The 56,213-nt window shown below is 32.7% G+C and overlaps 2 protein-coding genes, 1 long non-coding RNA gene and 1 pseudogene across 11 annotated transcripts; 2 read left to right on the forward strand and 2 right to left on the reverse strand.

The window, feature by feature from the left end:
• The first annotated feature begins 1,755 nt into the window (after positions 1 to 1,755).
• LOC129296329 (NAC domain-containing protein 54-like) lies at positions 1,756 to 5,880 on the forward strand (annotated as a pseudogene).
• A 3,417-nt stretch (positions 5,881 to 9,297) lies between these two features.
• LOC129296327 (uncharacterized) lies at positions 9,298 to 28,719 on the reverse strand. Of its 9 annotated transcripts, none has more exons than XR_008589756.1 (8): positions 28,213 to 28,719; positions 27,386 to 27,472; positions 23,239 to 23,311; positions 22,036 to 22,119; positions 20,931 to 21,036; positions 19,771 to 19,884; positions 11,196 to 11,367; positions 9,298 to 9,562 (listed from the first exon to the last, which is right to left on the reverse strand). It is a non-coding gene; the product is annotated as an uncharacterized LOC129296327 (long non-coding RNA). The 9 variants fall into 9 exon arrangements; XR_008589760.1 differs by having other exon boundaries at positions 27,434 to 27,502; XR_008589758.1 differs by having other exon boundaries at positions 27,386 to 27,502.
• An 8,300-nt stretch (positions 28,720 to 37,019) lies between these two features.
• On the forward strand, positions 37,020 to 40,878 carry LOC129296331 (uncharacterized). The gene is made up of 11 exons (XM_054934920.1): positions 37,020 to 37,332; positions 37,892 to 37,994; positions 38,160 to 38,173; positions 38,288 to 38,506; positions 38,676 to 38,747; positions 39,088 to 39,174; positions 39,288 to 39,326; positions 39,458 to 39,556; positions 39,999 to 40,164; positions 40,379 to 40,488; positions 40,596 to 40,878. Exons 1-11 carry the CDS (start codon positions 37,102 to 37,104, stop codon positions 40,680 to 40,682), a joined length of 1,227 nt encoding a protein of 408 aa, XP_054790895.1. The 5' UTR covers positions 37,020 to 37,101; the 3' UTR covers positions 40,683 to 40,878.
• An 812-nt stretch (positions 40,879 to 41,690) lies between these two features.
• On the reverse strand, positions 41,691 to 46,263 carry LOC129296330 (sucrose synthase 7-like). Its single transcript, XM_054934918.1, is given in 16 exon segments — positions 41,691 to 41,901; positions 41,987 to 42,010; positions 42,124 to 42,200; positions 42,278 to 42,416; positions 42,498 to 42,992; positions 42,994 to 43,062; positions 43,185 to 43,409; positions 43,607 to 43,773; positions 43,877 to 43,993; positions 44,085 to 44,258; positions 44,352 to 44,447; positions 44,590 to 44,806; positions 44,983 to 45,101; positions 45,211 to 45,403; positions 45,719 to 45,873; positions 45,972 to 46,263. Coding segments are annotated over 16 exon segments (2,517 nt in total). The 5' UTR covers positions 46,206 to 46,263; the 3' UTR covers positions 41,691 to 41,885.
• Positions 46,264 to 56,213: the final 9,950 nt, after the last annotated feature.

Here is a 56,213-nt window from a genome sequence, read left to right on the forward strand (position 1 = left end):
TATCATCTTGACTTGAAGATAAAGGGTTGCTCTCTTCTTAATTCTTTAATAAGAATATATATTTTTCCCTCTATTTTGTAGTGGAAGCGTATGATCCATGTGGGACCGCAAAGCCGGGGAGGTATTCGAGGCATTCTGGAAAAAGCGTTTAACAAGTCCCTTTCGGCAACAAATACTTTATGTACGTTGGCTAAAATTAAATACTATAGAAAAATACGCATGCCTTATTAGTTCTAAAATTTAACTTCTGTACAATACTAATAAGTTCTATACTTCCTAAACAATTAATCATTATATTCTACATGCGTTCATATGGTATTGCTATTTCCGTATGTGGGAGAATACACCGACATTTCTATTTTGGCAGTCACGTAAGAATAATTTCGTGATTTTTTTTTCCTTACACATACGTAAAAGATTCATGTTCTGATGATCATTGGGCTTCGCTTTTGTTTTCTTTGGTAGGATAAACTATTAAATGTTGTGATTCAATCATAAAAAATGGAAATGCTTTTCTATATTACATCATGAGTGCAAATTTTTATGTGGAATTATTAAAGCCAAGTATAAGTCTTTTTTATCCATGTCTTTAATAGAGTCTCTATTTTTTATGCTAAGGTCGGCTTTAGGCATAATTAATTTATTTTATTTTAGATTAATCCTTATTCCCCGTGGGTATTGCTGAAGAAAAGAACCACCAACCAATAAATAAATTACATGAGAAGAATCCAAATATAAAACCCTAGCGATAGTATAATGTACATGTTCATGGGTATGCTGTATTTGTTAGGAAAACAGACATAAACCTTAGGGTTTGACCCGCTGGTCACTTCATTTTCAAACAGAACTGTGCCACACAATAATGCAGGTGCTTAATTATAGAAGCTACCAAAATCCATGGGAACAAACTAAATACAGAATAATTAAATTAGGCAATTATTCCTAAATTGTACTCCCTCCGTCTCAAATTATAGAGCACTTTTGAAGGAGTTTTTCCGTTCTAATATATAAATATTTTGAGTAGATTAAGATTTCATTAAATATATCAATTTCAATACTACCCTTTCTCTCTTTATGATAATTTCCATCACTTTTCTTTCAATATATTAAATGATGGGTATTTTAAAAGTTTATATTTTTATTTTGAAAAGATAAGATTGTTAACCATATTTAATAAGGTTTATTGATATATAAAATTTTATTTTAAAATACCTTATAATTTAAAATGAGAGTACTTGTAAGAAGGGTGTCAATAATGTTTAGTAGGAGTTTGATGGAGGGAGTATAGATGGGTAGGAAGAGAGAGCATAAACTCGTAAAGCAGAAAAGCACCAAAGATGGATTCATGAAAGGGAAAGCATGAGGGTGAGACTTGTAGTTTGGCTTCCCAGGGAAAAGCATGAGTTCCTCTCAAGTCATCCTGCTATGCCACGTGGATTCCCCCATTTGTTCACGTGGCTAAAGCTGGCCCACATGCAGGTCCCACTTCCACCAGGCCCCTGCATGCCTCCGCTTGTAACATTTCCTTTGCATGATTTAGACTGTGATCACCAACTTTGACTCTTATATATACTACATACATACATGAAAGTAACTGGTGTCAGTCATGAACCTCCATGTAGACAACAAAATCTCCCTAAATATTCAACCACCAAAGGAGTGTGAAAGAATGCTAGGAAGCCGCCAAAGTTGAGTTTGCTACAGTGGGCTCACATTAAGGAGATATCTTTCTCTCACAGAAAAGGAGAGAGATCGATGGAACCAACAATCTGGTTCCACTTGGAGGGGAGAGAGAGGGGTCTCAGAATCGAAGAAGGAACAGCTGAGAAGCATAGGATAATCTGGGGCACAAGACACAGCTTCAAAACCAAGATAACAGGAATCCTCCATTTGATCATAAAACAAATAAAAAGTAATCCAAGACAAAAGTACTCAACAGAGTGGCTATTTGCTTTCCTTTCTCTTTTCTCTCTCGCTCTCTTTTTGTCCTCATCTTTATTAAAACCCCAAGCAATCCCCACATTCCGCCCCTCTACCTGCACTCATCCTTCTCTCATCTCCTCCTCATATAGTTTGGATCTTCTTCTCTTCTTCTCTTTCTTCCTCTTCCTCCTCCTCTCCCTTGGCAGATACCATCAGGTCCAAAATTTGGGCACACATATCTATATAGATATAGTTACATACATAGCATACACACGGGCACCAGTTTCACTGCCTCCTGGTTTCAGGTTCCACCCACGGATGAAGAGCTGGTTGCTTACTATCTCAAAAGAAAGATCAATGGCCACAGGATTGAGTTAGAGATCATCCCCGAAGTTGATCTCTACAAGTGCGAACCCGGGACTTGCCTGGTACGTTTATATTTCAAGTCTGTTTACTGATAATGATGATCGTTAGTTTGTTCAGTTCTTCGTTTTTCTCATGCATGCATGTATGAATTATGACTAATTACACGGTTCCAGAAAAACTAATATGATATATATCATCGTTTAGGTGGATTTTTAGATTTTAGATAGATACTTGTAATAGAATTCAACAAAGAATATTGAAAGCTTCTTTTGGAGTTTAATTAAGACCCGATTTGCTTATATTTTTAATATGACTATATGAAACATGCTTGCTTTATTGGTCAAGTATAGTTTTCGGGCTTTAACATAAAATATCTGATGACGTGATCTAGTTTATCTTTATGGTGTAAAGGATTGTTGTACTTAGGGTTCTACAGGATGGTCCCTTCATCACTTTTAGGGTTCCTATATTGAAAACAAGACTAGTCGTAATGAGACAATTATGGGATTCCCCGCCAAGTCAAAAAGAATTCATCTAACCGCGAGAGAGAGAGAGAGAGAGAGATCAGCGCGTGCGCTGGCTACAAGATATATATCAGTCCCATATTTTTGATTTAAGTCAAAACACAAGCATTTCTGAGAATCAGTTTACGTCTCTTTCGAATCACTGTGTCCCTGTATTAACCACAATCGATTCGATGGTTGCATATTACAGGAAAGTCGTTGCTACCTGGCAAAGATTTGGAGTGGTATTTCTTCAGTCCTCGGGATAGGAAGTACCCAAACGGGTCAAGAACAAACCGAGCCACCAAATCCGGATATTGGAAGGCCACAGGCAAAGACAGGAAAGTGAATTCCCAATCTCGTGCAGTGGGTATGAAGAAAACCCGAGTTTACTATATCGAGGCCGAGCCCCTCATGGTTGTCGTACCAACTGGGTTATGCATGAGTATCGTCTTGACGAGAGAGAATGTGAAGCTGCTTCTTCTGGCCTTCAGGTTCTCCTCTTCTGTACTCATATTTTTATTCCATTCTTCTTCTCCACTCAAAGACATTAGATTCTGGTGTTGATGGCTGACACAGTACGTGCTTTTAATTAATTTGTTGAAAAATTAAATGCAGGATGCATATGCTCTCTGTCGTGTGTTCAAGAAGACTGCAGTTATAACCACGAAAATCGGAGACCACTACGTGAGTGGAATCAGATTATTACAAGTGACCAGTCATCCAGCATTGAACTGTACTCCGAAGGAAGATCAGGAGAAGATTTAGAGAGCTCAGATTATTTGATGCCTCTGGATCATAGCTCATCACCCAACATTGGAAATGCCCCTTCATCAGGACCAAGAGATCATGGCAAGTGGTCACAGGCACAGTTCATATCTGAAGATCCCTTCTTTCTTCCAGATTCCTCTTCACTATTTTCCAACTATGGCTCCATGCCCTACCCTCCATCCAAGGTAGTACAAATATTTAATACAAGGGTCTACATTTGTAAACAATCGTTTGTGAATTATATTGCGATGCCTCACACATAAATATATGGTGATTTAAATATTGCAGGTGGATATAGCACTAGAGTGTGCAAGGATGCAGCACAGGTTTTCTCCAATGGAGGACTTTCCTTCAGAACTGAAGATGCAACCACAATATGGTGGGCCAAAAAATGAAACTGATGAGTTATTACAGGAGATTCTCTCAGTTGCTCATGCTTCTCAGGATCTCATAAACCAGTCTTCTAAATATTCTTCTCACTCATGGGGTGCTACTAGCACAGCAAACCAACATCATTACGCTCCTTCTGAACAAGAAGAAGATTTCACCTTCATGGTTGGCGGAGATAGTACTGCTAATGACTATAACTATTATAACAATGCCTGCTCGGAAGACCCAGTACTGCTAAACACAAGGTCGATAGAGATTGGAGATCTGGATGATGATTTCAAAGCAGAGAGGATCGTGGAGAATTTAAGATGGGTTGGTATGTCAAGCAAAGAGTTGGAAATTAAGGTATGATTTGTATTTCTACAAGCGGTATAGATAAATGTTCATTGAAATTTAATGCTAATTATACTAATAGCAAGTAGGATGGGACTAGCGTACAAATCTATTGAAACTCTGGGGCGCTATAAAAAGGGAATTAATTACACTATAGTAAAATAACAAATAAAGTAAATGGACAGAGACAAAAAAATAATAGATCATGTTATTCATGAATAATATATAATGTATAATTCCTTTTCCATGCTCATATATATATATATATATATATTTCCGATCGAGATAATTTTACCTATTAATTTGGGTCCTAATTAATTGAGCTAAGGGCGAAAAAATTGTTTTGTTAATAAATGGCTGTCGACAAAAAGAAGAGTTAATGGTTATATTTTCCCAATGTTCTTACAGAGCTTAACGGAAGGTCAAAAATTGTTCCGATCGAGGATATTTCAAGTTTCCGAACAAACAGGGAGGGGAATGAACTCCTGCAAGGTACTGAAAATTCTATGACTCATTTAGAATATCATTATAGATAGAATACAAGGTACAAATGAGTAACATTATTAAGAAGCTAAAAAAGTGTCCGTTCAATAAATGTGTTTTGTATGGATAATTCGGATTTTGAGTATATAATAATTTCTAGAAATATATTGATAATGATTAGTAATAAACAGTTTAAAATAGTTATAAAAAGGATGCAGCTGATAACATTTTGTCTTTGAGAAATTAACAAGAGCATTTCTATGCAGCAGAATGTGATAATCAGCAAGAAAATAGAAGAAAGGAACTCAATGACACTGACATAAACGACATCTCATTAGAGTTTATCAACGAGGATGACACTAATCAGAACTTCATAGACGAAGAAGGCGATTATTCAAGTTCTCCAAGCTTTGAGGTGGTTGAGGAAGTCAAAGTCAGCCATGGAATGTTTGTGTCCACAAGACAAGTAGCTGACACATTCTTTCACCAAATAGTTCCTTCACAAACCCTCAAGGTTCACCTCAATCCAGTGATAATGGCGCACAATTATCACTCAGTGGAGAGCATAGACACAGTTTCTTTCTTTAGAAACTTGAAGGCCTGTGCGAAAACAATATCAAGTCCCATAATATTCATACTTTCGCTTCTGCTAATGCATTGTATTTATTATTCAGATTCTGATCAGGATGTGAAGGGGAGAAGTTGGATTGGTACTGCTAATAATTGCAATAACAGCATGAAGAGAATGAGAGAATATGATGATGATGAGAAAATCAAGTGGGATAATGAGAAGGAAAAGGTTTGGTTTGTGAGCACTAGAAGTGGGAAAGGATTCAGTGTGGTGTTGAAGAAGATAGGCATTTTTCTCACAATTTCTTTTGCTCTCTGTACCATGTGGGCTAACCACGTCATAGTTCATTAACCCCTCATCTCCTCTAGTCTCTGTCTCTTTCTTTTGTCTAACCAAAGGATTTAATTTAACGGACAGCTCCAATTGATCTTGTCCCCGTTAATCATTTTAGGACATTGATTATCCAAATATACTTGTATTTATTTTATTTTGACGCACTTGTTATTTGATTAAGAATTAATTGTATTCAATTGACGTATAGTGAAATGTTCAGTGAATTTCTTTCTTTTTTTTTTCTTTTTGGAAATGTGTTCTGTTTACGAAGAAAACTACGCGCATAGACAGTGAGGGGGGAAAAATGAAGAATAAACCTCAGCGTAAAACTCACACTTGCCATTAAAGTTTGGATATATCTCCCCCAATCTTCCGTCGAACGGTGATTAATTAGAGCTTAATTTATGATTGTTTTCTTATATATCTATGCATAGATGCATATTTGTAAATAGTTGTTACTTTGCTAATTATTAAATAATATCATATTTAACTGAGTTGATTTTTACCTTCAGAAAATTTTAAAAATAAAACGCGTTGTGCTATCTTTTTCAGTGAATGGAATATATCATTGTTTTTTTTTTTTGATAAACAAGATGATCAAAGCATGGAAAATATCTATTTATCGAACCATTCTTCCCCCCACCCCCTCTCTCTCTCTCTCTCTCTCTCTCTCTCTCCTCAGTATTCTTGGTTTTCAATCCGCATTAAGCCAGTCAATATTTTCAACGAAGGGCATACCCCCAACCGAGAATAATCACTGCCGCATACTTACAGCCCAAATGAAGAAGCCCAACATGACCAAATTCCAATTAGTGTTTAATACCAATACTTCAGCGTAGCAAATTCATTGTATGTGGCCCAAAAGAAATTACCATAGGTAACCAGGCCCATGACCTTAGACACCTAAGCAAATGTAATCAGGTTGTTCTTTCAACTAAGTTGCATAATTTTTGAGTCTGATAATTCAAATTAGCTTTCATTAGTTATTTATTAGTTCAAATTTAGGGTTTAAGGTTAATTATCGAAGGTTATTATTTGTTTGAATTTTTCTAGATAGTTTAGGTGAACTTAGATTAGGTTTAAGGTTAATTTAGATTGATTTAGTAATCTCTAGTTTATTTTGAGTTTTTGTCTACTTTATTATTTTTCATGGACTAAACTTCAACACCTAAAGTTTTGATTGGCTTGAAAATATGCTTGGACATTTGGCCAAAAAAAAAAGTGCCTGTACATATTAGGTAGCATCTGAGTTCTGACTATATCTAAGGCTTGAATTAACAAAATAAAATTACTTTTTTCCTCTAATTAACCTTTAAAATTTAATAATTTTACCTTTTTTCATTCCATAAATACTCACTCGTATCTTTATCAAAAAGTAACTATAATTAATAACACATACTTAATTGTATAAATATTAATTTTACATAAACAAACACTCATTCAAATTTTAACAACTAATCATACATAATTAATAAATCATTAAATCATTAAACTTTAGGAGTAAATAAATATCTTCTTACAAAATCAAATTTTTAAATAGGTACTTTGGGAGGTGTAGTGAAATTTTAAATTTTTAAGCTCAGACATAAAAACCCTCTAAGGATCCTTACATGATATTTTCTGTAGTTTTTAATACAAGACTTTCACAAAATTTATTGACATGTTTGCAACGCATTTTAAAAAATACCCTTTATTTCTTTCTCTCTTAAATTAAATAACTACCAACTAAAATTGACATAACTAGTAAAAGCATTTATTATTTAAGTAAAGTAAATGATTAGGGAGGCAAACCTCAATTTTTGCATATGAGCAACTTAATTAAAATAGATCTACACATTGCTTTCACTACCTCAAAAGAGATATTCTTTGCTATTGGTGGCCAACTCCTTAGATTTACTAAAAATAAATTGAAGAATAGCTTTTTCATTCCTTCTCCCCTTCCTAATAGACATTAACCAAACTATAACTTTAAAAAATAATTTTTTACATTTAATAATTAATAAAGCTATATAAAATTATAAAAAGAACGGGAAAAATATAATTTTAAATCCTTACATTTTTTAATATTTTAAATCCCTACACTTTTATTTTTTGATGTGTTAAATCCCTTCAAGGTCCATACATTTTATTTATAAAGAAGCCTAAAACATTAAAAAATAAAAGAATAAGGACTTAAAATATTAAAAAAATGCAAGAATAACAAAACATGAGTAAAGTATAAAAATTTAAAGTTATTTTTTTCAATAAAATAAAATAAAATAATAAATAAACTATAATTAAGAACAGTACAAAACTCAACTTATAATGAACCTTTTTACTTCCTAGCCACGCAAACCAAAAAAAGATACGAGCTAGATCAAATCAAACTTTAACTAAATAGGTCAAACATTCAATAGGATTTGTTTTTGGCAAAGGGCATTCACTCATCATAGCCACACACCCATCCATATTCACACGCCCCACCACTTTTTCCTATCTTGAGGATCAAGCACACAACTTCCTGAGAAGTGCCAATGCCACTAGGCCACAAGGACCTCAACTAAGGGTGAGCAAAACCGAATCGAAACCGAAAATCAAACCGCATCGAATCAAATTTTATCTATTTGATTCGGTCTATTTAATTTTTCGATTCGATTCGGTTTTTTTTTATTTTAAATATTTCAGTTGATCGGTTCGGTTAGTAAAATTTAAAATCGAATAGACCAAACCGACCGAATTACATATAATTTATTAATTTATAAATTATATTTAATTTATAAATTATTTTATTTTTATTTTTATTTTTTATTTTAATAAAGAATAAAAAATAATAACATCACTTGAAACCCCAATTCAATCAGTCACTCTCATCAGTAGGTATTGTGACTGAATTATGAGGCTATTATTTGATCATCGGTGTTTATTTATGGTTGTTTATTTGATTATCCATGCCTTTATAATATTTAAACTTTATGTCATATGGGTATAATTATAATGGGCTCATATTAAAAAAACGAATAGAAAAAAAGGCCCAATTTTGTAATATTGTTTGTTTTAATATTTAAAAAATAAGCCCAAACTGAAAAACCGAATTAACCGACCGAACCGAATTATCAAATTTCAGTTCGGTCCTTGTTCGGTTCAATTGGCTTGTTCAGTTCGATTCGGTTTTTATTTTCAGTGTTATTCAATCGATCGGTTCTGCATATTTTGAGACCGAACTGAATCGAACCGACCGATGCGCACCCCTAGTCTTAACATTTAATAGGAACTTGAGGATTGAGTCTTTATGCGAGTTCTCTCTTTCTTTTTCTTCTTTTAACAGCACTATGCTTGGCCTATATTGGAACTTATTTAGCATGTATAATCCCCCCAATCTCATTAATAAAGCACATTTTAAAAGATCTATTTAATCTTGTGATTTATAACTTTTTAAATAATATTTAAATGGTATTTTTAAAATCACCCCTTATGAAAAAGAGAAAGTAACATGATATTACTTTTTGAATTTATTATATAATAAACATATTTGAAATTTCACATACTTTTATTTCTCATACTTTTTTCACATTAATATTAATGAGGTTAGTAGAAATAATTTAAAAAAAGAATAAGAAAAATATACTTTCAAAAAGGGCTAGGGGATTAGGCCTTGAAAGCTTAAATAGGCTCTTTAAAGCCTACATGTTATTAACATAAAATCAAAATCTAACCTTTATAATAGGTTAATAAATTCAAATAACTACTTTAAATAGTGAGACCTAAATTCCAAACAACGGTCCTCCTAATGGCAGACTAGGAAACAAAAACATAATTAGAGTAGCATTAAATCAAAATTGAACAATACAACATAACAAAAGCTAATAGACACCAATCAATATTTCAATATAATCTCCTGTTTAGATGGCTCCTACACAATGAAAAAAGGGCTAGTTAAAAATCAATGACAAGTCCAACAAAAGTGCAACCAACAATGCAACAAGTATAGACAAACAAATAACTCCTAGTTATTTTCTTCAACAAATACTTGTTCCTGAGCCAATTTCCACTACAAAGAACTTTAATAGATTTATCACTTCAACAAGTGAGCGGCATCATTAAAAGAAAAATACAATATAATTTTGTAACCACTATAAGAAATCGTCATGCAAACAAAAAAGAGAAAAATAAAAACATGTATCACACGCTGGTGAAATCATTTTAATTAGATATCGTACCAAAAACATAGAGAAACAACCAACGTCTCCCTTTATTAATTCACTTTTTGGCCAATAAATACTATAGCTCACGATGGCCCAGAAGTACAAGGATGTGCTCAGACAATCTCTATAAGAAAAAGAAATACTACTACTGAATGAAACACAGCAAGCAGATGCACAACTGCACAAATTACATCGCAATCTACCAGTTAGGCAAATGCATTCCATTGCATGCTCGTAATCCATAAGTAAGTGGCATCATTAAAAGAAAAAAGCAATAAATCCTGAAAATATAAGAAATCCAACGAGCCACAAGAAAAATTATATTTATATAATCCAACCAAAAATCAAGAGTCATATCGCAAAGAAAATCATACAAACATAATCTTGCGTACATGGAAAATGTGCCATCGTGAAAGTTCAATCTTCACTGCATTTTATCAAACTAAGATCATTTTTTCTGAATAAAGAATTTACTTTAACCAAACTGTACTAATTGTAGATTGCCTACATGGAAAAAATCTTGCGCATGATATCCGAAAAAATTGGTGAAGGCATCCAATAATTCAGGATTGTTATCAGTTTAGCTTTTACATACCATCGGCATATGCATACATGTGTTATTGCACATATTTGTGACGCAACAAAAGAAAGAACAAATAAAAAAGATCAGTATACAAGTATATCTTCACAAATAACTCCTTTTACAATGATGACCATAAGTTCTCCCGGCTCTTGCGAGGCTGCAGCCATGTACATTTTTACCATAGAACTTATCCTAACTTCCTAGAATTTATAATTTTATAATCAAAACTTGACTCCCTATTATTTAAAACCCAAGAAACTCCTTACATAAAAAATTTTATTTAATCACCCTATTTGACCCAAATTAAGATTGCAAATATAATTTCCTATTTTTAGAACAATATCTAATTAAAACAAAACTGTAATATTTCAATGTTTTGCAAATAATAGTCCAAGAAATTCAGAAAACTTTACCCAAAAGTTTAAAAAAAAAAAAATTCATGTACGTATATTTGAACTTAAAATAAGTTATTAAACGTGCAATCAATAGCAGAGCAAAGAAGTAAAAAAGTCCAATTTTTTAAAATAATTTAATACGCTTATAAGTTCTTGATAATAATTGGTCTATTTTAATTTATATTAAATTTAAATTTGTTATGTAGAAAAAAAATATATATTAAAAATAAATTATCTAAAAAAATTGACTTGGTATAATGAAAAATGTAAGTAATATTAAAATTAAAAATCCTCTAAAACCACTAGAAATTTAACATTTTAAAATGACCAGATAAGAATATTGAGCACTAAAGGGGAAAGTACCTGATGTTAAATGATAGCAACCTAATAAAGGTAGTGATGAGCTTTTCTCAGCTACTAGCTACAGTGATTCCCGCCTCATAAACTCTCTCTCTCTCTCAATCTTTGGAGAGTTCAATGGAAGAAACATGCAACCGGAAAATGCCGCTGGACAGGCCTCCAGAACAGCTCTCTCCTAATGATCGTGTTAAGAAAAATAAGGAGGTCAAGGAAGATGCTATCATGTCCGATAAAATGGAAGATGCAGAAACTTATGTTGATCTGGAACAACCATCTAAAGAAAAGCAAGGTCCTACTATCAATCACAAGCAGTTTTCATACAAGGAATCTCTTTTAGGATTTAAAGGAATCGATTATAATGGCATTGCTTATGGAAGTTCTGTCATGGAAGACGATCCTCTGATCTCATACTTGCTTGACCAAATGTGGGAACTACCTAAACCTTCAGAGGAAATAAAAAAAGCTTAGGAGTATTTATCCTGTCATCCCCGTCTCTCACAATGAGTTTAATGACTAGTGCAGGCCCTGGAATAACACATTGGTTATCACTATTCTTGAAGCATGCTTCATTCTGCTAAAGCTCAAGGAGTGTTTGAGCAGAATCTGGCACCTGAATGAATTCGAGCTTATTGACCTTCCTAACAACTACTATGTCATTCGTTTCACTGATGAGACCAACTGGGCAGTTCACTATAAAAAAGTCTTATTTGAAGGACCTTGGTTTATTGCACAGCATTGTGTGCTTGTTCAACAATGGAGACCATATTTTGATCCTTTCCATAATTCTTTGGGAAGAATCACCACCTAGGTTCGCATTCCTAACATTCCCAAGCATCACATTAAGAGCTTCATATGGAGATTGGGTGACATGATCGATCAAACTATCGAAGTTGATATGAATACCATTATAGATGCGGATGCCTCAAGAGCTAAAGTTGAACGAGGGAGATATGCTAGGATCTGTGTCGAGCTCAACTTGCAAAAGAAATCGGTGCCTCTAATTATCTTGGCTTCTGCACTCTTCAACGTGGAAAATGACGGACTTGGTCTAATTTGTTTTGCCTATGGTAGATATGGACATTAAAAGGAAGTATGTCCATAGATATCAGGTCCGTCATCTTCTCAAGCTTCAAGCCCAACTACTGCTATTCCACCACCCTGCTTGTTGCCATTGAGTAAGCTACGTAAAGCAGGGGAAATATTCAGGACTTGGATGTTTCCGCCGAAGCCTACTCATCTTCGTTTCGTGCATCAAAAATGCTATAAGGGTAGGTAAGATTGATAGCATGCTGTGTCAACATGGACGTCCACTATTGACTTATCAAAGAAGAAAAGGGAAGAAGTTAGAGTCAGTTATACAGAATTAAATTGATTTTAATTTAATTATTTCATTTTCAATTAGTTGGCTAAATAAGTGGATCAATTTTTGATATATGGTTCACCCATGTTAAGTTTGTTTGAGTCAATTTCTGTTTGAGTCAGTTATTATCCCAGATATGTTGGGATATTTTCTTATTATTAATTTATTATTTTGGTGTAATTCCTACATTATAAATGGGCTAGCTTTCATCATAGTTAGGCATTCAGAAAATAAAATACCATTTCCCTTGAAGATTCTCCTATTCTGGCTATTAAATATTTAGAGTGAGATTCTTCCTATAATTTATTTAATAGATTTATTTGCTTTCCTTATCATTATGAGTTCTTATCAATTTGGTATCCGAGCCACATTCGATCAACATGATGACCACACATTCCATTAATGAAACCATTGATCCCAATGCCACTTCCTCCAATAACCTCCCATGCAATGAATCTGTAGTCAATCCATTTTCAGAAGATCCATTAACAGCAATTGCTTCCAAATTAGACACTTGATTTGTTGAAAGAGAAGATAGAGGCCCTTAAGGCTTCTGCGACGAGTAAAGGCAAATGAACCATGGAGAGCCACTATAGGCGCTCACACTGGGAAGATGATGGTAAAGATGACTATGACCGAAGGGGCCCACATCCACTGTATACAAAAATTAAATTTCCAAACTTTAGTGGAGGAGAACCCCGAGGATGGATTTTGACGGCTGAATTTTTTTTTCAGTATTATCAAACACCGGAAGATTGAAAGTAGATGTTGCTTTAATGAGTCTAGAAGGAGATGCTTTAGATTTATTCTCATAGGTAAATTCAAAACGCACCTTGTTGTACTAGGATGAGTTGGTCAAGGCACTACAAGAGCACTATAGGCCTCCTAAATATCAAAATCTAGATGAACACCTTGCGACCATTAAGCAAACCAAATCAGTATAGGAATACCGTCAAGAATTTACTAAGTGGGTAGCACGAGTTCGCAACTGGCCAGAGCACTGCCTCTTGGGTATTTTTATGGGTGGCCTCAAGGAAGAATTAAAAACTGATGTATGCATTCAGAAACCTAGAACAGTGTTTAAAACTGCAAGTTTGGCCCTGAAATTTGAGAGAAAGGCCCAAAATGAGCGTGGACCCAGGCCCAATTCCTCATACACTCAAAATCGCCTAAATCAGTCCCAATTTGCACGTGATTTCCACAATTTCAAAGACTCCAATTCACTGGCTTCATCTACGTATCCCTTCAAACCAGCTTCTTCAGCCTCAATCACGCCTATATACTCCTCAACAGCTACAAGAATCTCTCCCGAAGATGCAAAACGTCAAAACTAGCGAGATAAGGGTCTGTGCTTCCGGTGTGGGGCTATCTTCCGACTTGGGCATCGCTGCAATGCTTCTTTTTCTTTGCTGGAAATTTTTAAAGAAGGTGAAGAAATTCTACCTCCCTTACACGAAGAAGCCAAGACAAAAATGGAGCCAGAGGAGGCCGAAATCTCATTTAATGCGATTCGAGGACAGCATTCAGCAGCCACAATGAAACTTCAAGGCATGCTCAAGGGTCGTACTGTTCTGATTTTAGTTGATAATGGCTCCACACACAATTTCATCTCAAACACAGTAGTATTCGAATTGCAACTCCCCGTACAAACTGTTCCAACTTTTAGAGCTCAAATTGGTAATGGTAGCAGAGTGAAATGCCATCAAGTTTGCCCAAAGATTGAGGTAACAATTTCTAATTTAACTATTCAGCAAGATTCCTACCCTTTCTCCTTGGGTGGTTCTGATTTGGTACTGGGTATTAAATGGTTGGCTTTATTGAACACTGTGCAAGCTAACTGGAACAAAATGAGTATGATTTTTTAGCTAAATGGGGAGAAATATAAGCTGCAAGGCCTACCTACTAACAGTGATGCTTCTATCCATCTCCATAGCATGCTTCTTACTCAGGAATCAAGTGAAAGGGATGCATCAGGACACTTGAATATTGACAAAAATTTTTATGATTTTGCTTATGTCTTTTCTGAGCCAGGGTGCTTGCCACCACCCTGAGATCATTACCATGCTATCAAGCTATTCCTAAATGCTACACCTACTAATCTACGGCCATATCGTTACCCTCATTACCAGAAGGATGAGATTAAAGCTCAAATTGAGAGCTTGCTATAATGTGGATTCATACGACCTAGCACCAGTCCATTTGCCAGTCCTGTGTTACTAGTTGGTAAAAAGGATGGTTCTTGGCACCTCTGCATTGACTACCAGCGTCTTGATCAAATTACCATACCAAATAAGTACCCTATTCCCAATATCGATAAACTTTTAAATGAGTAGCATGGGGCTGTCTACTTTTCAAAAATCGATTTACAGTCTGGATATCATCAAATCCCTGTTCTACCGAAGAATGTACATAAAACAGCTTTTTGCACTCACTCAGGCCACTACGAATTCTTAGTTATGCCATTTGGTTTAACTAACGCACCGGCTACCTTCCTGTATATTATGAATGACTTATTTAGGCCTTATTTACGGAAATTTGTGCTAGTATTTTTTGATGACATCTTAGTTTATAGTGCTTCCCCACAACCACATTTACAGCATCTGAGAGCAGTATTCTAGATTCTACAAAAGCAATCCTTCTTTGCCAATGCCAAAAAATGCTCGTAAGGCCAAACTCAAATTAGCTACTTGGGCTATATGGTTTTTGCCTAAGGGGTTAAAGTAGATTCTGATCAAATAAACTACAGTGAAGCAATGGCCCGCTCCCAAATCTGTAAAAGAACTCCGTGGGTTCTTAAGGCTCACTGGTTATTACAGGCGTTTTGTCAAAAACTATGGTATTATTGCTAGACCCTTGACTGAACTAACCAAGAAAAATTCTTTTTATTGGTCTGAACAGGCACAAAAAGCTTTTGAGGCATTAAAATTAGTAATGACCACCACACGTGCTGCAACTACCAAACTTTCATCTTCCTTTCACGATTCAGTGTGATGCTTCAATGGAGGGTATCGGTGCTGTCCCAGTTCAAGAAGGACATCCAATATCTTATTTCAACAAGGGATTCTCTTTTTCCAATAAGTATAAGTCCATATATGACAAGGAGCTGTTGGCTCTAGTGCTTGCAATTCAAAAATGGCGCCATTACCTACTTGGTTGCCATTTCTATGTCCAAACTGATCACTGCAGCCATAAGTGCCTCTTGGAACAGCACATCCTCACCAATTCCCAACAGTGAATGATGCTAAAGCTTCTTCTTTTCAATTTTACCATCATATACAATGCAGGAAAGGACAATACAGCAGCTGATTCACTATCACGAAGGCCTCAACATGCTGATTTTTTTCCAGATTGTCATCCCTTTAGCAGATGCCTTATAGCAACTTCCTGCAGCATTAATGACAGACTCTGGAACCAAAGCTATTATGGATGCATTACAAACAAATCCACATTCTCACCCAGATCATAGCTTGGTGGAAGGCATATTATATTTCAAGGGACAACTTGTGGTTCCAAATGTTGCTCAATTACGAGCTAAATTCTTGAAAGAAGCTCATGCGACGCCAACGGGTGGTCATAGAGGGTTCCTAAAGACCTTGAAGCGATTAGGATCAAGTGTGCATTTGTGAGGTATGAAAACAGATGTTAAACATTTTGTATAAAGATGTTTAATTTGTCAACAACATAAATATGAAACTCTTGCTCCTACTAGACTCCTTAACCCACTCCCTATTCCAAAGCGAATTTAGGAGGACGTATCTCTTGACTTTATCACAGGGCTCCCAAAGTCTAGAGGTTTTGATGTTATCTTGGCGATGGTTGATCAGCTCAGTAAATACAGCCATTTCATTGCTTTGCCACACCCTTATTCTGCAAAAGCTATGGCTGGTTTATTTTGTCAAGAGATTGTACGTTTGCATGATATTCCTCGGTCAATCGTTTCAGATCGTGACTCCATTTTTCTAAGTGCTTTTTGGCAAGAACTCTTCTATTTGAGGCATACACGCTTAAACATGAGTACAGCATATCACCCACAATTCGATAGCCAAATCGAGGTAGTGAATTGCTGTTTGGAGACCTATTTACAGTGCTTTACTCATGAGCAACCTAAATTATGGAGTAAATTTCTCTGCTGCGCTGAATTCTCATTTAACACCAGCTTTCACTCTTCAGCAAACACTACTCTCTTTAAATTAGTTTATGGGCGTGATCCTCCTCCTTTATGCCCTTATGTAAAGGGAGAAACATTAGTTGCAGATTTAGAGGAGCAACTGGAGCTATGTGACGCCATGCTCAAACTACTATGTGATAACTAAAAGAAAGCACAAGATAGGATGAAAGCACAAGCAGATCAACATAGGCAGGACCTTCAATTTCAACCAAGGGATGCAGTTTTTCTACGTCTTCAACCTTATTGCCAAAAGTCCTTAGCTAGGTGTAAGAATGAAAAATTGTCCCCCTGATTTTTTGGACCTTAGACAGTTGTGAGGTGCATGCGAACAGTTGCTTATGAGCTTGACTTGCCTCCTGAGTCTAAGATGCACCCTATTTTTCACGTCTCCCTACTTCAGCCTACTCAAGGGCAGCAACCATCTTCACCACCAGCACCTTTTCCTCTTTTAGCAAATTTAGAGCTCCTCCTTACTCCCTTAAAGGTACTGAATCATCGCTGGACACCAGGAGGTATTTTGGAAATTTTAATTCAATGGGATCACTGTCCACTTAAAGATGCAAGCTAGGAAGACTATGATTTAATAGCCATTCAGTTCCCCACTTTTCGACTTGAGGACAAGTCTATTTTTCAGGAGGGGGTACTAATAGCATGCTGCGTCAACATGGACGTCTACTATTGACTTATCAGAGAAGAAAGGGGAAGAAGTTAGAGTCAGTTATGCAGAATTAAATTCATTTTAATTTAATTATTTCATTTTCAGTTAGCTGGCAAAATAAGTGGATCAACTTTTGATATGTGGTTCACCCATGTCTGTTTAAGTCAATTTCTATTTGAGTCAGTTATTATCCCGGATATGTTGGGATATTTTCTTATTATTAATTTATTATTTTGGTGTAATTCCTCATTATAAATGAGGTTGCTTTCATCATAGCTAGACATTCAAAAAATAAAATACTATTTCCCTTAGAGATTCTCCTACTCTGGCTATTAAATATTTCTAAAGTGAGATTCTTGCTCTAATTTATTTAATAGATTTATTTGCTTTCCTTATCATTCTGAGTTCTTATCAAATTTTAGGGGAAAAAACACGGCTCAAGGGGAAAAAGTTGATGACAGTTGGATTTCTTCAAGTTATGTAGCCCTTGCAGGCTTAAGGGATGATTATGATAACCTAAGTCAACCTAACCTTGACACAAATGTGGGAAGGTCTACTTCTGACACTATAGATAAGTCTCGTAGAAAGGACCCGAATAGTGGGAAAAGGATTTGTGTAGCAAAAGGTAAGGAAACTATAAGACCTAACCCATCAGGCTTGATTGACAAAGTTCCTCCTACAAGTTCAGCCAATAATAGGCTAGAAAATGGATTCAAATCCATAGGAAATAAAGTCAAATAAGACAAAAGAATTATGGCCCAGAGAACCCATGTAGTGGTAAGTGGCTCTTTAGCCCACACTAATTGCAAGCTAATCGTGGATAAGAAGGAATTTCCGCCTCTTGTGCCTCTGCCCCAGTCGATGCCTTCTGATACGTCCATCTCTATCACACCCTCCTCAAAACATCTTCTCCCTGGGCCTCGACCACCAGATGGAATCTAAAACTAAGAGTGATCCTTAGAGGGCAAAAATGAATTCCACGATCAACCTTTTACAAGGTATTATGGAGGTTAACATTCATCATGTGTATAAGTTTGCTAAATGTACAGATCTTATTGTAAGAGACAGTCATGGAGCTAGCAGATTGGATAACTATTATTACTGATTTTCCTACTAATTATAATGTATTTTTACATGAGAACAGTTTAAGGGTTATCCAGGTTCTCTTTGTGTAATCTTTTCAAGCCCCAAGCTTGCCTTTCTCATTCAAAAAAATAAATAAATAAATAAAGGTAGTGATGCACTGCATACATAGGAGAGGACAACGTCTCTTAACATTTATGTAAATGACAATCAATGAACACACATAAATCTATAGTGCATAAGCAACCCAAAAATTGCAATAGACCACTCAATAATTTGTGAGAATTCCATTTATCCACTACTTCGTTGTTCATTTCTTTGTCATAAGAATTACCCTTACCAAACCACAGACATAATCAAAACCTTAATTGATGCCATTTTTTAGATTAAGCGGGGTCCCCCTTCATGCCACTCAAGTGGCTAATACTAATTCACACTCACTCCACACACAACATCCATCACTCAATCTAAAACAAAAACGTAGATATGCGAGGACAATGTGTAAGACTCCACTAAAATTATTGAAAATTTACTATTTTAATAAGGCCAAATGAGAAGACTGTGAGCACTAAAGGTGAAACCGCCTAGTCTTAAACCATAGCATCCTAATAAAGATAGTGACACATAGCATGGATAGGAAAGGATGAGATCTCTTGACATTTGTGGAAATGACAATCAAGGTACATACAAAGATCGATAGTGCATAACCAATTTAAGAATTACAATAGACCACCTGATAATTTGAGAATTCCATTGAGTAGGAATAACCAATTTATCCACTACTTCATTGTTCATTTCTTCATGTCATAAGAATCACCCTTACCAAACCACAGATTTAATCAAAAACTTAATCAATACCACTTTTTAAGCTTAGGCGGGATCTCCCTAGGAATAGTAAGTTTATCCACTACTTCGTTTTTCATTTCATAATGTCATAAAAATCACCCTCACCAAACCACAAACTTCATCAAAGCCTTAATCAATGCCATTTTCTTGTCTTAGGCGGAATCTCCTTTTTAAGCCACTCAAGTAGCTAATAATGAATCACATTTACTCCACACAACATCAATCACCCAATCTAAAGAACAATGTAAAGATGCAAGGACAATGTCTAAGACTCCAATAAAACTACTGAAAATTTACTAATATAATATGGCAGAGTGATTGATGGTGTATAAACAATCCAAGAATTACAATGGACCACATGATAGTTTGTGAGAATTTCCTTGAGTAGGAATAATCAGTTTATTCACTACTCCGTTGTTCATTTCATGTCATAAGAATCACCCTCACCAATTCATAGACTTACCGAAAACCTTGATTGATGCTATTTGTTAGGTAAGGTGAGTCCTCCCTTCATGCCACTCAAGAACCATTTTTGCATTAGATTTTGTGAGGCAAATAGCATTTCACATCCACCTCACTACAACAATTAAATCACTTGATTAAAACAACATTTAAAAGCAAGGAAACACCTCCATCTTACATCACAAGAAAAATTGCCCTTACAAGCCAACATAAAATTAAACTTAGTGTCTTTAAAAATTTCATTTGGCCCCTCTAAAATTTCAATTGCACCCTCCCCCCAAAAAAGAATTTCATTTTCATCCTAAAAAAATTGCACTTGTCCTCACTAAAAATTTCATTTGATCCAAATCTTATCTATTTGTTATAAAGTTAAATAAAAAAAATTTTATAATGGAGAAAATAATAATTTAAAATTTTTTTTGTCTTCTTTATGCAAATAAATAATTTTATAACTACAACCTTTTCTATCATACAAAGGAGATAAATAAATGTTATATAACAAAAAAGCATGATTCCAATAGCTATAAAAGTTTTCATTTACACAAAGAAAATATTATTTTTACGATATAGGCATAATTTTTAGTATTTAATATTATATTTTTAAAATAAATATTGGAGAAAATAATAGTTAAAAAATAATTTTTTTCATAATATAAATAAATAATTTCATAACAAAATCCTTTTCTATCATATAAAGGAGATAAATAAATTTTATATAATTAAAAAAGCAAGATTCCAACCGCTATAAAAGTTTTGCTTACATTAAGAAAATATTATTTTTTATGTTATTATAATCTTATTTTATTTTAGGCACAATTTTTAGTATTTACTTTTAATAAATTTAAGATTATGTTTTTAAAATAAATAACAATGTTAATGCTAGTCTTAAAATTTGACCCCACTACCTAATTACGAAATCCAAGCATATGGCTCACAAGACAACTAATGCATATTATAGCTTCACCCAAGTTATCCCCACCGCATGAATGAGGAAAAGCAAGCATAAAATTATATTAATTGAATTCAGTAGCCGTCTAAAATCAAATGATTGTCTAAACAACTCAGCAAATAGAACTAAGTAATTAAGAAATTCAAATCATCATGTTTACTTACGTCACATGACCATAATTCAATTTGAATAGTTCGTGTGAAGACACATACCACAAACTGAATAATGAAGGAAATGCGTGATCCATAGAGCTGTAAGCTATTGCCAAGAACATCACCAGCCGGAAAAAAATGTGCCATTTTGAAAGCTCAATCTTCACTGCATTGTATAAAACTAAGATCATTTTTCTGAAGAATTTACTATAATCAGGCTATACCACTAGTAGATTGCCTACATGGAAAAAATCACGCACATGAAATCCTGAAAATAGGCAAAGGCATCCAATAATTTAGGATTGTTATCAGTTTAGCATTTACATACCATCAGCATGTGCATATATGTGTTATTGCACACACTTGTTACGCAACAAAAGACAGAATAAATATAAAATATCAGGATACAAATATATCATCACAAATAACTCCTCTTATAATGATGACCATCGGTTCTCCTGCACTTACAAAAGCTTAAGCCATGTCCACATCTCGTCAAACTAATGTTGACTTTGAGTAGCGCAAATTCAAGAAAAGCTTCCTAAATCATAATTTGTAGTATTACAAATATCGCCACGTAACAGAATATAACAGAGACGTCCAAATTTGATTAAAGATGCCTTCAAGGCTTTCTCAAGTGATGCAGATTTCTCTTTTCTCATACGCATACACATCTCTAATGCAATGTCAAGAAAAATTCATTTGATTATTAAGCCACTAAACACAATGTAAAATATTTCCAAGGCGTGAACACCGAAGAAAATTTAACAATTCAAAAACATCATATTCAGCACTCCCTACCTGATAAACGTTATCACATCAGATATTATCCTAACATACACGCGTTTGTCAGAAGTTCAGAAGGATGAAATAAAATAAGTTTAAAATAAAGATGCCTACAATTGCTTGAGAACAAATTGACAACAACAATTATGCACTTTCTCTTACCATCTTGATCCAACTGAAGAGTTATATTAGCACATGGCACATCCATGTAGGGTAATAATGTATTATTTAAGATAACAACTAGGAGGCGGGGGAGGAAGAGGAGGAGCCCAAATGAATATAGTCCTAATAATGTATTATGTAAAACAACAACAATGTTTGCTACCACTTGTAAATATTGTTAATCACTGAATTTAACAAGCTTAGGTAGTGTTCTTACCTGGACGTATGTGCAAACAAGTTTTCTGCCCAGTTAGAGCAGAACCAGATTTTCTTACAATAGGAATCTCATTCACCGCCCCACCTTCATATATTAAAAAAAACGAAAGACAGAAAAGTTAGAAGCATGTGAGTGAGAAGATATGATCTCAAAACGTAAGTTTCATTGCCTCTGAATCAAAACTATGAAACATATTAGCTTATTAATGACACGAAATTACAGAAGAACGGAAAAGGCTGTGTGTAGCTTAGTAACAAACTGAGCATACCACACTCACAGTTTATATTCATATATTAACCTCGATTTGATTCTAAGCAATAGCATAAAAGAAAAGACAGCTTGTTACTTAAATTACATTTAATTCATCACACCAGTTAACCAATCCTGCATAATAATCTAGCAAATTAAAAAAATATGAACATGCATCTAATCGTTGTGCATGCACACGTGTACCATCACTTTTGAAAAATATATTACTTTATCATTTATCCGTCCATGAAACAACGAAAAACTCATCAATAATTCACATATACATATCTCCAAAATCCTTCAGCCTCAAAGCTTACGACTTATGAGATGTGCATCTCATGTATAAATAAATAGGATCAGCTTTGCATATAAATTTTTAAAATAAAGTTTAGCTTGAAATATGGCTACAATCAACATCAAAACTCACAATTCAAGTTTTCTGAAAATATTAAAACAATAGCACACATGAGGATTAAAAGAAAATATTTCCAAAAACCATATTCTCCTTCGTCCATGGATTTAACATCCTCATCAGTTTAAATCCTAATACACTCCAAGTCGTAAATAAATTGCATGTGCATGAACATGTTACATAAAATTTTATCATACTAATTCACCAAAATTTCCTGCCAAAGTAAATATACAATTCCGCATTCTGAAAACCTTATTTCCTAACAACCAAACTTTCATCATTTAGTCCCAATAACCTCTTAAATAGAATCAATTTCATATCCAAACAAACCCAAAAAATTATAAACGAACAAACCAGAAGTTCAAAGAGGAAGAGATGACCTTGACAAAAAAGCTAAAAACAACCTCCACTTGCTTCAATCTTTAACATGTCTCAAGCTCAAAATTGCTAGCATCAAGAACCCCAAAAAATCATCCTCAATCCTGACTTAAATTGGTGCAGGGAAATGAAAAGGGGGAATGGAGAAGTTTAATGAAGAGTACCAGAAATTTGACATAGAAAGGGAAAGAGTGGTGGCCTAGTGCTTAAGTGTTTTCTTCCCTGGTTTTCTTCATGCTGAGCAGAATAGAAAAATCAGTTTGTGCTGATAAGAAAAGAAAAAATAGAAGGAAACAGGATGAGGTCGTTTTGATGAAATATAAACATGATAATGGTTTCTGGAATTCATTAATGAAACTTTCGTTTTAATAGCATTTTTACCCTAAAAAATTATCCTAACTTCCCAAAATATATAATTTTATATTCAAAACTTGACTCTCCATTAATTTCTAAGTTTTTAAATTTATTTAAAACTCAAAAATATCCTTACATAAAAAAAATTTACTTAATCACCCTATTTGTGAAAATTTACTGTCCTCTTTTTTACAGCAATATCTAATTAAAATAAGACTATAAATATTTCAATATTTTGCAAATAATATTCCAAGAAATTCAGAAAACTTTACCCAAAAGTGATTACATGTGCAATCAATAGATATAAATTATTTTTATATAACAAACTTAAATTTAATAAAAACTAAAATAGATATATTATAATCAAGTAGTTATCAACATATAAATTATTAGTGAATAGTTCAAGTGGATGATCTGGATGTAAACAATTATATAAAAAATAAATAAATATATTAAAAATAAAAAGCTGAAAAAAATAGACTTGGCATGATGAAAAAAGTAAGTAATATTAAAATTAAAAATCCACTAAAACTAGTAGGAATTTAACATTTTAAAATGACCAGATGAGAAGACTGTGAGCACCTGTGGTAAAACCACCCAATCTTAAACGATAGCATTCTAATAAAGATAGTGACAAACTGCATGTATAGGAGAAGACAAAGTCTATTGACATTTATGAAAATGACAATCAAGGAACATAAGGAAATCAATAGTGCATAAGCAATTCAAGAATTGCAATGGACCACTCGATAATCTTTGAGAATTCCCTTGAGTAGGAATAATAAGTTCATTAACTACTCTATTGTTCATTTCCTCGTGTCATAAGAATCACCCTCACCAATCCACAGACTCAATCAAAACCTTAATCGATGCCATTTTTTACAATAGGCAGGATCTCCTTTCATGCCACTCAAATGGCTAATATGGAGTCACATTCACTTCACACACAACATGAATCACTCAATCTAAAATGAAAAATGCAAAGATGCAAGGACAATGTCTAAGGCTTCGCTAAAACTATTGGGAAATTACTGTTTTAATATGGCTGGATGAGAAGACCTTGAGCGTGGAAGGGGAAACGGCCCGATCTTAAACCATAACATCCTAGGAAAGGTAGTGACATGCTGCATAGATAGGAGAGGATGAGATCCCTTGACATTTATGGAAATGACAGTTAAGGAACGCACAGAGATTGACAGTGCATAAACAATCCAAGAATTGCAATGGACCACCCTATAATCTGTGAGAATTCCCTTGAGTAGAAATAATAAGTTCCTTAACTACTCTATTGTTCATTTCCTCGTGTCATAAGAATCACCCTCACCAATCCACAGACTCAATCAAAACCTTAATCGATGCCATTTTTTACAATAGGCAGGATCTCCCTTCATGCCACTCAAATGGCTAATATGGAGGCACATTCACTTCACACACAACATGAATCACTCAATCTAAAACGAAAAATGCAAAGATGCAAGGGCAATGTCTAAGGCTTCGCTAAAACTATTGGGAAATTACTGTTTTAATATGGCTGGATGAGAAGACCTTGAGCGTGGAAGGGGAAACAGCCCGATCTTAAAGCATAGCATCCTAGGAAAGGTAGTGACGCGCTACATAGATAGGAGAGGATGAGATCCCTTGACATTTATGGAAATGACAGTTAAGGAACGCACAGAGATTGACAGTGCATAAACAATTCAAGAATTGCAATGGACCATCCTATAATCTGTGAGAATTCCCTTGAGTAGGAATAATAAGTTCATTAACTACTCTATTGTTCATTTCCTCGTGTCATAAGAATCACCCTCACCAATCCACAGACTCAATCAAAACCTTAATCGATGCCATTTTTTACAATAGGCAGGATCTCCCTTCATGCCACTCAAATGGCTAATATGGAGGCACATTCACTTCACACACAACATGAATCACTCAATCTAAAACGAAAAATGCAAAGATACAAGGGCAATGTCTAAGGCTTCGCTAAAACTATTGGGAAATTACTGTTTTAATATCGCTAGATGAGAAGACCTTGAGCGTGGAAGGGGAAACAGCCCGATCTTAAACCATAGCATCCTAAGAAAGGTAGTGACGCGCTGCATAGATAGGAGAGGATGAGATCCCTTGACATTTATGGAAATGACAGTTAAGGAACGCACAGAGATTGACAGTGCATAAACAATTCAAGAATTGCAATGGACCACCCTATAATCTGTGAGAATTCCCTTGAGTAGGAATAATAAGTTCATTAATTACTCTATTGTTCATTTCCTCGTGTCATAAGAATCGCCCTCACCAATCCACAGACTCAATCAAAACCTTAATCGATGCCATTTTTTACAATAGGCAGGATCTCCCTTCATGCCACTCAAATGGCTAATATGGAGGCACATTCACTTCACACACAACATGAATCACTCAATCTAAAACGAAAAATGCAAAGATGCAAGGGCAATGTCTAAGGCTTCGCTAAAACTATTGGGAAATTACTGTTTTAATATGGCTGGATGAGAAGACCTTGAGCGTGGAAGGGGAAACAGCCCGATCTTAAAGCATAGCATCCTAGGAAAGGTAGTGACGCGCTGCATAGATAGGAGAGGATGAGATCCCTTGACATTTATGGAAATGACAGTTAAGGAACGCACAGAGATTGACAGTGCATAAACAATTCAAGAATTGCAATGGACCACCCTATAATCTGTGAGAATTCCCTTGAATAGGAATAATAAGTTCATTAACTACTCTATTGTTCATTTCCTCGTGTCATAAGAATCGCCCTCACCAATCCACAGACTCAATCAAAACCTTAATCGACACTATTTTGTTAGATGAGGCAAGATCTCCCCTCATGCCAGTCAAGGACTATTTTTGCCCTAGATTTCATAAGGATCAAGTAGCATTTCACATCCACCTCTCCGCAACAATTAAATCACAGAATGAGAATGGCATTTAGTGGAAGGGAAGGACCTACTTATGGGGGCAATAGCCCCACAAGGCAAAGACAAAATTACATGTAGTGTCTTTAAAAATTTCAATTGCCCCCTCCCCTAACAAAAAATTTCATCTTCACCCTGAAATATTGCACTTGTCCCCACTAAAAATTTTATTTGATCCATATTTTATCAATTTACAATAAATTTTAAAAAAAATGTGACGGAGAAAATAATAATTTAAAAAAATTATTGTGTTCAACTATGGAAATAAATAATTTTATAATGAAAACCTTTTCTATCATACAAAGGTGATAAATAAATTTTATATGATGAAAAAGCATGAGTCCAACGGCTAGAAAAGTTTTGCTTACATTAAGAAAATATTAATTTTATGTTTTAGACCTAATTTTTAGTATTTAATTGTAATAAATTTCACTTTTAATGTAATTTATAAATTTTAAAAAAAATATATTTCTTAACTAAATAATGGGGAAAAATAATAATTAAAAAAATAATTTTCTTTAATTATGCAAATAAAATCCTCTTCTATCATACAAAGGGGACAAATAAATTTTATATAACAAAAAAACATGATTCCAACAGCTATAAAAGTTTTGTTTACATTAAGAAAATATTATTCTCAAGTTATTACAACTTCATTTTTTAGGCATAATTTTTAGAATTTAATTTTAATAAATTTCATTTTTAATGTAAATTAGTATATTTAAAATAAATAACAATGTTAATACTAGTTTTGACTGTTTACAAGTGAGATTCTATAACACCAAACCCCTCCATGAGAATATATTAGGACAAGAATATTTATTACAACATCCAAGTATATGGCTCACAAGACAGTTAATGTATATTCACCCAAGTTATTCCCACCGCATGAATAAGGAACAGAAAGCATAATTTTATGTTAATTGAATTCAGTAATCGTCTACAATCAAATGCTTATGTCTAAGTTACCCAGCAAATAGAACTAAGTAATTAAGAAATTCAAATCATCACGTTTACTTACCTCACAGCACCATAACTGAATTTGAATAGTTCGTGTGAAGATACATACCACAAACTGAATAATGAAGGAAATATGTGATCCATAGACCTGTAAGCCATTGCCAAGAACATCACCAGCCTAAAAAAATGTCATTCTAAAAGCTCAATCTTCACTGCATTGTTTGACATTGCAATTATAAACTGGCAATGAATTTTCGCAAGTTCCAACCTTTGAATAGCAAGCTAACAAGCAACAAATAAATTCAAATATAGATGAGAACCCGGGAACATGAGAACACAAGGTCATTAATTTGTAGTAGCCCGCCAGAAATCCTATTTAAAGGTTTCAAATAGGATTTACTCAAGAAAGTAGACCTTTCATAATAGGCTTTAAAGGTTTTAAATGGCCAGTTAAAAGCTACACATGCAAAACCTAATACAGATGAAGAGAAGCCTAGAAAACCAGAGAAATAGCAATATTGTCTCCGAGGGTTCCTAATTTCCTATAACCTACTCAGCATAAGAAGCTACTAACATGCAATAAGGAATTCAATTAGCAAAATACCTTCAATGTACATGCCATACAAAAACAAATACAGAGCAAAAGCAAGAGGGATTTAAAGTTACATAAATATACTCGTACACATATAAACAGGGACAGATCTAGAAACAATGGTGTGGGGGGGCAAAATGCAAAATTACATACTAATGGGGCAGAAATTAATTTTAGCATTTTTTATAAGTAAAAATCAAGTAAATTTTGCAAAAAATTTGTCATATGCCGTGCTTGCCCCCCTTAAATCCGTCATTGGATATGAAAGTGAATAAAAAAGACCAGAAGTGAAGAACCTGATGAAATTTTGTGGTCTTCGGAGATCGTACTCTGGTTGTTTTGTATTCAAAGGTTGTCTTCCAAATTGAGGTCTACGAATTTCGGAGGTCGCTTAGTGCCCCTTCGTCTTCAGAGGTCGTCTGCTCCTTTGGGCTTCGGAGGTGCTTTTAGTTTGGTCTTCGAAGGTGTCTTCGGAGGAAAAACGAGAAGAAAGGGGGTAGAGAAAGCCTTCTAAGCCTCGCCGCACTGGAAGGTCTGAGTAGTAGTCTTTGGAGGTCGCCGCACTCGAACGAGAAGAAAGGCCGTCTTCGGAGTTCGGCTCGGTCGTCTTTGAAGGACTGAGCCTCGCCGCACTCGGGTTCGTGTAAGTGAGAATATGAGGCGAGAGAATGGGAGGAGGAGTCGCGTGGACCGGTGAAGACGAGAGAGGATGGTGAAGACTGGAGAGAACGAGCTTGCATCCGAGCGCCAAACCCAAAAGAAAGCGGCTACGATGGACGGGATCAGGCAGAATAAGGAGATGACTGAGAAAGCACGCTGATAAATTATCGATCGGAATAAAAAGAAAATCAAATCACTAATTAATTAATAATTAATTTGTTAAAAATTGTCCGTTACGCACTTATGTTGAACTGAGTACAGGCGTGGAGAACAAGCAACTTCATCTTTTATACCGCGAAGCGTGACTTAACTTGGATTTAATTCTATGTTGTTTTACCGTTGGAAACTTGAATTTCACGCAAATTGTTTGATTTGTTTTCCTTCCCCTTTAAATCATTTTGCTTACTTGTTACGTTCAAAAATATAAAATATTTTTGTTTAAACTTAAATGTTAAAAATATAAAATATTTTTAATCTTTTAATATGTAATTATTTTTTTTTAAATATCCATATTAATAAATGATCTTATATTTATTATAAGGTGTTTAATAAAAATTAATATAAAAAGATAATATTAGTTTAAAAATAGATAACTACTCTGTTGGCATGAAATTTAATTAAAAATATTTATATTTTTAAATAAAAAAGTATCTTTTTTTAAATAATTTTTAAGTTATTTCTTTTTCAAGTTTTTAAGTTGTTTTTGCGTAAAAACACTAAGATACATTTGGTTTAAAAAAAATGATGAATTTTATTGAAGAGAAGGGAAGGGAGGAGATGGGAAGAGTTTTAATAAACCTCTATGTGGTTTAAGAGAGGAGAGGTGGAAAATAAAAAATAAGTTAATAAATTTATTTTTATCAAATTTAACTTGATTTTTATTTTTTGCCTTGAAAAAAACTATTACATGATAATTTATTAATTTTTTATTTTAAGAATATAAACTTATATTAATAAAAAAAATTGAAGAACGAATACATTAATGTTATATTTTATTAGTGAGTCTAAAGAAAAAAATTAAAATTTTATACAAAAAATAATTATATATTAAATTTTGTAAGATGATAAAATTTATTTTATTATAAAAAAGAGAGATAGAAAAATAATACATAATCTTTTAACATCAAAGATAGTTTAAGATTTTTAAAATAAATGTTTAAATCATTTTAAATTATTTTCTCTGTCCTCTCTCTTTATAAAAAAAATCTCAAATTGAAAGGAAGAGGGGGAGCTTTAATTTTGTAAATCAAACAAGGGCTCTCCTCTCCTTTCTTTATTAGGTACTAATCAAATAAGGGAAGAGGAGCAACTCTTCTCTCTTCCCATCCCTTTCCCTCCAAAAATTTTAACTGAATACACTTTAAAAGAGACAGTTATAAATTGCTCAATAACAAAGTTCTTAAATCAACAGTAAAATTTGAACATGTAATTTTTTGGCTCATTTTATATGGAGAGTTGATATATTTAAATACATTATTATAAATATCTTCTTAAATTTTAAAAATATTTATATTGTTATATTTTTATTATTTTTAATCTGTAAAATATCTCAAAAAATATTTTAAAATATTTTAATATTGACTTTTAAGAATTAAGGCCTACGATTAAGTTTTTTACGTTTTTTTAAATATCCCAAGGATGTATTTCATTTTTTAATAAAAATAATTAATTTTAAAGTGAAAATTAAAATTAAAAAAATCCTAAAATTATATAAATATGTGAACCTGATGAACTTATAGGTCAAGCTATTTGAGTGATAAGAGCCTTGATACTCACGCTAACTTTAGTTAATTTTAAATAAATGTGCTAGATCCATGTATTTAAACAAGCAGATCTGGTGGGCTATCCTTTTTTTTCAAGGGGAAAAAAAAGAGACAGGTTAGGACGCATACCTTTGACAATGTAAGTCTCCTTGATTTATTGCCAATTTCCACTCTCATGTAGAGTGCAAACTATCCTCACCCTCTCATCAATATCAATATATATAATCATGATATTATTTTTTTAAGCTAGCAATTCGGGACACCCTAGATAAATCCAAAATTTTGGGATGGAGTTTAGTAAAATAATAATTTGTTAATGCTTCGCTGACAAAATTCGATCTTAATCCAAATACACCAACGGAGTATTACTTCGAAAAATTAAATAAATACATAATTCAGAATAAAGTTTAGTAACGTGGGAAAAAAAGCAACCTCTTCTCCAACTGAAAGTGGGACTATTTATATTTATATAAAGGAGGGATTACTATTTACTTTCATACGCGATGATTGTTATTTTTTTTTTTAAACCACGTATTCATGATAATAGTTAATTAATATAATATAAAATGGAAACCTTACTTCACTTATTAGTTTATTTTTCAACTTATAAAAATAAAATTTTAAAATAATACGATGCAATTCATCTTAATTATATATATATATATATTTATTTATTTATTTGTACATCGCATGATAATGTTTATGTAAATATTTGTATACAGATATGTGTTGTTATATATATAAATATAATATAAAAATATAAATAGATAACCCAGCAAGTTCATAAGTTAGGCTTCAAGTAAATAGATCAAAAGCCTATTATCTTTATTAGATAGATAAAGCCGTGCCTTACTTAGACCTAGAGCCAGAAATTCGAGCGGACCGGGCTTTATTTGGGCCCGGCCCGAATAAGCCCGGACCCGAACAGGCCCAACTCTTCGAAAAGCTCGAATAGCCAAGCCCGGCCTGAATTACTTAGAGCTTTGGGCAGCCCGAATACCCAAATTTAATTTTTAAAATTATTTTTAATTATTTTTTTACTTTAAAATTAATTATTTTATTTTATAAAAAATATAAAATATATTTTTTTAATACTTAAATGATGTCTAGGACTCAAATATATGGTATTTTAGTATAAAATAATATAAAACTTAAAGAATTAATTAATATTTATTATATTATATGTATTTTTTAAAAATATAATTTTTTTATTTGGGTATTCGGGTCAAGCCCGAACCCGATCGGGCTTGGCCCAAATTTTTTCGGCCGAACATAAAAAAAATATCTTTTCTTAAGCTCGGTTCTAAAATTTTTTGGGTCAATTCGGACTAACCTGTCAGGCTTGACCTGAACTACCGGCTCTACTTAAACCAGAACAGAGGCCCTTGATAAGCGATCTCGACTATTTCTACACATATTCTCCAGTAAGACTCTCGCTTTTTTCCAGTCATGTGAATTATCACCGCCATTATCGTGAATATCAATGAAAACAATCGCTATCGCCCGCCTTGTGATTTTCATTTTACCCCTTTTCTCTCAAATTATAAAACATTTTTAAAGAATATTCAATATTTTAAAATATAAAATATTTTAATAAACATAAAATTTTATTAATGACACTTGTTAATATTATCTTTTTTATATATTATCTCTTTTTAATATTTTTATCAATATTAAATAAATAATATTTTTAAAATTTATACTTTTGTCTTAAAAAATAAGATTGTAGAGTATATATAATGAGTTTTATTTGTATGTACGATTTTATTTAAAATTATCTTATAATTTAAAAGGAAGGAATGTTTTTTAATCTGTCTGTATTCATTCCATTGAGTTTTACAAGGTTTTTTTTTTTTTAAAAAAAAAGAAGGAAATATTGCTCCTTCTGCTTGTGATTTTAAGATACTGCTATCTATTTTAATTTAAACAAAAAAGAAAACTTGCAAAAGAACACATTGTCAAGAGTTTCAGCTCCATAACTTCATTCGATTTGATTCAACTCCATAGTTTCAAGTGTCAACCCAACTGACGAGAGGGACCTTGAGGGCAATGGCGAGAGGGACCTGCGTTTGTGCGAGGTGAGAGACGACAGGGACAAGGCGGCGTTGGCAGGTGACTCTGCGGGAGCCAGCGTCAAGCAAGAGGGCAGGGGCGAGCACATGACAGTTGAAGGTGAGAGAAGCGACGTGGGAGGAATTAACACGCTTCCATGCTCTAGTCGTTCCTTTTCTAACGTTATAATCACAGTTAAAATTACACACACACACACACACACACACATATATAATAGTTTAAAATAGATAAAATTATCATAATCAATGATTCATGATGGATAGCCAACTTTAAAATAACATATCTAATTTGAATTTTAATTTATAAAATAGATACATTTTATAAAATATCCCCCCCTTTTTTAAGTTGCTTGAATAAATGAAATTAGTAATGCCACTGAGTGCTTTAATCTCAGTTGGCTGAGGGTTAATCCAAGGGAGAGAATAGCAAAAAGGTCCCCAGTTAATTTAAATCTTAAGTATCAAATATTAAGAATTTGTAAGTTTGATTCTTAATTTATAATTTTGCTATGATATAGTTGCAGCTTGTATTTAAAATTTTAACAAACCATATTAAAACTTGGAAGGCAAGTTGTAAATCCATCACAATAAAATTACAAAATTGAGATAGGAACTTATAAATTTTTAAAGTTTAATATTTGAAACTTAATTTAAATTAATTGATCATTTTGAGATCTCTCTGTCATTCTCTTTCAATCTAATTTAACCATGACTCTCAAATTCGAGTCGAAGATTTGCAGCAACAAATAAATTCATTTAATTAAATTTTATATTATTTTAAAAACACTAAAATATTTACTATTTAATGATGACTGTCAATGTTATAAAATATTTTGTTTAAAGTGCAATTCTGGTCATCTAACGTTATATAGATTTTCATTTTTTATAAAGTGCCCCTTCATTTTTTAACTAACACAATTAGTTTTATTAATAAAAATTTTTACATTAGATTTTAAATATTGACTAAAGATTCTCAAATTATGATATGTTAAATTTAATTTTTTAAGACTAAAATATATAAAACTTCCTAAATTTTTAGACAGTTGCATATAACGTTTCTCATTTTTAAAAATTTAAAATTAACCCTCCAACCTTTCCTTTTGTTTTTCAAAATTTTTTATTATTAATTATGTTATTTTTTCATTAGGGTTAAAATGTCGTTCAACTAAAAAATATTATTAAATAAAAATATTATATTATATAATTATTTATAATAAATTTCTTATATTTTTTAGATAGTTGAGGTATTATTAACAAAAAAATGTTATTATCATTGTCTAAAATTTTAAATATTTATGTTTATATTAATTTTATTCATATTTTTTGTCATCGATGATGCGCGATTAAAAGATAAATTTTTATTTATGCTTTCATGTTAGATTAATATAATGCACATGGTTAAAATATTTAAAATTTTAAATATTATTATGTTAGAATAATTTATCTTTTAATATTAAAAAATTATGCACCGTTGATAAAAAATAGATAAAACTGATAAAAAATAGATAAAACTAACACAAAAGTAAATATTTAAAATTTTATGTGGTGATAATAACATTTATTTTGGGTATTATCAATGCCTCAACTATCTAAAAAATATAAAAAATTAATTAGCTATAGTTCTACAGTATAACATTTTGTTTAATAACATTTTTTAGTTGAATAATATTTTAACCCTTATGAAAGAATAACAGAATTAATGATAGGAGGTTTTCAAAAATAAAATTAAAGATTAGGGGGATTAATTTTAAACTTTAAAAAGTGAGGGGGTTATACGTAATTGTTTCAAAGTTTATGAGAATTTCATAAATTTTAATCTTCTTTTAAATAACAATAATTTATACAAAAATTATTTAAAATTAATTATGTTATGATTAGGTAGTTAAAAGTCAAAAGACCATGTTGTCTTTAGGTGTTATCTGTTTGTATACTCCCTTTAGATGGAACGAAGTCTTTCAGTATTTATATTAAAAAAAAAGTTAAAATACCAAAAGCTGAACATTTTTAGTTGTTATCCCAATCTTATTTGATTATGAATTTTTTAATTATTTTATTTGAAATACAAAATTATTAAGAATTATATATACAAATTTGGCTCTAGAAGTATTAATAACAACAATTGCATAATTCCTTATCAATAAGATGTAAGATATTTTTAAGATTTTAAAATATAATTAATATATATATATTTTAAAATACCTTAACAAGTAAATTCAAGGGTGAAAAAAGGGGGGACTAGCAGAGGCCACAACTCTCATAACTTTTTAATTTTTTCTTAGTTAAATGTAGGGTTTATATATTTTTGGCTCCTATAGATTGACACATTATAGAAGTTATGAAACATTAGATTAAATTCTCATTTTATTTTATATGTAATCTTTTATAAAAGTATAAAGCAATTATTTTAGTAGTTTGAAGATATAGTTATTATAGAATTTATTCATTTTTAACAAGATAATACTATACATGCTCTTAAATTTTATATTTAATGAAAGAAATTGTAAAAATTGTTATTAACAAACTTTGTTAAGTATTGCAATAGATCCCAAGATATGGTGAATGTCATATACTTAATATTTATTATAAAATCACTTATCTAAAAATTAAGAGACTTGGTGAAGATGTCTTTTTTAAAAATTACTTTTTTAAAAGTAATCAAGCTATTGAAATTTATAATATGAATGATTTTTACTCTTATATGATTTGATATCACTGACATAAAAATTTTATGATAGTCGAGCATTATTAATGTGTTAATATATTTGTTTACTACAATTATTAATTGAAAAAATTAAATAATAAATTTAATAAGCAAGTAATATAACTTATTATATTAAATAAAACTTTAGATTCTAATGATGTATTTAAATTATTTAATGCTCATAAAAATGATAAAATTTTCATGAATTTAATGATAATTTAGATTGAAAAAAATTGATAAAACATTTATTGTAGACATAATAACTGATAATTTTTATATCATGAAAATCGACGAGTAAAACTTAATATATATTATTATTATTATATACATATAAAATTAAATATAAATATATTTGTTGAAATATTTATATTATATCGAATATATATATATATATATATATTTATAAAATGCAGCAGGAAATATGAGACATAAAGCTGTTAATATTTAAATAAAATTTATGAATCATTTATTTTTAATAAGGACAATTTAATAATTTATAAAAATTTATTAATGACAATAAAGTCTGTAAGAACTTAAGTGAAATTATGATATTTTGAGAAATCAAATCATCATTTATATATTTTAGAGAAATTTTATTATATTTTTCCTTAAATAATTTCCATTTTATTAAAATGACTTTTGAAAAAATTATATCTCAACATAAATTGATTTTTCACAAATAATTTTTTTACAAACTAAAAACTTAACACGCTCTCAAATCGGCGAGAAAGCACGTTGCGTGTTCCCTGAGAACCAATATATTGCAGATCTCAAGAAAAGATTACTCAGTGTAACATTTTAACCCGAGAGGATTCCTTTCCTAGAGCTACAATCACGAGACGAGAGTCCAAATGCATCAGGAGAAGGCACGGTCACATGCCCACTTTCACCACACACTATAATTGTATACGATCCTTCGCGTCATTGTTTAATCCCTTTTTAAAATATTTGGATTCCACAGCTGTATTTTATTTAAATAACTGAAATCTAAATCAATAACTTTAAATTTATACTTTATTTAAAATTAATAAATAAAGAGATTTATTTAAAATAATGATATGAATTTTAATTATTTAAATGATATGCGCCCTGCCTACAAACATGCTGATCTGACAATGTACTATTTCGAATCCCCCCGCCCCCGGTTCATGCCCATTCCATCCTTTTCATTTCTTTGTTGATGGGTCCTGCCTGGCAGGCCTTCAACACGAGAGCAAGGCGGGGAGGAGCGTGAATGTGGTGGTTGGGTTGGGTCGAGGTGAGTGCACAGCACATGCTTGATCCATGGCTTCAGTGAAAAAGAAAAAGGATAAGCATGTTGGAAAGAATATGACAAAATAATCCATCCCCGGGTTCACGAGTCACTTAACTGTTTCTCTCCCATTCTTGCTAAATAATAAAAATAAAATAAAATTTCTTTAAAATATATAAATAAATTTTGCAAATCATTTATTTTTAACGCAATATTAAATAAAAATTTAATATATAAAATTATAATTTACTGTTGTATTATTACGGATATAAAAAAAATTATAAATCTTTAAACAAAATTTATAAATTATTTTTTTAATAAAAATAATTTAATAATTTATATAAATTTATTAATGATAAAATTTTTTAAAAATTTATGAAAAATTGTGATTTTGGAAGAACTAAATTATTATTTATTTTTATTGTATTGTCAATTTTTTTTAAAATAATATCAAGAAAAAGTTATCCCCATTGCCACCACCGAGCCAAATTACCAAACCATCCCAAAAAGCTGGTCATTTTCTTTCTCTTGTTGCTCTAAATAGCTGGTTAATGATTGTTATTGCCCGGAAAGTTGAGGAGCTTTATCCCTTGTCCGTATGCCGTAAGAGTAACGAGGCCCCTGGCTTAAATAAACAAGCTCCTCAGTTATGTAGTGGTAAGTGCCTGGTCTTGGCTAAAAAAAAAAACAAAAAAAGAAAGAAAGAAAAAGAGAGAGAGCTCTGTTTTGGCAAGCTTATGGCTTCAACAGCTGCTGCTTCTTGCTCTCTGCAAATCTTCCTCCTCCTCCTCTTCCGCCTCCTGGAATTGGCCTGTTCATTGGAATGGGGAGGCGCTGAGGAGGTAAGCATGGTGAAAGTGGGAGACTTCTCGAAGGTGGAAGATGCTGTGAACTTTCATTTATACTATGGCCAGACCTTCAAAGTCATAAAGAATGCTCTTGATGCCCACAGCTACCTTCTTCTCCAGGTATCCTCCCTATCCTCTTCTCTTCCCCGTTTTCTTTCTGTAATCAACAATGGAGGCACGAGGCAATGGCGGTGGGGTTTAGTACTGACTTCTAGGCTACTAGGCTCCTATTTGGGAAATAATTGGGGGACAAAATTTATTCTGCATTATTTTTTTTGCATCTTAAAATTTCAGAATGATAGATCCTGATTGAGAAGCCATTGGAAATTACTTGCTTTCTTTTGTTCTCGAATTCCTTTGAAAAGATAGTATATAGGACACTGGAAGATATTTCTGTTTAGTTTTTGGTTCTTTTTGGTTATAATGAAGAGGACAATATGGCAATTTCAGTTGAATTAAGTGCACTTTGTAACACAGATCAAATCAGATTGTAGGAACATAATTGGCAATGTGGATAATAATACTTTTTACTATTTATATAATGCGCGAAAGATATTTCGCTGTTCTTAGCTGGCGACCCCAAAACAAAGATTGCCTACTTCCGGGAAACTTATGCTAGATGTCCAATACTTTTCCTTCTTATATTGATAATTATATTGAGAAAATTTCTCGTTGGCAGAATAATACAAGGATTGCATCAAGGACCAAATATTGCACATCAAGAATCAAATCATTTGTGATTCCATTGTCAAACTATTCAGTTGATACCGATTCATTTCCAGGCAATCCCTTCTATGCAAATCCCTGCCTCTATGCATTCTCTACTTTTTTGCTTGACTTTAGTTTGCTACCGCATAACATCAGAAGCAATTTTATTTTTCTCTAGAAAAACTAATGCATTAACGCTTTCCTTTTCTTTCTTTTGCCTCCTTGGGGTGAAACTCCAGTTTCCTTCTTAGAGGTAAGATTGCCTAGCCTTTTCAGCCTTCTTGGAGTTTAATTGTCAAGATGGAAGTGTCTTACTAGCATAAATGATTGGCCTTCTTATTTTTCCCTCCTTTCATGTCATGGATAGCTTCTAGGCTTGCTAGGGAGCTTGAAAGGCATAACATCAGACTTGGTGGCTTCTCAATGCGTTCTAAAATTATACCAAGATGGTCAAATAGAAATGTTCAACAAGACTGACGAAGAAAAGCTTGCACAGTTTGCAGCTCATTTCTCTGGTGATGCTGATCATCTACCAGCATGCAATTTTGCCACATTTGTCCCTTTTTCAGAAGACACTCCTTTGCAGGCAAGTAAAAATTCGACATTACTCTGTAAAGACCCCAAGAACTATGGCATCCACATTAAGTGCTTACATTTTACTATTGATATTGTTAAATATTAACCTATCAACTTATCACGGTAGTGTATTGTCTGTGCTTGGAATTATTAACTATTTGGTACATGCACTTTTTTAGAGAGCAGAATGGATCAAATTCATGGGAGCATATGCAAATGAAGAAGCTAGAGCCAATCAAGTGTATTCTAAGGTAAGCACTCCACTCAGTCCGAGGCTTAACTAAGTTTAAAATAGGGGGAGGTTCTTGTTTCTTTATGAAAATTATTTTCATCTTTGTAATTCTGTAGTCGTGAAGCTTTTTCTGTTTCTTGGTCCAATGGAAGACGGGCAACTCATACTCTGCTAGACTGTATAAAATTAAAACAGAAGGATTTCCAAGTTTTTCTATAGTTGAATGTTTTTTGGGTTTCAGTTTTAAATTGCACTTGCAAATTTCTCTATCATTTTTACATAGTTAGTCATGCAAAAGTTTTTGTAACTGATTGAATTTTCTGATAACTTCTAAAAACCAATGATTTGTTATTGTACAGATTAAGGAGAACTATTTGTGCTTGGCTAACATCACAAACAATCGAACATCCTTTAAACCAATAGTAGCATGGATGAAGTATTCTGATGTATGTATCCCCAGAAGCTCTGACTCTTATTTCAAATATTATTTATCTCCTAATCATTCCCAGATTCTGTTTTTTTTTTTTAAATTCAGGACTTATGTATATTCTTTTTTCAGGGCGTTTGGGCTTTTTCAAAGAACGCGTATAAGTTGAAGGTATGAAGAGAACTGTAGATAATTAGCATAGCAATTAGAAAATGAGATGATGTTTCTGAACAGGGACAAAACATTGTTATTATGCATCACATAAACTCTTCCCTTACTTTGCACACTAACATTGCATGCAGTATGTGGAAGATGCTGGTGGAGAAAAGCTTGATGCAAACAAGAACTCTTATAATGTCTCTGATCCTGATGATCTGGACGAACTGCATGCCATCTTATGTGTAAGTTACTGCAGTTAAGTTAAAAGATATGATAGAACCTCTAATCAAATTTTCTTGTCTACTTAGTTGAATCTAAAGTTGTACATAATAAGGCATGGATAAATATCATATCCTCTAATGCCTGGTCCCTTTTTTAATATCTAAGAAAGAAAATTGATCTTTTGGACGTCCCACAATTATGAATTTTGACCTTGAGATTGTTATATCATATTCATTTTGTGCTCCGCTTGCTAATGTTTTAATTTCAACAGCCTACCAACCATTTATCCATGCATTCTTATGATTACATTGTGTTCATTTGCTCCTTCTGGAGAATTAATTCTCATAAATACATATTCATTAAAAAGCAAGTTTAGTTCATATCTGTATTCAATTTTTTCTATTCAATTTGCCTGTTATTTAAGTTTCTCAACAATTTATATAATCTTATTTCTTGATGCAGACTGTGGAAGTGGTGATTGATGAAACATTAACTTTTGATCCATTCAACTATACAGTATCAACATTTCTCCAAAATTTGAAAGTTGAAGATCATTCTTGTTTCTCCTTTCTCACAAATACAAGCTTATGGAGACATGACAAAAGGATTCAAAATAATGCAACTCTGGGTAAGTTGTTCTGGTTTCTCGCCTTTGTCAAATATAATCCATTGCAGTCATAACTCATAAGTTTTCCGTGAAAATTGTTTATTCATTTCAAGTACATAACTACATAAGTTAATTTAAAGGGTCATAAATTTGACTTTTTTTCCCCTCGTGTGTGTAATGAAAGGAGAAATCTAATTGATAATTGCAAATTGCGTGTGATCTTCTACATGCGAAGACTGGTTCAATGGAGGAGTCTCTCAACCTCAATTGGTACTAGCCGATCTTATTGAAGTTTTATTTCCCACTGGAAATTACAGCACAACATACTTTAGGAATCTCGCAAAGGTAAATTTTTGTATTATTCATTCAAATTTTAATAAGCTGTGAAATGGGAATTTCTTTTTCCCTTTCCTTTTATTTTCTAAACCTCAATTTTTGACATCATCTTACAGGGAGAAGGACCTTCAGATATTGGTTCTGAAACGTGTGAGAGGGACGCTTCCATTGCATTGGAACCTACAATAGTAGCCTGCGGATGATTGTGTTTCTGCTTCAAAGATAGGTCTTTTTGGTTAATACTATTCTTTTTAAATTTGATTTTCAAAATATAGGATATATACATTTTTTTCGTTATTGTTATGTTTTTTGCACTTATCACAGCATATACCTAAAGGCTAGAATGTAACATCGTTTTCCTCAATCAGATGACAATAGTGAACTATTTTCTATCCTCCAGTTTAAAACTCAAATGTTTTTCATGGCAACCATTATTGTTATTTATTCAGAATGATTAAAATGTTAAACGTCCAGAGATCTAACCTTATTATATATAAACGATCAGATTTTATAGTTTCACGTATTTTTTATCTTCCATGGCCACTTTTTCCCCTTCGATACGAATTTCCAGCAGTTCAACTGTTACTTAAATCCTGAGAACCTTCTTCATTTATTATCACCCCCCAGCCAAAAAAAAAAAAAAAACAAAGATATGATAAAAAGTCTTATTTAGAAGAAAGAATTTCATTTAAGAATCAGGAATATAACTTAGTCATATGTTAGACCTAATAAAATCTGAAACTACACTGCAAGATCAAAAGATTAATTGAATTTTTTTTTTTATAAAAAATGACCAAAATGCCTTTCATTTTGTTATATGGTATTAACAAGTGAAGTTATAAAATTAACAAATATTGGTGCGAAATTAATAAGTAAAATTATGTGATTAATAAGTAATACAATTAGGCTGAAAGAGTCATGGATTTAATAAGTAATAGTTAAGTAATTAATAAGTTTTATTGAAGAATTAACAAGTAAAGCAAGTGATATAACTGAATTGAGAGGCTTATGGATTTAACAAATAAAATTAAATAGTTGACAAGTTTTGTTGAAAAATTAATAAATAAAGTTATACAATTTAGTCTAATAGAAAGGCATTTTGGTTATTTTTTATAAAAATGATTTTAGTTTAGTTCTTTAGTCTTGCGGCATAATTTCAGATTTTATTGGATCGCTGATCGTTGAATGAAATTCTCCCCATTTAGAAAGATTTCTCAAACTATCACATTTATTCATAACATGAAGTAGTTGCCGTCTTGCAACTCATACAGAGCTCATAATTTTGATTAAAAAAGATAAAAGTTACGTAAAGGGCATATAAATTTGGCCAAACACAAATATATAACGTGCCAAGGTTGTCAATAGCAATCTCTTTTTGGATGCTACAGACCTTGTTGCTCAGACCATTAAAACCGAAAGAACCTGAAAAGAAACCAAAACTAAGTTAGTTGTTGTAAACCATAATAAGCTAATCCAAAATTTATTTTGTTTTGTTCTAAGTTCTAACCTTTCAAATTTGGACTGAGAACGTCTGTGTACAAAAACAAAATTTATATATATTAGATCAATGATGAAAGCAGCCACGTTTTTTTGGAAAACTAATTTTTTAATCAAATGAAATGCTCTTTATGAGTGATGACTTGCCTTGGCCGTTGTTGTGTGATAGCCTGCCTGTACACTGGTTGTTGAGGTTCATCTCTTACAATTGGTACAGTCGTAGCCTGTAACATTAAGTTCCATCTCAGAATTTTATCGCATCACATGTTCACTCTTTCAGAACCAACTCTATTGGCCTTACCAGTTTTTTGAATATAAGATTATAGAAAGTGTTGATGTATCTCTGCTTCGCCATCTTTTCCTCCTTGTGCATTTGCCTCCACAGGGTGTAAATACTTCCCATATTCAGCACCTTGTTCGCATAGATCTTCCACGTATAACTACAAAATCAAAATCAAAAATTTTTAATCATCTAATCATCGCGGACGCACAAGAAACAATGGATCTTGTTTGATGTTTACCACTCATTGATCCGCTGTAATCCATACGCAGAAATCCTGCTCCATTGTGTAGGATCTACTCTGCATTTTTCAAAAAAATCAGCAATTTTGTTGCTTGATTCATTCCCATCAAGGGGATCAATAAGAAACCCAGAAACCCCATCGACGATGATTTCTGCTGGACCTCCTTGTTTAGTGGCGAAGGTGGGTAACCCACAGTTCATTGCTTCAATGACTGTAAGACCGAATGCTTCATATAATGCGGGTTGCACGAAAGCTCCCTTTGTGTCAGCAATGCAGCGATAGAGCTCTCCATTGTGATACCTATCAGTTTGTGCAGCAATCCATCTGCATTGACCTCTTAGTTGGTATTTCTCAATCAAATTATGCATTTTGGTTATTTCTTCCTTTTCTTCCCTATCATTTGATCTCAAAGGGTCAAAAAAACCTCCAACTATGACAAGGTTCACCAAGTTTCTGAGTCTCCTGCTCCTTCCAAACCACTCAACTAGCCCTTAAGTTCTTCACAGCATCCAACCTTGCCATTGAGAACATGATGGGTTTTCTCCTGTCTACAAGATACCCACTGTTTTTGCATTGTTTTTAGAATTCAGAGAAAAGAAGAAGTTATTTGGAAGAAAATAGTTATTCATATCGTATTTGATAATCTAACAATGAATGTATAGGAGTGGTGTCTAGATTACTTACATATGCTCACTGGTTTCTGATTTACCATACAACAAGTTCTCAATGGCTGGGTGAAATTGAGTGAGTCTTCTGTCTTTCTCGGTGTAAGGGAAATAGACAGACTGGTCAGCTCCAGGTGCAGCTATATTGAACTTTGGATCAGTTAGATTTATCCCCCCTACAACCCTACACAGTCCTGGGAGCGTAAATGCAGTATGACTTTCATACTGTCCACATCTAAGTTGGCTGCAGACAAGAACTTTGAAAATTCATTATATTTCTACTTAGACATATGGGCATTAATTTTATGTGTACAACCTACTGAACTATATCAGTATGCTCTTTTATGTATGCAAAACAAATCGTCAATTTATACAGCATGGCTTTGAAAAATAACTTGTTTTTTTTTTCTAATGTACATGTACAAAGCTAGGTAAGCTAACCTTCCCGCAATTTCTTGGTATGTGCTAGTTATGATAAAATCTGCTGCATTCATAGCAACTGTATCGGCCATGAATTGGCATGAGAAATGGTACTTTGCTTCAAACTCCCTCCACTTGACATCTGAATCTTCATACTTATTCTTCTCTAAAGCATGAGCTATTGTTCCCTGATTTTCAAGGAAGCTGAGGAATTAGTACACGTGACGGAGAAGACGTCCTTACGGCCGCAAAAACCATTGAGAGGGAAACTTAAAGGGATAGTGACCAGACCAGAGTTATGTTTAGTTTACTAGCCATCACAGACGCTACCAAATTCCCATCGGTGTAATTTCCAAGAATAAGATCCGGTGGCCCTTCCATGAATTCCACAATCTTGGCAGTAGCATCCTAATAGTATGAACAAAGGAAGCAATCAAAGTGAAGTTCTTTGAAGTTAAGAAAAAAACCAAGGTAGTGATTATCAAACAAATGCCCATGCCTGAGTAAACCTCTCGAGATAGGGATAAATGTCAAAGCGAGAAACCCACTGACGCAGGAGCCCTCTGTCTGTCTGAAAAGGCACACGTACAATGAAGGAGTGCTTAGTATCATTGATAGGTTCCAACTCCAGATTGCACTTGGTTCCTCGGGCATCGGGTATGAGTCTTGTAACCTGTCAAGATCAGAAAAATACTTAATTATTCTATTAAAGAATATGTTGTATGCATGTACAATGAGATTATTTTTTGCAGCTTAAGTAACTTACCACAAGAATCTGAGGCTTCATATGTAAACCTTGTTGCCTAATTCTGAGGAGCAGTTCTTCTTCCAAAGCCCTAACTTGATCCAATATGTACACTACCTGTTCAAGATATGAGAAACATGGAGATCAAAAATTGGATTGATTGGTTATCATATATGCATTACAACCTACTTGGCAAAGATCAAGAGTTTGATCCCAATCACTCTAAATCTAGCCAATTATAGTAAAGCTAAATTCCTACCTGGCCTCCTGTATCTGGCAAGCCAAGAACATCTGCTTGCCCAAAATAACCATGAACAGAGAATATCACTATGTTGAAAATAGTGGGAATACGGCTAAAAAACTTCTCCAGGTTCACTGGGTCTGGTGCTTGTAGTGCTTCTGATAGGATTCTCATTGTCTCCCTCACTCTTCCTGCAGTATCTCCCCAACCACTCTCAAAGCCCTTTCCCTTGAACCTATGAATGAAATATTAAATTGATGTTAAATCACAACATCCAGACCGCTTATAAATAGTCAGATTGGTAAGAGTGAGGTAGAAACATAAGTAGTGTTAAGGGTTCAAAGTCTAATAAATTATAATAAAAAAATTATACCATCCTATACCTTTTCAACAGAATAATAGAAGACTTACTGTGGCTCAAAATTCTCATATGGAGTGTCCATAGGAAGTGATGAGAGGAATGTATCAGCCCCTACTAATGCCAGCTGAAGATTTGCAGCAGAACCCAGCGTTTCATTAATCAATAAACTCTGTCAATTTAGATTACACAAGGAAAATGAACATGGGCCCTTAAAATTCTTCAACAAAAAATGTGTTGTGGATTCAGTTAATCTCATGGCTCATGTTCTTTGCTCTTACTTCTCCTCGATAATTCAGTGCTAACAAGTAGTTAACTAAGGTCTGTTTTTTCGCCGCTTTCTCACTCAACTTGGATGATAAGACCTTGGTCACAAAGCTGAGACCATTCCCAATTGAAGAAGGGTGTGCCAAATGAGGGATTTTGCTGTCAAACGCTACAAAATCTGCTTCTAATGCGTTTTCGTCATTTGCCCTACGATATGAGATCAGTGATAATTATCAACACACACTTCAAGCATACGTCTTACACTGGTAACAATAAGACCATTACAGAAGACCTTCATATTCATGTGGTATAGAGTTTGAACATTTATCAATTCTAGAGACATGATTCTGTTAACACAATATATGAATGGAAATTATATTATTTAAAATTTTTACCATATTAATGTCATGTAGGCATTTCTAGGGAATGATTATATTTTCCCGATATTTCCTATTATTTTCTCTCTCTTTCTAACATAAAACACGATCAGAATATCAGGAATAAGAAGAAGAAGAAACATACCAACTTTCGTCATACACCATTTCTTTAAGTTTCAAGTAGTCAATGGGGGAGATACTCTCAACAGAGAGATCCAAAGAACTCACTTTTACAAATTCCCAGAATGCTTGATTTGGCCTCACCGCAAAGGCAACATATGGTGGATAAACAACAGCTTCCTGCAAGTTTCACAGCACATCAAATCAATGGCCAGCCACGCCATCTTCAAAGTCACACTGTCACATGTAAATGATTTCAAATTAAAGAGGACTTAAACCTGTGTGGATCTCAGAATGGGGCCTAGAAAGCCATCCATCACTTCGTTTCTTTCGCTTATGTCATCGATAACTAGCTCCATTTCTTCCATCAAATGTTGAGGTTTCATGATCCTTCTGCCCTTCTCAAGGTACCTAGCAAAACACCTCTTCATATAGTACCGGCTCTGCCTCAGTGCATCCGGCATGCTCTCTGTCACAGAATCTGTGCGCTTTAATGCTGTTGCATAAGCCATTTCAACACACAAATGTTCTGATAAGGTAAAAAATCAAGGTTTTGAAGGCTAGATAGAAGATAATGTTGGTTCTTGTTCTGCCTAGTATGATGTGGTGGTTTAAATTTATATGCAAGGGAATAAGGATGATGTGGCATGAAGAAGAGAACCTTTTTAGCTGGAATTTTTGTGAAAAGTTGGGAAAAGAACAACTCCAGGGGTAAGAAAAGGAAAAGAATGTTTTCTGACAAGTGATTCAAAGCTTGAAGAGAAAAGGCTTCTTCGAGTAGTACTTCTAACGTGGAAAAAATAGGTATCATTCTTTTCTTCTGAGTCACGAGCTTTGTCTCATGCACGCAACAGCTACAAACATTGGATATTCAAGAGGGATCTCGTAAATCCTTGCTTTTTGTTTTAAAATTTTACACAGGGAAGAATAATATAATTTATAATCCTTGAATTTTTTCAATTATCAATTTAGTCCTTAAACTTTAGTTTCATATAACTCAGTTCATAGATTATTAAGTTAAGAAATTATAAGAATTAAATTGTACAAAATAAAAAAAAATTATGAGGGTTGACTTATTTCAAATTAAAAAACTATAAAGACTGTTGTTTTCGAGCTAAGAAAATGCAAAGACTGTTTTGTTTTCAATCAAAATTCAAATGCCAAACAAAAATAATATTTTAAAAAAAAGATATACTCGTAAGTTTTTATATGTCTGGACAAGAAGTATATGAATATATGATTCTTATTAATATTATTAGCACTTTCAAGATTATTTGTTTTAATTTAATTGAATACAAATATATTAGGTATATAAAATTAAGTATGTAAATTTTATTTATAAAATAATTAACATACTGTATCAAAAATAATTAAAATGTTAACTTTAAAACCCGGAAACTAATAGGAAATAACAATATAACTGGCATTTGACTTACAAAATCCAGCATGACTTCAAAAATGTTACTATTTAATTTGATTGCTGAGTTTTTTTTTATATTCTTTAATTAATAAAACTAAGAGAAGTGGATATTCTCAGATAATTAAGTAATTAAATGAGATAAACTACAAATGAACAAAACAGGCAAACAATAATACACACAAGATGGTTTCTTGAACGTTTTGGGACTACAATATCTTGTAACAAATTAGAAATGCCCAATTGGTACTAACCCATCTTATTGAACTTTTATTTCCCACGGAAGATTACATAGCATGCTACTTTAGAGATCTTGAAAAGGTAAATTTTTAATGTTCAACTAAACTGCAAAATGCGGTTTGTTGTTTTTCTGTAACCTTTTATTTCCTACTCGATTATTATCCATGTCGTCTTACATTTGTATTTCAGCTCCCAAGTTGTTTTTTTTTTTTTTGGTTGTAAATACTATTTTTTTAATATTCGAATTGCCAAATAGTTTAGAAAAGTAAATCTCCACTTTGAATAATATGGCAGGAAAAGAGTAATTAAATTGATGAAAGAACATCAGAGGCGTCTCATAGGAATATCAATTCAGTACGTATAGGAATGCTGATGATAAATGGCAGCAGAAGTGTAATTGACATTTGATATGATAAAGTAACATTGAAATGAGCAAGAGTACAGTCGTACACAAAAGATTAGCTTCCCTCCATAAATGATATACCTTGAGTTGCTACAAAATCCCTACAAAGAGGAAAAAGCCAAAATCTGACTATCTACAAACTGTGATAAACACATTCTAAGCTCACATTTTTTAATAAATGAAAAGCAGAGGTACTCATTTTTTATAAATGAAAAAAAGAGACATACATTTGAACGTGAGAAAGCAAAGGTACTTTGAAATGATGATGAACAACACTCAGGTTGCAAGTTAAAATAAACCAAACCAAGTTTTAAAAAAATGTAGTACCTATTACAGGTTTTATTTATTTGAAGTACCTTTATGAGTGTAGCCTATATATAATCGTTGTCAAACTGGTTTCGTTCAGCAGCCTACTTCAGCAAAAGGAATGAAGGGGTTATAGTTGACATTAATTTTTACTTATCACTTTGATTGGATTAACACAAACTTAAGGCTTATTTCGACAAAAGTACTCACTTAAGAGGATCAAGTATGGTTTCCCCTTAAACAAACGCAACACCATAAAAAAAAAAGGATGGATATTGATTGCCATCTGTAATGGCTTCCTCCCATGCAATGCACAAGATTGGGAGAAAAAAAGAAGAAGCCATCACCTTATGGAGATATCTCACAGCTTGCATTGTGTTTTTCAACAAAAGGTGAAGCCTCTTGACTTTTGATCATGAAAAGATGCTATCATTGTTACATCCGAAATTGCAATGCGGACGACAAGCGAGAGTGAAAGTTTCAACCTTCGGAGCAAGAACTGGTGGAATGAGAGTAGCCACCAAAAGTTTGAAATTTTTTTTGAAAAACCATTTAGAAGAGAATAAGGATGGTCTGCGAAATCAAAAAATAAGTTTGGAAGTCGATTGAGTGTGGGGAAGATATTAGGTAGTCCACAACACCCATTTGTGAGAACGGTTGCTTAAATTTTATTGTGCTAAATTAATATGATTTTAAAATTATTTTAATTATCCCTTTCTTATTCAAGTATTTGATATAAAGATGATAATAATTAAGTGAGAAATATTTATTTATTTACAAGGAAAGACTTGACTCAAAATCGAACTCTAAAGCCTATATACCCTACGATAAAAATTAAAGTCTACGTAATTTGGGATAAAGACTAGTGTCAATAGTTTTTTTATTTATAATTTCATAAAAAGAGAGAGTTAAATGAAAATGGCTTACCAATTGCAAACAAAACAATTTTCTAAGATGTGGGTTGTTGTGTTTTAATTTGTAAAGATAATTTAGCTTCACTTTCTTACTACCATTTTATATTTTAAAAATATTTTTATTATTATACTTTCTCTTATTTTAAAAATTTACTTTGCCATCATGAAAAAGTAATTTAAAAAAGAAAGTTTTTAATGTACCTATAGAAATTTATTATTACTCGTGGATAAATGACCTCAATGTCTTTTAAAATTTTATATTTTCCTTACAATATAAAATCTTAAATTATTTACAAAATATTTTATTTTAACATTTTTTATATATTAAAAATTTATTCAATGTGCCAATAAGGACTTTTATTACTCATGATAAAAAGTATGATAAAAATCGTAATCGTCATACCAACTAAATCTTATTAACTCACACGATAAAATAATTATCCTAAATGTTTGTAGAGATTTTTTTTTTTTAAATCTCATGTGAGAAGGGGATCCAACCATCTAAGTATGATTATAATTTAAATACCTTAATTTAATTAATTAATAATTAAAGAAAAACAAGCATTTATTATATTATCATTTACAATATCTATTTATTTACTTATTATATAAATTAATAACCACTACATTTGCGAGGACTTATTATCCTTTACAATGAGACGATTAAGCTAATTATCTACGGAGATTATTTAAATCTCTCATGATACCATTCAAATGTTTTAATTGATTATATTTGAAAAATAATAAGAATAAAATTGTTCATTTAACCACACATTTAAAATCTCCATATGAAAATAATGTCATTTAAAATTAAAATTATCTTTAACAATTGCTCAATTAATCTCAAATGAAAATTATATGCAAAATAGTGTATGACTTTGAGAAACAAAAAAATAAAAATCAAACTTAGGTTGATTAATACTCTTTGATGTTAAAAGACAAACTTGAATCTAACTTATCACTTAATCCAATAATCTCAACAATTTTTCAAATGTTAGAAGCAAAAACATTATGGGAAAGTATCATAACTAAATCAATCTTATTTGTGAAAGCAAATAAACACATGTTGAAACATTTTTAAGATGTTTAAATAAACACTCCCAAACGAGATCTTGAAACAAAGCCAAACCTATGATAACTCCGAATCTCTATTATTCAAATAATCACATATAATTCTTGCCACCATCAAGATTAACCTACACTATAGCCTTAAAAAATCCATCAAACTAAAACAAAAGGGGTTGTTCAAATCTATTTAAAAAAAAAAACAACAAAATTTCTGTCAAGCTACATATTGCAATATGAAGCTAAACACATGACATCTAAAACCCAAAAATCTATTTCCTCTGGACCGCGCATACAAGCACACACTAACTCAAGCTTATATATCACAAAGCGACTCTAAATAACACTTTAATCTTGACAGAAGTAGGATGCAAGTAAATGTAATTATATAATCAAAATCTCGGAAGATCCCCAACAAAATGCTAGCTATTAGACTGTGAAACCAAACTTCAGTCATAATCAGAAGCATAGTTTGAGATTAAATTTCATCCACTGCATAGCAAGGCAAATAAATCATACGAACAAATTATATAATCCAGCATGGTTCTTACAGCCGTAAGCAAGAATCAATCTCACGATAAAACCTTATTTTCATCACCTAATCATACATCCAACCAAGTCTGTATCCTAAAATAAAAAAATACTACTCAAATAATGCAGACTAATCTCTTTTGAAGTTAGGCTCACAGACAAGAGTAGTACATTTCAAGACCAATTAAACTTTACAAAGTCGTGCGAGAGGCTTAGTTTGAAATCAGAAACCAGAACTTAAAGCTTGGGAATTGATCCCGAAGTTGTTACCGAAATGAGTGTCTTCTTCACCTTCAATCTCTTCTTCGATTGCTTCCTCTACTTCTGCCCGGATCACTCTCTGATTCTTGGTCCTTCTCAGGCTCTCGATCCTTTCCAACTCTCGAACTTAGCTCTCAGTTCTTTCTCCAGAAATCTTCTTCTCGGTTATCTCTCCCAAAAATCCAGATTTCCTTTTTTTTCCTTCCCTTCTCAAATTCTCGATCTCTTTTCCATGCTTAATCAAAAAATACTCAAAGATCTCCCTCAAAAAAATTCCCTCCAATCCCAGCTCCGGTTTTCTCCCTCAACATTTTTTCTACTCCAGAAATCTCCCTTCGAATCTTGATCTCTCCCCAGACAAATCCTCTCCTCCCTTGCTTCTTTCGATCACAGGCTTTTTATAGAAAGTAGAAGGGAAGGACGATTACTCACCGCTACACACTTCAGTCTCAGATCACCGTCTCTGCCTCTTGCTTTTTTCCTTCCCTTCCGCTGTGTTGCCGTCTCTGAGTGCTGTCTACCGTGTTCTCTCTTATGTGTTTCTCTTTTGCTTTTCTTCTGTGTTTCGTGTGCTCTCTCTTTTTTTTCTTTTCTTCTCTGCGTCTGTGACCAAGTCTCTCAGGGCTGCTCTCTGTGTGTTTTTCGGCATGTGCTTCTGGTCTTCTGGTATACGCTTGCTGCTCCGCTGTCTCTTTTTTTGCTGCGCACACGTCTTTTCGCGTTCAGATGAATTGAAGGCTTACGGGTCACCATCCTTTATTATATTTTTTTATTTTTTAATTATAATTTTTTTATTTTTTTAGGTGTAAGTGTATATAAATATAAATATTTTTAAGGAAACCAACCACATTTAAAAGATTTTTAAAAGGATTTAATTTTTAAGAAATTGATCCTCAAAATTTTTTAATTATTGAGATGATTTAGTGTAAAGATTTTAAAGAATTTAAGCAATATTTTCTCTTTTATTTTCAAAATTAATTCTGAAAATAAATTAAATTTATTTATCTTCTTTATGTTATTATTATTATTTTTAAATATAATCTCAAAAATAATTAAATTTTATTTTTATATTTTTATATTTTTGATTGTTTTACTAAATCAGAAAAAATAAAATCCTAACTAATAAAAGATTATTTAGATTAAGTAAAATTAAACTCTATTAATTAATTTTTTATTTTATTTATATTATTAAAATTTTATTTTTTTATTAATTTTATTATTATTTTTATTTAAAAAATTTAAATAAAATATAGTGTTCACAATCACAATGAATGATAATGTTCAAAAATGTTAGATCCATATCAATTGATTGTGACGACTTCTATTAATGCACCATATGGAGGAAGTGCTGTGTCTTCTTTTTGCCTTTTGGATGTATATTTTGCATGCTCAGAGTGATGAATTATAGCACAGAGCATTCAAAAGTGATTCAGCATACAAAAAGTCCTAGGTTTAGACTTTTGGCTATGAGAAATACCTGTCATGATAAATGACAAACCTGGATCGCTGAAGGGTAACCATGCCTTGTTAAAGATATTACTATAACCTTGATGATCTTTATGGTTAGATTTGTATGCTGTGGTTATGCAGAGTATCACTGACAACCTAACTTGATGTAGAAGATGCAAGCTGAACAATTTTCAAGCATGGTGACAGGACCCCATTGCAGGTCAATGGGTAGACGCATTTATTCGTTGATTTAAAAAGGATCTCAAACTTCCTATATATTTTGTCACCTTCCTGTATAGTCTGCATTCTATGTCCCTCCCATAATGATTCACATGGTGACAATCAACAATGGATTGCTTGTACGCAAGTTACTTGAAAAGACTGCCTTGTTGATGAAAATTCTGCAAATCAAGGATTATGAAATAGGAAGCTGAATGGATCGCATCAGGTTGTAGAGTTGGCATGCAAGCTTTTCCTGAATTCTACTATGTGGCAAGGTATATTGTTGCTTTGCAGGCTTTATATATACCATTGACTTTCAGAGGATCCCATTCCTCCATATGTTCTGCATGCGTTGCAAGTATGTACAGTCTGCATGCTCATCCTATAAACTCACATAAAAAATAACAATGTATGCTTGGAAATATGACTTGGAAAGACTGCCTTTTTCATGTATATTCTGCATGCCAAGGAGTATGAAATAGAAACCTCAATACATGACAGGCTTTTTATGATACTCGCATAAAGAAATTAGACAGTAAGTGCGGGCTTAATAACATGTACATAAAAAACATGCAAAATTTAATTAACAACATGTACACAAAAAATAAGAACACATTGGCCTCAAGCATAAAAATAGACATCATATATGAAGTTTAATTAAAAATAATAAATTTCTGTGATTATATAATTAAATAATAATTAACATTTCAAGAAGTGTAATATGACGGTGTGTCTTTTAGTAGTGTAATATGGCTTCAAAAGTCTTGCACTAAAGTAGATTGGGTTACATCATACATAAACATTTCAACAAAGGATCTTCATAATTCTGAGATTCATAACCTTTAAATTGCTTTTAACCATAGTGTAAACAATATACATTCTTTTATCCAATCGTGCATAGAAGGCACATAAAAATAGAGGCCTGCAATTGACAGGACTAATCAGCAAAATAAGTCTAATGTGAGGGAAGATAACACAAGACAAGTCATTCCTTTTTCCTAAAAGGAAGCCTGGTCTGAAATAGAAAAAATTTCCATCCATATTCGCTTCTTGACTCTCTTCTCAATGTTGGAACTAATTATTTTTTTATAAACTTTAAAAGGGCAAAATAAGTTTGTGCACATGGCAAGTGATTTGGGAAGAAGACAAAATAAGGAAAAGACAAACCTGTACAATTGCAGGCTCCTTTTTAAACTGCTTTTAAACATAGTATAAACTAATAGGCTTTAATTTCCAACTTAGTTACTGACATGATTTTTTTTAAATTGAAGTAGTAACGATTGCAAGCAAAGTTTTGTTGATTCTAACCTATTATTACCTTACATATGAAAACAGCAAAGTCCCATTAGCCGAACTTGTGAAGCCATATTGCTTACCTTAGCATTTTTCGGATGCTGCCACTGTATCATACCTTGGACTGCCACCTTTATATGAAAAGGAAGGGAAAAGGCAATGCTGTTAATTGAACTCTATTGGAGAAAAATTCACACAGCTCCACCATTCTAAACTATGAGTCAGTCAATCTATTTCAAGCATGAAATAGAAACGTCAATAGATGGCAGGTCTGTTATGAAACATGCACAAAAAATAATATAGTAAATGTAGGTTTAATAACATCTACATAATAAAATGCAGATTTAATAACGTATATAATGAATTATATATCATGTTAGAGTATAAATAATAAATTACTGTCATTATATAATGATATAAATTGTATGACTTATACAATTATGAAGATGCACAGATCACCCATATGATAGTGTTGGCACAAATCACAAACATCTCCATGTCCTGGTAATCCTTGAATTAATATTAACATTAACATCAGTTCTCATAAAAAATTCTCAAAACTAAGAAAGTGTTAAATATGACCCATGTTCTTAAAGTACCTACTTTCGACCACTTTGCTTTTATTCATAGATTTCAGAATAAATGATGCATAATTTTTGAAGTGGCTACACTTTTATTTGCTCACCGTTTATTGCTTTAATGCATCAATTTGTTAAGTGGCTATACTTACTGATAATTTATTTTAATCAATATGCTTTCGAATTTCGATCACATGAGAACAAAGGCTGTCAATAATATCTAGCTTTATAAAATTACCCACACTTGCATCTCTTAGAGAATTCTAGTTCAGTTTCCTCTAAATCATCATTTTCAACTCTTTCAAGTCCCTTCATTTTATTAATAAATGGTCCATTATTTGCAAATAATGAATGAATTCCATCCTTTCTGGCTACAATTCACCTCATCTCTCTGATAAAAAGGACAGAGGACTTCCTAATCTTGAGGATGAAATGGTCTGTGTTGATCTTCTTTAGCATGTACTTTCATCCCTTCGTTTATTAATTTATCTCCACGTCTGATCCAATTTTAAAATACAATTTGCTTATTAAGTAATTGTTGGAATCGGGTGTCTTCACACATAAAAGTCTATATTTTTGTATCAACCCCATAATTAATTTCTTTAGCTTTTTTATCATTATTTGTTAGTTGATGGGCCTTTTATAATGATCCATAAATTGCTTTCATTTCTTGAGTCAACTTAGTGAAGTTGACATATCACTACCTTAAAATTCATTAAAGCTGAAGAATTCATTATGCAACATATGTGAATGTACTTTACATGAAATCTATTCCATTTTATCATTTCTTGCATTCATGGATTAATAGGGGTATGAAATTCAAAAAACAGAATAGAGGTATGTCTCGTAGGAATGATTGCACACCAAGTTTACATAACCCAAAATCTTACAAAGGTATGATTTCTTCTGTTTCAGTGTTAGCAAAGTTATGCACATCATAAATGAAAGCGTAGGTTATTTCATGTCTCACACTTATACTTCTTTAATTAAAATAGGCATACCAGTAATTGTCCATTTTTCAAGTGACACCTACAAAGAAAAATAATTAAGAAGAGACATCATCACATAAGAAACTCAAAACTACTAAACATAGAGAATTTCAGGACCCTATGCTGCCATTGAAGTTTGAACACCCAAAAATGGAAGCAAAAGAAAAGAGGAAAAAAAACACACAAGAAACAGAGAAAATGCTAAGCTTGAACAGGGTATGACTTGAGTATGTTCCCAAATAGAGCTTAAAAGCCAAGAAAGTATAATATGACAGTAATTTCTTTAGAAAGCAATTGCAATCTTATTTGAGTCCACCTTTGACCTTTTCAGAAAATTCAAAAATTACAACCATTTTTCAATTGAAAAAATGATCGGTCTATTACCTATGGCAGACTCCTTTTGATTTTTTGCAGAAGTCATCAACTTCTTCAATTGATTCAACAGAACAGGTGGCCCTTCAAAACTCATATGATTGATTACATTCTAGCAGCTTCTCCTTGTCAAAATCATAGCCAAGTTCTGCCATTTACATGAGATAACAATTTTAAACATAACGCTTACTCAAATAACCGAGTTCTCCAAAGCTCGGGCAGTCTATCACCGATTTTGAACCCAGAATTCAGATATATCTGAGAAAAGCAAAAATATCATATAGGACCATTACCTCGATGCGCGTTCATACGTTTCTCAAAAAGTCAAACGGGGTCCGACCTTCTAAACTGGCGGGTACATTAGGAACCTGCGCACCCAAAACTTAAATAAAGAACAGGAATACTTGGGACGTTTCACAAAAAAGGGCTGGAATGAAGATTCACAGAACAAGTTCTCTAGCAGCTCTAGGACTGCAAAAC

Source organism: Prosopis cineraria, unplaced genomic scaffold, assembly GCF_029017545.1.
Source record: "Prosopis cineraria cultivar Desert tree isolate PC_DT_omini unplaced genomic scaffold, ASM2901754v1 PC306, whole genome shotgun sequence".
Lineage (NCBI taxonomy): Eukaryota > Viridiplantae > Streptophyta > Magnoliopsida > Fabales > Fabaceae > Prosopis > Prosopis cineraria.

What these genes read in the sequence shown, in the direction of transcription:
- LOC129296331 (XM_054934920.1), top strand. Translation starts at nt 37,102, where the DNA reads ATGGCTTCAACAGCTGCTGCTTCTTGCTCTCTGCAAATCTTCCTCCTC. An exon ending in CCAATCAAGTGTATTCTAAG is followed by an intron (nt 38,748 to 39,087) that starts GTAAGCACTCCA and finishes GTTATTGTACAG; the next exon opens with ATTAAGGAGAACTATTTGTG. An exon ending in AGAACGCGTATAAGTTGAAG is followed by an intron (nt 39,327 to 39,457) that starts GTATGAAGAGAA and finishes CATTGCATGCAG; the next exon opens with TATGTGGAAGATGCTGGTGG.